Below are 72,089 nucleotides of genomic sequence, written 5' to 3' on the forward strand. Positions count from 1 at the left end.
GAGGCTTACCCCATGCATAGAAACTAACTCGTCAGAGGGCGAATAGATAACCCAAGCTGCGGAAGAGATATTCCGTGTATTACGACAAGCACCATCAGCAAATCCAATGTATGTTTGGAGAGGCGTCGACATCTACAATATCAAGAGTAAAACCAAGATAAGCCAGAATAATGACGAAAAACCACACTCGCTAAGCTAAGCACACTGACTAAACTAACACACTTGCTAGCTAGAAAGGAAATCTAACCTATCTAAAAATTTCTCCATACCCATCATTTTAAGCATAATACCTCTTTAGGTAAAGTCCATTTCTGGGTTTACCCAAAGAGTCCCCATCAAAATCAACTAACTCATAAGCCCCTTTTGCTAGCTTTCGCTTTACAATGTAGGGCCCATGCCACATGGGAACGAATTTTCCGGCACCTAGCTTATCGTTAGCTTGATCATATAATAGTACTAGGTCTCCTTCCGAAAAACTTCGAGGGGTTACATTTTTATCGTACTGAGCTTTCATTCGTTTCGCGTGAGTCTCGATAGCTAAAGTAGCGTCACGTCGAGTCTCATCTAATTTAGCCAAGTATAATAACCGTTTCTCCTCTTCGGAAGTAGCTGGAAGTAATTCGACAGCCATTTGAAGTGATGGGATTTCGCATTCAATAGGTAACACAGCTTCTAAGCCATAAACTAGCTGGAAAGGGGTGAAACCTGTTGAATTTTTCACTGAAGTTCGATATGCCCATAGCGCCGAAAATAACATGTTATGCCAATTCGTTCGATGGATACCAATGATCCGTCGAATCATGATGACTAGAACTTTGTTGATTGACTCAACCAAACCGTTGGCTTGCGGATAATAAGGAGTAGAGCTATCGTGGCGCAAACCAAGCTGGCTTGTAAGCTCAGTCATCATGACGTTTCGAAAATGGCTCCCATGGTCAGTAATGATTGCTTGTGGGACACCAAACCTAGTTATGATATGATTGAATACGAAAACTGCAGCTGTCTTGCCGCTTGCGTCGAATGTAGGCATCGCCTCGGCCCATTTTGTAAAATAATCAACCGCGAGGATGATATACGCATGCCCCCCGGCCGAGTGAGGGTTACAAGTAATAAAGTCAATACCCCATTTGGCGAATGGACCAGCGGCAATTATAGGGTGGAGAGGAGCAGGTGGAGCGCGCATCTTTCGATCAAACACTTGACAGTTGTGGCATTTTCTGACGGCAAGGATACAATCTTTAAACATAGACGGCCAGAAATAGCCAGCGCGCAACACCTTCTGAGCTGTGGCATACCCAGACATATGACCGCCACATGCTCCAGAGTGACAATCATTCAAAACTCTCTCAGCCTCTTCGTGAGTTAAACAACGTCGAAAAACTAAGTCTGCCCCCCGGCGATAAAGTGTATCTCCAATAATTCTGTATTGCTGGGATCGAAACCGAATTTTTCGACGGTCTTCCTTGGAAGCTTCAGGCCGAAAGGTTTGGGTTTGGAGATAGATGATTATATCCCCATACCACGGATCTAAAGTGCTAATAAGAAACAAAGATTCGTCCGCAATGGACTCCTCTGCCACAGTCTCTGTGTCAGCACTCGGGAAATCACACATCAATTCCGCAAAAACTAAAGATTTCTTAGACTTGGACTTCTCGAACTCCAAGTCGAACTCTTGCAGGATAACAATCCATTTAGAGTACTTGCCCCCTAGCAGTTGTTTTGTCAAAATATAAATCATAGGGTTGCAATCCGAAATAACCGTAGTTTTGCGAAGAAGAATGTAGTGACGAAAACGCTGGACAGCTTGAACGGCTGCCAGGGCCAATTTCTCCACATGCGAATATTTTAACTCAGTGGGATTTAAGGTTCTACTAAGATAATATATCACATGCTCTGCTTTGAATTCATCTTCTTGAACTAACACCATTCCAATGGTGGAATGCGAAGCTGCGAGGTATAAGAAGTAGTCCTGGTTGTAGTTGGGAGGATGCAATAACGGTGCATGGGTCAACGCGTGTTTTAATGCATCAAAAGATTGTTGGGCAATCTCGTCCCAAAAGAATTGTGCGTTCTGTTTCAACAACCGTGTAAAACCTTTAGTGACCTCGGCGTAGTTTGGGATGAATCGGCGTAAAAAGTTCGCTTTCCCTTGCAAACTTTGGAGTTGGCGCAAACTCGAAGGAGGAGGCAATTTGATGATAGCCTCGACTTTCGAGGGATCGACGCGAATGCCGGCTTTTGAAACAACAAATCCCAGCAATCGACCTGTTTCTATACAGAAAACACACTTGTGGGGATTCAACCGAATTCGATAATGCCTACACCTCATAAAGATTGCTCGTAGGTGGACAAGGTGATCAGCTCGATGTAAAGAATGAGCAGGCAAATCATCGAGATAGGGTTGCACAATGTGCTTGATGTCATGAAATGCATAAGACATCGCCCGTTGAAAAGTAGCACCGGCATTCTTAAGCCCAAAAGGTAATTTGCAATAAGCAAATGTCCCCCATGGACAAATGAATGCCGTTTTTGGTTGGTCGGCAGGTAGAATATTGATTTGATTATAGCCTGAGAAACCATCCATGAAGGAAAACATCTCACTTCCGGCACAATCATCAATAATTTGATCGATATAAGGCGTAGGATAGTTGTCTTTTGGACAAGCTCGATTGATATCCCTATAGTCGATACAGATTCTTATTGTTCCTTGTTTTTTATTGACGGGAACAATATTCGATACCCAATCCGTTAACGGGATCGGATAAATGAAACCTGCTTTCAACAGCTTTTCGACTTCTGCTTTAATTGCAGCCGCTTTTCGAGGGTGAATCTGACGCAACCGTTGCCGAATGGGTTTAGCATCCGGGTAGGTCTTTATTTCATGAACAACAATGGCAGGATCAATTCCCGGCATTTCCTCGTAAGACCAGGCAAACACGTCGCGGAATTCTTGGAATAGGGCCTTGTAAGTTTGGATTTCTTCTTCAGTACATGCGGCACCTATATGAATGTTCTCCTCGATTCCGGGCTTCACTGAAATATCAATGGGAATAGTACGAGAAATATTCCCTAAATTCAGCTCTGAATCAGAATGTTTCGTTGGATCCTGAGCGTCTTTGACATATTCAGCGGTAAAGATAGATGAAAAATCATTTTCAAATGCATCATCCTTAGGTAAAAACGAAGATCTGTGATGGAGATCTTCCCATGGTAGATCATCTACACTTAGGATTTCGCGAAGTTGTTCGTCAGATGACACGACTTCGGGAAACGTTATCCGTTCTAAGGGTGAGGTGAAAAGTGACTCTTCACTGACCACATTCATTTGGTCGACTTCGGTTGAATGAAAGTCAGTAAAAGACATGAGAGCTTCATAAGCAATTTCATATGGACTCAAAGGCATAACATCACCGAGTGAGTCTATCTCAGAGTCAGATGGGACGAACCAAGGATCGTCATAAATAATGTTTTCTGATGTAATCATATGAATGGTTGCAAATGAAGGATCTGCATTGAGTGGAGGGAGAGGAAAAGTTCCCAGTAAACCGGAATCCTTAACTAAACCTACACCAATGTCCCTATAAGGGATTGTCGTTTTACCAACATGCTGGATAGTTTCTGAAGAGGTTGGGTCGGATGAAAAGTATGTCAGCTGATCAATAGTCACGATCTTACCGTTATGTGGAAATTTAATGACTCTGAAGACCGATGAAACGACCGCTGTCATAGCATATGACCAACTTCGACCCAAAAGAAGGTTGTAGTCTAGAGGGGCATCAACCACTTCCACATCCAGACTAACGGTTTTACCTTCGACCCCTATAGGCAATTCTTGTAGAATACCAAACGGACGGAACCCACGGCCATCAAAGGCCTTAAGGATGGTGGGGGATTGGTTCAATGAAGGAGAACCAAGCGATCTCCAACATTGAATTGACATAATACACGTAGAAGCTCCCTCATCAATCACAGTCCGATGAATAGGCCTGTTTTTGACTATCACTGGGATTTGGAAAGCCATTTGATGTGGGAGACGTGGTGTACTATTTTCTAGATCAAAGATCATTAGGTTCGGGTCCTGAACATCGACAGCTCCGATAGCCGACAAAAGCAATTTTCGTTGTGCTGGACATGATTGCAGCACTTCGAGTGCCGACATTGCTGAAGGTGAAACAGCTAAGTCCTCAACAATGTTGTAATTCTGGGCTGCCCTCGCATGTGGATTGAAAGCAGACCTTCGAAGTACACCCTTGGCGGGCGGCTTAATCACTAAGTCTGGGTTAGGTTTTTCGATCTGTAGTGGATCGGAACCAGGAGCTGAGGTTGATGGGTTAGAGTGAGAAGATTCTGCTTCCTTACCATCAACAGGAGCCTTACTACCATAATCTTGCGATCGAGTCGCAATCCTGACATGAGACATCATCAAAATGGGTTCTTCACTGGCATTCGAAGAAGAACCTATCATCTTATTCTCCTGCTCTGGAAATGGATTTTTTAACACAGCAGGAGTGGGAGAACCTTTGACTATTTTCACTACCTCGGCCCGATGAGGGCAATCTCTCGTAAAATGATCTTCTTCACAAATGAGACAAGGATATCGAGGTTTGCGCTTTTCGTCATTGGTTTCCGACTTTTCAGTTTTCTCCTTTGGAGCCTTGTCTGCTTTAGCCTTCTTCTTTCCTTTCTTCTTTCCACCGTTTTTTGGTTTGGCCGTAGATGACTCTACAGCGTGAATGTCGGCGGTGAGTTCAGGAGAAGACTCTCCTGTCGGAGAATCAGGCAAAGTGATAATTGGAGTAGTTGAAGCCTTGGAAGACTTCTTCTTGCTCTTCGTAGTCACGATACCAATCATACCATCAGCGGCATGAGATCCCGAAGGAGCAGCAGCGATTTGGTTTGACTTTGGAAGATCCGGAATTTTCTCGTGTAACGTACCCGACTGAGTGTAAACTAAGTCAAGGTATTGTGCCTGAGCAATGACTTGCTCCTCAGTAACTACTCCGGCCTTAGCTACATCTTCAGTAATTCTTGGTAATAATGATTTGACAAACCATTCAGCTAAGATTTGGTCCGGGATAAAAACTTTCACTAATCTCCTTCGACGTCTCCACTCATGAATGTGATCAGAAATGTACGTGGATGTCGATTGTTTTAGCGAAGTTAATAATTCTGTACCATTATCGTATCTGACTGGTAACTGAAAATGAGTTAAGAACGAGGTAGCTAACTGGCTAAAGTTGTAAAAAGAGGCCCGTGGTAACTCAATGTACCACTTGGCTGCGAGACCAATGAGTGTACGCTGGAAAAGACGTAAGCGGATGGAATCATCTGAGATGGAATTTGAGGCACACCAGAGGTGGTAAGTCATCACGTGATTAGACGGATCCTCTCCAGACTTACCTTCGAACTTGGGTATATCGCTGGGCAACTTATTTGGCATTGGCGGCCAGAACTGAAGATATTGAATTGGATCGTTCGTTAGGCGCGTCAAGTCGGGTAAATCTAAAGTCGCAATAAACGGTAACTGCCGGTTAGGATCTCTAAAACTCTGAGTCACAATACCAGCCCCAGGAGGAGGATATCCAGGATAACTAGGAACAGGAGTCGCATTTGGGATATTATATCCTCCTGGAAAACCAGGATTAACCGGACCGTACTGGGGTTGCTGAGGTTGTTGATAAGTGTACCCAGGATACGGTTGATACTGGTAAACCGGTTGTTGGGCAGCTTGCCCAGGTTGATACTGTCCCTGGTACGGAGGTTGAACAAATTGAGGTTGAGTAGTAACAACCGTACTTGTACCAGGTTGGCCTGCAGGCATCTGGACTGTGGTTTGAACCGTAGGTCCAGACAACGGTACAGATGTCTGAGGAGTGGTTACAGGGACAGTAGAAACCGGAGCTGCCGATACTCCAGAAGTAAGCATGGTAGATGAAGCGGTAGTTGCTGCAGCCGTGTGAGGTGGAGTACCAGGTGCAATTGGCGGCTGAGTAACTACGGAAGTTACAGGGGTCTGAACACTTGACTGGACAGGTTGCGGTTGCTGGGGTGGACCAGGAACTGCAGGTTGTCCTGCTTGAGGTACCGACTGTATACTTGGTTGCGACATCTGTTGACCCTGTGACGGATCCCATGTTAACATTCCAGGGTATTGACTCGTAACAGGTTGAGGATACTGAGATCCATAGCCGTATTGAGGATAGGGTTGATAATTGTAAGGTGCAGTCCCATATGATTGCCCTTGAGGTGGTTGATAACCTTGACCAGGGTATTGACCCGTAGGTTGATAACCTTGAGGTAAATACGAGTACTGGGGTTGACCTTGACCTTGGGGTTGGTATCCTTGAGGTTGATACCCTTGGGGTTGCCATCCTTGAGGTTGCCATCCTTGAGGTTGATATTGATACTGAGGTTGACTTTGGGGTACATATTGAGGCTGGGGTTGATACCCTTGAGGTTGCCCCCCAGACACGAATGAAGTACCTTGAGGTTGCCCCCCAGGCATTAACGAAGGTTGCCCCCCAGGCGGTAATTGGCCACCTTGAGGTTGGTTAACGGGAGTTGAACCTGACATCATATAAACATCACCTATACTCAATGGTACATTACCACTGTTTCCAACTAATAACCCATGATCAATGGGTTGAGGAGATGCTCCCGCAAAGGTACCAGAAAGTGATTGATACCCAGTAGGAACAGAAGGACCGCCATGTAAAAATGATTCAGGACTTTGCGAAAACACAGATGACTGACCAGACATATTTACAGGAGAATGAATTCCTCTAGGTGGAAAAGGAGTACGAGGTGTAGAAAAACCTACTGAGTTGTCTAAAAAATTGGTTAATGCAAGGTACCAAGATTCACTTCTAGGAGGACTGTAAAAGATGGATTCACGCTCCCTTAGATCAAGGGTAATTAGATCTTCAGAATCAGAAACGCCTATTTCTTCCTCTGGAACAAGTTCTTCTATAGCAATTAATCCAACAGGAAGATTTTCGGTGATAATTCTTTCTATTCTTGGTGAATCAGGAACACTAGGAGTTGGAGTAACAGGTTCGGAAATTTCAGGTTCTTCGCCTGTTTCACTGGCAGATGAAAAACTACCAGCAAGCTCGGAAACTGTAACAGCTTCGGGATTGTAACCTGTTTCTAAACTTTGGTAATCTGGATGGACTACCAAGGAAGATTCTCCTTCTTCAGGTGAACCTACTCTACTGTCACTAGGAGGAGTTACAAGGACCTTTAACCCTTCTAAATTACCTGGGTCGTCTCGAGGAGGGGATCCCCTAAGTCTACGGGATCTTCTCAACAATTCGGCCACAGAAACAACTTCAGGAGACTGGCCCGCAATTCGACGGGACCGTCTCGGTAATTCCGCCACAATTAAAGATTTTTAACTACAACACACGAAAACAAAGTAAAAATTTCAAATCAAACCACCTAAAGTCTTCTAAAGAAGCAAACAAATTTGAAGCACCCGCCTAAATAATCTAGAGCGTCAAACCACACACAAACAGTAGTCTTCCGGACCAAAAGCGCTAGTTGGTGATTAGGCCCAACCTCGCAGGATTCAGTACAGAAATGGCGGGTGGAACAGTTACCCCGGCAACCTGCTTAATGAATAGACCGGCACAAGTTCCTCCACTTTAACCGTCTCGAAGTGAAGTGAACCCCCCGGAAAATCCAAGTGAGTATAACCGACGTCTGCTCCAGGTACAGTGGGACCTTCCCTCCACCGTCACCTCGGTAGAACCCTAAAGATTATGGTCACTAAAGTTACCAATCACAACAATTACACCTGGGGGAATAGTCTAAACTCCGACAGCACGCAAGGGCAGAGTAACAAGCTCCAATCCCCTTACCTGCTCCTTGACAACAATCCAAGGTTTACCGATAAGTGACCCCTGGCTCCTCGACAATGGTTAATCCGAGGTTTACCGTTTGTAATACGTACTGTCTGGCGTCGTTCCCAACGAGGGAGGAATGATCCCCTCACTGGTTCGGACACGAGCTCGTGCTTCTCCTTTAAGAGGAGCTTTCCCAGAATGTAACTGAAACAATTGGATTTGTTCTACTCAAGATAGACTATTTGTTTGGTTTTGTAGTCTTGGAGAGTTAAGTACTCACCTACTCCAAGACCCTAGCCTAAGCTATGTTGGTGTTTCAGAGCCCTAGAAAAATAAAAATTACTAGATTGATTTTAATTTAAGCGTTACTTTTAAGGTTGTTTCTTAAGTCAAAAGGTGATGGAAGTGAAACCAGTGGTGTGTTGACTCGACTCGAAACCACTACAAAATGCACCTAGAATGATTTATCCACTACTTTACTTTTTCGATGAATTGCTTAACTAAAAAGTTGAGAGAATGCAATCTTTATAAAAGCAACTTCTTAATTGAAGACAATCAAAGAAACAATTCGTTTTTCTTTTCCAAGCATAAAAACATAACCTCTCTTTATATGCACGAAAAAACTCTTTTCTTCTTTCAAAAACAAAAAGCTACTTGAAACAAGACTTTTTAAAGAAGATGTTTTTGTATTTTTCTTTTAATAAAGCAAATAAATCTAATATAACCAAAAATCAATCTTAACGACTATTAAAATCTAAGAAAATCCACTCATAAGCAAACTAAAGGCAAATTTATTCTAAGCAAGTTTAACGAGGCCAAAACTAACAATGATTATTCTAAGGTGTTTTACTTGATCACAATCAAATCAAGGACTAGCTTATTGCAGAACCAAAAACTAGCCAAAACAAAACTCTAATCTTTTTGTTCTTTTTGTAAAATGGAAATCAATACTTTATAAACAAGCAAATCGAAATTTGACCCAAAACAACTCAAATGGCAAGTTGCTCACACAAGGAGACTTTACGACAGGCCCGACTTCTAAGAAGGTTGACTAACCAGAGAGATCTAAGGCTGGACAACTTTCTACTATCAAAGTCACTACAAAAACTATCCAAAAATCAAACCCTAGGTCTAAACTTCGTTGAAAACCACTAAAACACTCAAAGCTCACAAAACAAGTTCAGGTGAAAATTCTTGACAGGGTACTAAAGGATCTGGGCAGAAAATACTAAGGAAAATCAAAATCTAAAAGTAATTTGAAGCAAAAATGGAATTTTCTTAAATTTTACAGGAAGACGCAGGCCACCCGTTATCACAGGTGCGGGCCCGCTCTGTGCAAACGGCAACAGCGCGTCCAAAGACGCACTGTGCAGTACTCAGAGGGTGCGTCCTTCTGGAAAAATGAAGAAAAACCAAATCTAACTAAATCTAAAGCTAAGCCACCCAAATACTAATTCTCACAGTCAAAAACCAGAAAATAAAAATGATTTTCTCAAAGCAAAGTTCACATAAAGGAAAAGACTCTCTCATTAATGGATTCCCCAGCGGAGTCGCCAATTTGTCACACGGAATTGGTCAAGGGTGCGGACACAGCTGACCTTCCTAGAAGTCTAAGACATTCTAATGACAAACAAGACAAAATGGAGTGATCTTTCTCTAAATACACCTTTTACAACATGAAAACTACAAGTGTTTAGGCTTACCTTATTCCAAAACGCTGTTGTTGTAGTCTGTCCTTGCCAATCCGGATGAGCTCCTCCTTCAAGTCAATTCCTGCAACCACAAACAATCAAACAATTACCAAGCACTTGCATTTCATATAATAAAACATATATTCAACATGCAGACCAAGGAACACATGAAATAACTCATTAACACAAGCTATTGAGAAAAATAAACCAGTTTGTATTAATAACGAAACAAAGAAACTCTTACAACCTGGCCTTGGTGTTGTGCAAGTTCCTCCCAGGGTCCATCAAGGGTTTTCCTCTACTTTGACAAAGCTCACCCTCTTCCAAGTAGAATCAAGTAAAGACAATCTCTCCTCACAAAGGCTCTAATGGAAGACCTAAATCCTGCAGCATTTACCCAAAGAAAATGTATAGCTCCAACCTCCTCTCCCTCTGGCTCAATGTCTTTATTTATAGTGCTGTAAAGAGGTTATTCAGGTCCACTATCAATGGGATCATCCCCCTCTTTGGGTGGGATAGCTCCCTTATTGATGGGATAAGTTCCCCCTTAATAGAGATACATGAACCAACTGGAGGCGCATCCATTTCATCAAACCGACCTCTAGAATGTTCTAGAAGTAACCACAAGTAACTTTTTCAAGATAAAACTCGCGCATTTTGCCTTTTACAGAGGGACGCACCTGTCCCTTAACATACAGAGCGTCCATGGACGCAGATTTTGTGAACATGGTCAGCGTCCCCGCAAGTAAGGCTAGAGAGAACCTGCGACCCCAGAGATAAACATAGTTTTTACAAGACTTTCTCTCTTCTTTGAGTTTGAGATGGATAACAGAGGCATGAGACTTGCCTAAGAGGGTAGCATGACTGTTGATTTGAGCCATACTAACTGTAAGTAGTCAAGGTGACATTTTTTAGTGTAACAGGGAGGTCGGTTGTGTCCGCACTAACGACTCTTTCCGCATGACAAAGTGTGAGAGAAACCACCAGTGATGTCAATGGCTCTCAAAGTACCCAGTACAATCCATGAGATGTGAATAGATGTGTTGATGTCGAACATGTCATGGAATCCTTTAATCGAAGGTCAATGATGCAACCTATTGTCAAAGGCGAGAAACCTGCCATTGAGGCATGCAGATCCCAAGGTACTGACAATTTCTAGATCATCTTTCTAGATAATGAGCTGAAGTCGATAGAAGGTGATCCGTCACAGGCAAGCCCACAACATGAAATCATAGATCAAGTTGAAGAAATTTAGTTGCAAGGACTGACTCAGGGATGGTCAAGATGGATGATAGATATTTTGCAGATGAATGGCTTATTGGCAGTGACCTCTTGAACACATAACGACACAACAGATGGTTTGGTGACAATTGACCCAAAGTTAATACCCAGAAACCGGCTGAAGACTTTCAATGTGGTTTGATCAACTGTTAGGCAAAGGATTTCCCAACCCAAGTGAATAAAAGTGTCGTGTTCAAGAGTGGTTACAAAGTATGACAAATAGGCTCATTTTTCTCTCTTTTCCCCCACCATTTCTAGCAAGTACCTCTTTATTTTTGACAAGCTTGAGGAGGATAACATTTGCTTGATTATAAGCTCATCCTTCGGATGAGTCCAACTTAGTTTAAATTCGAACCCTAAGAAGGAGTGGTTCGTTCCTATTTATAATTGAACAGGTCCTTTACTATAGAATTTTAACGAGTCCAGTATAGGAGAAACTCGGTGTTTTTGAATTTTAGAGAGTCTGAAAAAACTTAAGAAGACTCCAGGGTTGACCTTTTTCGTAAATTTGTGTCTCCCAAGCCTGAAAAAGTATAAAATAATACTTGAGAGAACCGCTTGATCTTTACGACCAAGGAGTAATTTTCGTAATTAGTGCCCCTGATCCGAAAAAGTAAAAAAGCGATCAATGACATGTTGTTTTATAACCAATATCGAATTTGAAATGACAAAAATCCAACAATCTTTTCATGTTTTGACAGTCAGAAAAAGAGTTGTAAGTGCACCATCTTTTTAGTTCCATTTTAGCGAGTTAAAAAGAAAAATCGGCGATCTTTTCATGTTTTAGGAGTCAGAAAAGAGCTTAAAGGTGACTCTAAATGTTTTTTCATCGAAAATGATCGATTTTGCCTGAAAAATCTGTTATCCTGAACAAAAATTGCAAACATTACTCATATCTGTTTGAGATGGATAAAAATGCTGCAAAAATTACCTTTCTAAAGTGAAACATAAACAAATTTACAATTCATTTATTCAAAAAACTTATAAAAAGGGCTTTCGTCAATTCATTTTTACTGTTTGAGATTTGGGTGAGAAAATAGTTCTTTTGCTCATAAACTTCCCGTGAAGATTGCGGAAAATCCATCCGTCGGAATCAAACTTCGTCTCCTCCAGGTAATCCACATCATCCGACTCTTTAATTTCAACCATTTCAATTTTTTTTTAGGGTTTTATTTGATTTTTTAGAGGGTTTTTAGGCTAGAAACCCGCGCACGGGGGCCCGCAGGCATAACATTGGCAGCCTGCGGACCCCGACATTTTCTCAATGGAGAAAAAGTCAAGGGTCCACACCTTCCATGAAGGCAAGGTGCGGACCCACGCACTGTCTCTAATAGAGAGGGTGCGGACCCCGCAGCAAGGGTTTTTAACCCAAAAATTCTCAAAATTGACCCAAACAACTTAATTTCTTGCATTCTAATTTGCCTTTTTGTTGGATGTAGAGTGTACATCATGCTTGATTGGAAAGAATGGGAGCATGAGGACATGGATCTTGCCACATTGAATCACCAACCTTCGATCGATGCATTGAAGGCATGCGGCTTGTACAAATTCTGGGCCATACCTGGCATGAGGGCCTAGGCGGATTTCTTACAGTGGCTGGTAGACAGGTGGAGCATACAGGACCAGTACTTCTTCATTGGTGGCCACCGGCTCAAAATTGAGCCGGCAGATATATACTTTTTGACTGGTTTGCCTAAGAGAGGTGAAGACTTGACTCTATTCGGGACTAGGCCAGGTGGCCAGTCTGTCGATAGCCTCTGGCTAGAGTTCTGCAACAGCCAGGCTAGAGACAAAGGGATAGACATTAAAACCATATCCCATCCTAAACTCATGGTGATCGCATTTACTGTTACCAGACTTTGGGGAGTGTCGCACTACATATTGCCACCGGATCCAAGATGCAGATGGCAGTTGATTGCTTTCGAGGCACCATCTTCAACTGGTGCGATGCTGTGTTGGCTAATGTAAAAGGCCAACTGACCAGAGCCAAGAACGGACAACTGAAGACCTTTTCACACAGAATGAGTTGATCTTGCGAACAAGATAGACCTTCCTACAATCTAACGATATCTAGTGACAAGCAAGCCAATCAAAAACTATCTTTCTCTAAATATGCATTTATAAACAAAGGAAAACAAGTGTTTAGGCCTACCTTGGGTCCAATGCAAGTTTGTGGAAGCCTTGCTCCTTTGATCCAAATGAGCTCCCTCGTTGCGAATCTGCAAACACAAACAATCAAACAAATTAAATAGCACCTGAAAAGCCAATATCATAAAGCATATCTAACATGATGATCAAGGAATTCATGAAACAAATGACATATGACAATTTGTTGAGAAAACTGAATCTAATTGTATTAATTCAAATGAAAGAAGAACTTTACAACCTGTGCCTTGATGCTGTACAAGCTCCTCCCAGGGTCCAACAAGAAGTCTCCTCTACTTTGACAAGTTTCACTCTCTTCCCAATGAAGCCAAAAAGGTATGTGATCTCTCCTCTCAAGCTTAACTAGGAAGTCTCAATTCCACCAGCATTTACCCTCAAAAATGTTCAGCTTCTAACCTCTCTAGCAACTAGCCCAATGCCTTAATTTATAGTGCAATGGAGGGAAGTTACTAGGTCCTCCTTCAAAGGGATAAAGTCCTCCTTCAAAGGGATAGCTCCTCTCATCAAGGGATTAGCTCCTTCTCTTTTGGGATGCATGAACCACCTAAGAGCGACCAATCCACGTCAAAATTCCTTCTAGAATCATCTAGAATTAACCCAAAGTGAGTTTTTTAGAATAAACTTGCGCCTTTTTGACTTTCACAAGGGTCTGCACTGTTATAGACATTTTTGTGCCTTACAGCATTGAGCATGAAATTTCCATAATCTAAGGGATCCAAAGTCCCTAAACATGTTGTTCCTATCCCTAGAGGAACAAGGCTAACAAACCACAGCAATTCACAGAAGTTCTCCACCTGAAACTGCTCAAAAACAAGTCAATTCAGGATCATTTCAGTGGCTACACTAGCTGTTTGCGCTGAATGTCAAAGCCAACACTGGCTACCTGCATTGAATGTCAACTGGAACAAAGGCTACCTGCACTGAACGAGAGTGGACAAGTGGCAGGCTCATTTCTCAAGGTGTCAAAACCCAGGAAGCTTCCAAAATGACACTTACCTCAGGGAATTCGACTGGTGGTGAGTAAGAGGTTCCAAATCTCCAAGTGGAAGCAAGAACCTCCAAGTGGACTCAAGAACTGACAGAGGGAGAGGACACTAGTCAGATCTCAAGCTGACTCATCCTCTCTCCAAACATCTATATATGGATCTCTCCTCCATGAGATCTAGAGGTTGGAATTTTGTTATTGCAAAGAATTGTTGTTGGTTTGAGACTAGAATCATTGGGTGCTTAATGCTTTGAAGGGGCTGAAGATAGGAATTCCATTTGCTAGGAAGGAGATGCTGGATTGGAGCCCTCTGGGTTGTATCTCTTCCTGAACCTTGTTATTCATCAATAAAGCTATCTTGGTTTCTCCTATATGCTGATGTATTTTGATGTATGAATGTATTAGTGTATTTGGTTTATTTCTAATCCGAAACTAGTTATGAATGTGAATATCTGTCTTTGTGTAGTGTTCTTCTCTTGTCGCAAGTAGCTGTTCTCTTGTGATCTTGTAGGAAGTTGAAGCTGGATAAGCAAGAAGGCAAGTAGCTGTGAACACCCAAAGAGAAGAGATACCGGATCGAGGGACAAACGGAAGACACTGGTAAGTCTATTGATCTCTCTTCTTTCACATTTCATAAAGGAAGAAACCAGCATAGCTGTACTCTTTTGTTGCTAAGGCACTGTCACACCTTAGGTGGATAGGATCGTCCTGCATAGGCATTTTTCCCCACAACAAATTGGCGAATCACTGGGGACATTTTTTTAGTCATTTTATTTATGTTTCTATCATTGTTTGCATCATATACTTGACAGCAACAATCAAACTGCATCTTTCCCGGGTGCAAAGTAGAAAGTTGCTGCTTTGATCCAATTGCTGGACTTGTCTATGATCTGAACAATGGATTCACAAATGATTTGATGATCCTTGTGATAGATATTAGTAGCCCTTCAAAGCATCCCTTTTATTACACCTTTCTTGTTGCTTTTATTTGGCCTAAAACAGTGAATTAAAGAGCAATTTGTGACCCAGAACCTGAGGGAAACGAGAGTTTCTCCTTCAGCGCAGACCCAGTGAAGGGATTCTGCATTTCAACGCAAGTCCCGTGAAGGCTACCTGCGCTGAATGTCAAAACCCCTATGTTGAGGTTGCGTTGAACCAGTTTGTCCTTGTGCAACTGGGGTTCTCTACTCTCTTTTGCCTTGTTTTGATCTCTAATTTTTGCAGCCTGTAACCAGCATAGGTACCAGTCTGATAACCCCTTTTCTTTGCTTGGATTCCGCCTCCTTTTGTACAAAAATACTGTGAGTGTTTTTATGTGTTTGTGGCGTAATTTACAGTTTTCCTTTGCATGAGTGAAATAGTCATCCTGTAGCCTTTGATTCAAATCTGATTGATTGTGATCTTAGAAGAGAGTTAATTGGCTGTTTGCAGATTGATTATACATTTGCTTTTGCTTATTGGTTTGAGTTTGTCTCTTTTAAGTGTCAAAACAAGTCTTTATTTCGAAAATCGTTAAGTGTTGTAATCTCTTATATCTTCTCTGGTTTCGAAAAAGTAAACTTGTTTGTATTGATCATTTAAAAGCAAATTCAAAGTTGTACAAAAAGCTTTCTTTGTAGGCATCAATACTAAGAAAGCAGAAAACAAACACCTGCATTGTGCATTTGCATTTGATAGTTTGCATGTTGGATTTAGGAAAAGTGCATTAGAGTGTGCTGATTGCTCTTTGAGAAAAGATGGTGTCTTTCTTTTCCCTTAGTATCTAGGATTTTCAAAGTTGAAAAGATATAAAGCTTGCTTATCATCTTTAGACTGCATTTAGGAATTTGTATCATACATCTCGTGGTGAACCTTGAAAGACAAACTTTAAAAAGATCAACCTAAAATAAATTGAATGAACTTAACAACGCTTTGTAACATAACGCACAACATAGAGGTCTAGGCTAGAGACGTGTTCCGGCGTCGTTAAGCCTGGTGACTGTCGATCTCGTGGATGGTGGGTGATTCCTCCTGAGGGACGATAGCGCCAGTACGGATTGTACTCCCACGTACCGTCGTGTATATATTAGGAGACCCCGATAGGCATAAAACCTTTATCCTTAGGAAGCCGTGTCGGCCGCCCTACTGATCGCAATGCACTGAACACAGCATTCAGGAAGATCGACCGCCTGTACCCTAAAAAGTATTCTGCGGTTTTGCGAAAAGTTTGGCACACCCTCTACCTAGAACTCCAGAGCAGTTCCTTTTGGCCTTTTTCAGACTCTATAACAGAAAAAGTCCATCCGAGCATTTGTCACTTCGGGCTTGTTAAAACATCGAAGGAGACTAGAGTCATCTTTAGCTTTTTCTCGACTCTTTAAAACTGAAAAATCAAGTTGTGTCTAAAGCGTCGTTAAAATTTATTTTAAACGGAACAATCACCCTTTATTTCCTGCGTTGATCTTTAGGTTGAAATATGGAGCACACCAACCAAGGAATTCCCCTTGGTGGAAATCCTAGTCCCTTCTCCTCTTGGGGAGATGTTGGTGCACCCCACATGGCCACATTGTCGCTTCCAGGACTGACAATTGGCCTACCAGTCTGGCTCTTTTCAACCAATGTCGTTCAGAATACCACCATTCCTGAACAGTCGAGTCAACATTTAGACCAGGCCAGAGTTGCCAACCAACCTTCTACCTCATCTAACTCTTCCTCTCCTCCTTCCTCTTCACTTGACGGAACTGGTAAAGCAAAAAACCAAGTTCCTAAGGAGAAGAAGGAAAAGAAGAAGAAAGAGAAGAAGAAGAAGGAGCCAAAGGCGACTGGGGGCAAACAAGTGTCGTCTGACAAAAATCCACACATAGCACTGACCAGGCATAAATCGCCATGTGTCATATGCAAGGGAGACCATTTCCACAGAGATTGTCCCTATATCCCTCGAATACTAAGGGACTGGTCTCCCCGTTTGCACAATTCGGTAGCATCAACCTCTGATAGCCATGTTGACTGCTCACCGTCGACTAGTGAAAGTGAAGTCCCAGGACAGAGAGGGAAAGCTAGATTTCCCTGCAAACTGTGTGAAGGCGATCCCGCCATCCACCGTTGTCCCTTCTTAGACGAGGCTAAAAGAGTTCTGGAAGATCGCTCGATTCTACGAGCGCAACTTCCTCCTGGATATCAAAAACTCCTGCCAAGTCCTTCACTAGTCGAGAACCCGGCTGGCCCGCCCAGGTGGTCAGCCGAAGCACCTATGATTGAAGATGAACCTTCTGGATCCATGCCTGACGAAAGTCAAAAGGTTGAGACGGCAGTTGACCCGGTTTTGCCTTCAGAGGCTCTATCTTCGAATGATACCATCACAGAGGAGAATAAAGACGACGCCGTCCAAATTCTCTTCATCAACACTAACTCTGATGAACAAGGGGGCAATGCCCCCATTCCTTTATCGCAGGAAGGAAGTTCGTCAGAGTGATATCCAGCCGTCTATTCGGTCCCACCACCAAGCAACCTGGTTGTGTCCTTTGACTGGAACCAACTAGGCAGACCCCGATTGCCAGCAAGCATACCATTCAGGATTATCGTTCAAATCTACAGAATGGTGATGGTTGGCACTATCATTGATGAGGGGGCATCTGTGCGTATCCTTTCCTCTATTTCTTGGAAAGCACTTGGTTCGCCAATGCTTTTACCTGAAATGAGAAATCTATCAGGTTTTGATAAAGGAACCAGTCGACCTTTAGGGATCCTCCCCAATGTGCCCATAACATTGAAAGGGAAGACCGTTCAAATGAATGTGATGGTCGTTCAAGGACCCTTGGATTATAACCTACTCCTTGGACGAGACTATATATATTGCATGAGAGCCATCGTCTCCTCACTCTTTAGAGTAATGTGTTTTCCGCACGAAGGAAGAGTGGTCAAGCTCGTGGACCAACTTTCATTTCCTGGATCACGCATCGCAAATAGTCATGTACCATCCCTAAAAGGTCTATTCACGCAAGAAGTGTCTCAACCCACGGTTCGTCCTCCTGATGAGCGCGAGTAATCCGGGAGGATATGACTGGAACCCAGGGGGCATGCGTCCTGGTCTGCTTCGGCAGGGAAACTTTGGGTATAGAGTAGGTTTCCGCGGGAGAATATGACTAGTCTATACCCCGTCCGTCTAGGAAGAGGGTTATTCTAGAATAAGATTCTTTTGTCAAAGTTATGTGAGAGGGTGGGCTACGTTGCTCACCTTTGTCTATTTCGGTAGACATTGCTGAGGAAGTGTCTTGTTTGAAAGATTAACGAGACAATCTTTGGGTAACCTGAAAGAGGTAGGCCTCTCTCGGTGAAACGAAAGTTTTGACAGAAATGAAGTAGGGGTAACTTTGAAATCATACTCTATACCTGGAGGCATGCAAACCTTTTGGAGTGCAAGCAAAGAGCGGTTATTTATCTGTTTTTTAGGTTAGTCGTTTCCTAACTTGCATAAAGAAAGGATGCGGAGCAAAGCTTCGTGAGATGAAGCTCCATAAAAAATAGAATCTCAATGAGACACTCTTATCATATGACTGGTAAATCGAGCAGTTTTAGCACAAAGTTCATGCTCGTTAAAAAATAAACGCAAGATTCGAGCAGTTTTAGCATAAAGTTCATGCTCGTTAAAAAATAAACGCAAGATTCGAGCAGTTTTAGCACAAAGTTCATGCTCGTTAAAAAATAAACGCGAGATCCGAGCAGTTTTAACGCGGACTTCATGCTCGTTAAAAAATAAACATAAGCAATGAGCAGGTGTTTCCACCAACGTTTAAGCTCATTTTAAAATAAAAAATGAACCTATCCCGGTAAATAACCACTGTGAATGTAATATCATCAGCCATTAAAGCCTTGGTTGTGTTTGCACCGTCACCTCCACTTTTCATTTGGCCGATCGTTCACCTCCATATGATTGTTTACCCATTTTGAGGACAGCTGCGAAGAGTGATTTCACCTAGCCATCCTTGTGACACTGCTGTGATTGGAGAATTCCAACCTGTACCTGGAATCAGCTGCTATCCCTGTTTATCACTAGTTCCTCAAAAGACGAGTCTTCTTTAAGCTCTTTTCAACTAACTCGTAAAATATGAAAAGATTGCCGAGTTTTGGCCTTCCAGCTCGTTAAAGCGACCGGAAGAGCTATCCCTCCTCTAGATTTTAATCTTTTTGGACCTGAGGGATTATTGCACAAAAAGATCGAGCGCTTGTTTTATTTGGCTCGTTAAAACTATCGAAAACTCATCCCTTCTGTATTGTTTTATACTTTTTCGGACTTAAGGGATTAGATGACGAAAAAGGACTTTTGGAGTTAACTTTATGTACCTTTTCAGACTCTCTAAAAATGAAAAGGACCGAGTTATCCTTGTCGTAAGACTCGTTAAAATCATTAAATAGCAACAAACTTGTCTTTAGACGAGAACAAGTTTCACTATCGCTAGGCTCGTTAAAACATAGCGATGGGCTTGCCTGAAGGGCAGGTTATAGAACAAGCATATGTTATCCTCCTCAAGCTTGACAAAAATAAAGAGGTACTGGTCAGCAATGACTGGGGAAAAATTGGGAAAAACTAAAGAAAACTTTGATGGTAGCAAGTCGCTCTTGAACATGACACTTTTCCTCCGTACCACAATCGCGTTGGGTTGTTTCATTCACCGGTCACATCCATGGTCTCGCCATACCATCCATATTTGGGGTAATGCTACCGATCCATCGTATCAGTGTCACCATATGTTCAAGAGAAGTCGTTCAGAAAAGTCAACCGTGTCCCATCCACTGCCATACATTATCCTTCATCCTTTCATGACCGCCACCCTGAATCATATGTCACAGATCATTTTCACCTCCATTAAAATCATTAGCTCCGTTCCGTGTCACTGATGTGGGATTCATTAAGGCCCTCCTGTGACGGATCGCTTCTTGTCAACATCAGCTCATTATCCAAGAAGTTGATCTAGGAACAACCCCTTCAGTACTTTGAAGCTTGCATGCCACAATGGCAAGTTTCTCACTTCCGGCGATAGGTATACATCAATGACCTTCGACCGAAATATTTTGCGTGGTGTTCGACGCCAAGTCCTTTATTCACACCACGTGAATTGTACTGCAGTACCTTGAGGGTCATTATCATTATCGGTGATTCCTCTCGCGCTTGTTAACGGTTTTCATCATTGACCGGTAATCAAGCGATGTCTTTCCATGTTCGACTTCAGAACATTTCTCACATGGATCGACTTGTACTTAGAGTGAAGATCGAATGAGTTTGAAGACCCCAGATCTAGTCTCATCCATCCGGGCTGTGATATATATTCAGGAAAGATAAAGACATTGAGATGTACATCATTGCAGCAGATAATCATCCTACTCAAAGGATGATAGTTTCATCAAAATTATCGGTCTACCATCAGACGATTGTCTGTTCTATGTACAGAAAAATGTATTTATAAAGCTGAGCATGGGAATGCCCGCCTCAGCTAGATCATGAAAGCAGTATGAAAAATAATGTATTGTATTGTATCTTATTACAGGTCTCTTCTAAGCATTGGATGAACTTCGGATCCCCCTGATAAAGCATTTTGCCCGATAAACAGCCTCATACTTTACGGGGCAACTGTTATATACATTTTTGTGCCTTACAGCATTGAGCATGAAATGTCCATAATCTAAGGGATCCAAAGTCCCTAAACATGTTGTTCCTACCCCTAGAGGAACAAGGCTAATAAACCACAGCAATTCACAGAAGTTCTCCACCTGAAACTGCTCAAAAACAAGTCAATTCAGGATCATTTCAGTGGCTACACTAGCTGTTTGCGCTGAATGTCAAAGCCAACACTGGCTACCTGCGTTGAATGTCAACTGGAACAAAGGCTACCTGCGCTGAACGAGAGTGGACAAGTGGCAGGCTCATTTCTCAAGGTGTCAAAACCCAGGAAGCTTCCAAAATGACACTTGCCTCAAGGAATTTGACTGGTGATGAGTAAGAGGTTCCAAATCTCCAAGTGGAAGCAAGAACCTCCAAGTGGACTCAAGAACTGACAGAGGGAGAGGACACTAGTCAGATCTCAAGCTGACTCATCCTCTCTCCAAACATCTATATATGGATCTCTCCTCCATGAGATCTAGAGGATGGAATTTTGTTATTGCAAAGAATTGATGTTGGTTTGAGACTGGAATCATTGGGTGCTTAATGCTTTGAAGGGGTTGAAGATAGGAATTCCATTTGCTGGGAAGGAGATGCTGGATTGGAGCCCTCTGGGTTGTATCTCTTCCTGAACCTTGTTATTCATCAATAAAGCTATCTTGGTTTCTCCTATATGCTGATGTATTTTGATGTATGAATGTATTAGTGTATTTGGTTTATTTCTAATCCGAAACTAGTTATGAATGTGAATATCTGTCTTTGTGTAGTGTTCTTCTCTTTTCGCAAGTAGCTATTCTCTTGTGATCTTGCAGGAAGTTGAAGCTGGATAAACAAGAAGGCAAGTAGCTGTGAACACCCAAAGAGAAGACAGACCGGATCGAGGGACAAACGGAAGACACTGGTAAGTCTATTGATCTCTCTTCTTTCACATTTCATAAAGGAAGAAACCAGCATAGTTGTACTTGTTTGTTGCTAAGGCACTGTCACACCTTAGGTGGATAGGATCGTCCTGCATAGGCATTTTTCCCCACAACATGCACCCACTCCTTTAGGGACAAAGCGGGCAGGTCCGTAGTTTTTGTGAACAGGGGGTGCGGGACCACAGGCAACAGTGAGAGAAAGTGCGAAAACAGCTTTGTTGATTTTCAATGTCTTTCTCTCATTTTCAAAGCTTGACTTGAAGACCTGAGGTCTGAGACTTGCTTAGGAGGAAAATACAAGTGATGATAGACCCATACTGACTACAAATAATCATGGTGACGATATTTTTGTGTAACACTTGGTAATGTTGTAAGGGCCGTGTTGGAGTGGTTTGAGCTTCTGATGGGATCTTGTAAGACGTATTTTCTGCAGATGTAACCAAACTTTGTCGCCCACTTGAAACTTGTGTGGTACCCCTGTGGGTGAGGAGAAGCTGCTCCTATGTTCTATCATGACCATATCCCTTTGCTGATGCTGCTATGTGGAGTAACCCTTCGCGGGGGTCATGAATGTGGCTACAATCTTCCCCTTACTTTGGGAGAAAAACAGACAGAAAATGAATTTCCTAGTCTCGGAGACGATCTTGCTGCATTTCTTAGCAGAGATCAAAGAGGTGGCAGTAGGTGGGGCTACCTTTGATATCCTGTATAATGAATTACCCAAAATAATAATAACAGTGTGAGGCCTTGACTCATACACATCATGTCACCTCCAAAAGTATGGTTGGCCAAATAGTACATCGCAAACATCCTGAGGTGCAACATCACATAATACCTCATCTGTGAAGGGTTTGATGTTGTAGGGAAGGTGGCACTGCTGGAGAACTTGGAGATCTTGTCCTTGGTGAAGCCACCTAATACTATATGGATATGGGCGTGGTATAGTCAGTAGGCCCAACCACTTCACGACCACTGCTGAGATGAGGTTCTTTTTGTCGACAATGAATTGTAGTGGCAAACCCTTCACCCACATCTGTGAGTGGAAAAGATGCTCCCCCTCTTCTGGATCTTCGGGATCATTCTTCTGGATCTTGGTGGTTGCAACAATGACGCTGGGCTCTGCATCAATGATCTGCTTCCCTTTTCCATTCCCCTTGTCAGGTTCTGACTCAGGGTCGGAACATGCATCTGATTCCGAAGCCTTCAACTCAGCCACGAGTGACTGCTTGATCCGACACTCACTTGTGTTGTGAGTGGGGCTCTTATGGAACTCACACCGCTTTCCTGTGTCCTTCTTCGACTTCATGGTGTTGTTCTTGTCTTGCGGCTTCGACGGGTTTTCTTCGGCCACCCCACCTTGGCTTTTTCCTTTGGTCTTCGGATTCACATATCCAAAGTCTCACTTCTTTTGTTTGAACTTCTACTCAATTTTGACAGCATATTGGTACGTTATGTTGAGAGAGGAAATCTTCAGGAACTCCATATCTTCCTGGATGTACATGTGTAGGCAGCTGCAATATTTGAGTACCAAATGTAGCTTAGAGTTCTTGATACCCAACTGTGTGAGGAGGGTATAAAAAATGTTTGTGAACTTCGACACATCTTGGTCCCTTTCCTATCGCAGCGTGGTCCACTTTATGTATTTGTCCTCGTAGCTTTTGATAGGGTAATACCACTCCTTAATGGTATCCTGAAATGAACTCCAAGTGGATGTGGCTGAAAATAGTGAGCTCGTACTTTCATACTTTTGCTCGCAATAGGTTTCCCACTAGTCCTTGACGTGGGGGGCTGCTTTGAGAAGAGTAAAAACAATCTTTTCCCGACTTGAAAATTCATGAACCGAAAAATACCCTTATAGCAGATTTAACCATTTATCTATGACATCTATGTCCATTTGACCCTCAAAGATGGGGATTTCAAAATTAACTTGTACCTTAAAGGATGTAGCATTTCCAGAGTAGCTGTTGGAAGCCGATGCATTGCCTCTGGGTAGCCACTGAAGGATCTACGCAAAGTTGTCCATCATCACTTTCCTTTCTCAATCGAGGGCTTCTTTGAGCAAGATTTTGAAAGGATCTCTTGCCCCCTCATCTTTCTTTTCATCCTCCATGGGAGGCTGCCAGGATTTGCGAAGTTGGTCTTGCAAAGGTTTGACTAGTTTCAAGCCCTAACTCCTTATATCCCGACCTCGTTGGGGACATACAAAGGAAAACAAAGAAAAAGCAGACTGCTCTGATACCACTGATCTAGATTTAAATAGGAACACAACAAATTACAGAGATAACTAGAAATACAGAGATGCAACAGAAATAATACTTCGTTTCATTACTATAAAATAATGAAATATGCTTACAAACAAAAATGGAAATAAACTAGCTAGGGCGATGGTAGCTTATCTCTGAGAAGAGATGTGGCAGCTACATGCCTCTAAAATATGTTACAATGAGACTCGAAGGCCTATTTATTGTCAAGAAACAACTGAAAACTCTTAACATCCCAAAACCTGACCCTAGAAGATGAAACGCCAAATTGTGGGCCTCGTTGTGGGTAAGTTGGTACATCAACTTCTCGGGATCGTAACTTTGGCACCTGATCTTCGTTTGACACGTACAATAGCTCCTTAGAAAGATCTACCCGAGCGCTACAACTTTGGGAAGAGAAAAATCTGTCCATGGACCCATGTTGCTCCCAAATTTCCCAAAAAACGTTATTTAGGGCCTCAAAACGACTCCGAAAGTTTATGACCCGAAAAACTGCTAAAAATAGTAAATTGTGCTATAATTACGAAAACTGAAAAAATGAAAGAGACGGTTGTGGGGGTCCAAGTGGGATAGGTGGGTGGCCATCAAAATTCACCAGGACCATCAGCACCCTTTCCGCCAAAGATCATTGCCAGATTTTCGCCTATATACGACAGGTGCATTATGCAGTGAATCAACATATTGGTGATGGGTATTGGGTCCTCCAGCCATAGACACCCATCATGTGCCAAGCATAACAGCTGCTTGATGACCAACACTATCACAGGGTTGTGGTTATAGTGCGACACCCAGAGCAAGTTGAGTAATCCTGTCTTCTCTACTGCTCTGAGCCACTTTCATGGCTCCAGTGCAATCCTCCCCATATTCATGTCTATGATGTGGTGCATCAACTGTTCGGTCACCAGGTACGGGAACTTCTCATGGTTTGCCAAGTCCCTGTCTTCAAGCTTCAATTTCGGCACCCATGCCAGGAAGCAGACCGTCAAAAGTGATTTCATGTGCTAGCAGAGGGGTTTGCAGGGCAATCTTACTTTCATCAATGTTCTTCACGACCTTGGATAGCTTGTGCAGGGGGACATACTCCATTAACTGTGTAATAGGGTCCGCACCCTAGGATTCAACCTCCTCTATTTCCACTCCCACATCCTCATCATCCATGGGGATGTCTTTGATATCCTCTTCTTCTGCTTCTAGGTTTATAGCCTTTCCTTTCTCCTGGGTAGCGGGCTTTGGTGGGTTTCATCTTGGCAACATGTGCACCAATATGCCAGGTTGCTTGCCCTTCTTTTCTTTCATGGTCTCCTTGGTCGGGGTTGGCTTTGGTCTCAGTTTTCTCAGGGATTTAGGGACCTCCACCAATACTTCGGCCACTTCCGGGGCAGCTATTTCGGCCCCCATATCAATTTCCTACATATTTTCCTCGGCTGCCACTCCTTCAGTTTTCATAGCTTCTACACGGGTTGACATGACGCTATTCACTAGTGCTTGTGTCTCCTTTGAAAATTGTTCAAACAACGGACTCGCTATGAGATCTTGAAAGAATTCATAGTTCATGTGCATTTGAAAGTGTAACAATGCAATTCTTAGAATGGAAAGTGTTTTTTGTTGGGCAGCCACTTGTAATTTATAAGGCATTTTGAATTTAAATATGACCTTTCCCCCAAAAATTGGTTCATTAATGCCAGATTGGCATCAGATTTTCAAGGATCTAATCCATAAATTTAGTCTTAAATGTCATCCGTTTGCTCCATTTGGCCTCACTTCTACTGTCTTTCCATGAATAGTGACTTTAACGGTCACTTTCCAGCTGACCTGCATGATTTCTCCCTAGGTAGCACAACTCCCTCTGCACTGCCACAGACCAAGTGACGCGTCCGTGATCTTCCATTCACGCAACTCCCCACCCCAGGTAGTGTAGTTTATAGCCCCAAGCATCCTTTCAGCTGCTTAGAGTGATAAGACTATGCTACTTTCATTTAGTCACATGACTGGTCATACCACTAGTGTATGGCTTCAAGTGACTGCCATTCACCTTTCTTGGGAAGGGTTCTCCATTTAACTTGACCAGCTATACCACTCCTCCATCGGTAATCTCCTTAATAACATAAGGCCCTAACCAGTGCATCCTGAATTTCCCTGGAAATTTATCAAACTTACTATCATATAACAAAACCAAGTCATTTACCTTAAATGTGCACAGCTTGATGTGTTGATCATGCCATGCCTTTTCACTTTTTTTGGACCTATTAGTGTTGGTATCTTCATCCCTCCATTAGTGATCAAATTCTCTTGTTGCATTACATGTTAGGTGTCTCATCCAATCAGCTGCATTCCATTAGGGTCATGGATCTTCTGATGGTAGGAGCATATTATAAATTTTCTCTCATGTTCTTTACTTACTGGCCCATTTTCATACATTTAGGTTATTTGCAATCATTTTTACCTTTACATCTGCAAAAGTCATTTTTAGGGTTTTAGGTCTCATTAGCTCGAGGGTTTTGTCAATAAGGCCTTGAAAATTCTCAATAATGGCCAGTAGGCACATGAGGAGGTCAAATAAAGACTCAGCAACAAAAATTTCAATAATCACATGCTCAGTGATTGATTTTTCCTCAAAACCCTGTTTTGAGGAAAAACAGAGTTTTTTATGTTTTATGTACAAAATCTCATGTAATTTCATTTTTTACATATGTAATAATTTTGAGATGTAGCCTGGTCACCTTGCCAAGCTCCTACACTCTAGTTCCTACAAAAGAAACAAAATTTCAAAGCATTTAGTCCATCAAAGGCAAAAAGTAAGACAAACTGCCCAAAACAGAGTTTTAAAAAGCAAGCGAAAGGCAAACATTAGGAAAGTGGGTTTTCATAAGTGAAAAATCAAAATAACTGCTATATAAAGACTTTTCATGTCAAAGGAAGCTCATTTTTATGTCAAAGAAAGCTCATTTGTATGTCAAAGGAGAAGAGAGCAAGTGCAAATCGTGTTTTCAAGCTAAAGGAGCGATTTTTCATTCAAAATGTCAAAATTTGGAAGCGTGGCGCACCTGGGTCAAGGCGTGGCGCACACAGAGAAAAATTTGCACTGGGTTTCTAACTGGTGTGATGCACCAAAGAGGCATGACGCACTAGTCTTCAAGGCACGAAATCATCCAAAGCTCCCAAATCACAAATTCTTCATTTCAAAAGTAAGTTGACACCCCCATATTGCCAATGTATGAGTTTCCATAAGTTTTTATAGTGTTTCAATAGGGAAAAAATTATACCCTAGTTCCTTGCACAGTTGTATTGAGAAATCTGCCTAGGGTTTACAAATTACAGTTTTTGTTGTCTTATTCACCCTTACCACTTCACTTCCCCTCACTACCATTTCATTCACCTCTTTCCTCCTTCCCTTTTTCACTCACACTTACCTATTCCCCCTATCCCTAAAACTAATAACCCTAATCCCTAACTTCACTTCTCCCAAACCCTAGTCAATATCCCTAAACCCTAAATATCATTCTCCAAACCCTTCCATTTCCACTAACCCTACAAGCAGCATCCCAAACCCCTTATTCACAGTCCCTTCATAGTCCTTATCATCAATCCTTGTTGTTTAGTATCAAATACCTATTGACACTATAAAATCTCTTCATACTCATCTAAGAAAAATCAAGCATTAGCGAACATGGAGTCAGATTGATCTTATGACAGAAATAAGGAAACATTTAGTGACTCCTCCAAAGAAATTCATGCACCAAGGAGACCTCACAAGAGTGGAAAACATAATTGGGAGGAGCCTACTACACTTACTGAGTTGTTGGCTTGCCCTCTTGCTGTCACATGCTTCCAACATCAATCTTGTTACCAATTTTTTGAGATGGTGGAAAGAGTCAAATACCACCATGAGCTTGCCATACTTTTTGTGCTCCATCTTCTCAATGGCCAGGTCAATTTGGCAGGTGTGACATTCACCTTGACACCTAAGACTATAGCTCAAGCAACCTGTATTCCAAATGTAGGTGAATAGTGGAATAAGGGGCAGCTGGTGGACAAAGATCATTATGAGCCTTATATCAAGGCTGGTTTTTAGAGGCATGTTAGTAGGGTCTTCCCTTTCAGGTACCTACAGGACACATATGCTCCCCTTATGAAACTCATAATCAAATATTTCAGCTGTGAAGTCAGATTTTCTCGCCTATACACCTATCATATCAGATTGTTGATGCATTTTACTAGGGTGAGGATGATGAACCTCCCCTATTTCATTTGCTGGAATATTGAGAAAATGACCACATTGGTTCATAGGAAGCCTCCTCATCAACAGTATAACAACATCTATCACTTTGCATTAATCAAAATTGTGGTTTTGCATCAGCTTAGTTTACTGAATGTTTCATGGGAGTACTTCATTTCACATGAGGTCTTTACAAGTCCTCAGGTGCCCCCATCAGTTTTTCATGAGGCAGGAGAGCCTTCACATCAGCAAGAGGTGCATGAGACTCAAACCACTAGTGTGCCAATGTTTGTCACTTACCAAAAGGGCACAAGGAGATTGTTTGCAGCAACAAAATGAGTATTATCTCCACTCGAGGTGGAAGGGGTCTTATTTCCTTCAACAGAAGAGCGGGTATAGGACAAGGGTAAGTAGCCATTGCATGATGAGGGGCCTTCAGAAGGTCAAGAGGCAGATTTCATTCTCATTCAGGATGATGACACAGATTTGAGCTCAAATCTCCAGGAGATCATTCAGGAGCAGCAAGATTACATTCATGACTTGTCTCTCAACCTGGAAAGAGCCAAGTGGATAATAAATTATCTTGAGCAAAGAGACAAAAAATTAGAGGATCAACAAACCATCATGGAGCTCCAAAACATAAGGGAAAACCGGAAAGCTTCCAAGAGGAGGAAAACTAAGTTGACACCACTTGAACAAGAAATTGAAGCTGATCTTGAATATTGGCTTGAGAGGACAAACATGCACTTGGAAAAGATGCTAGAGAATCCCAACAAAGAGAAAAATATGTTGAGTCACATGGCCTACCACTACTTGGCGAGAAACAAGGTTTGCAAAGCGAGAATTATGACTTTGAAGGCCAAGTTGAGGAAAGCATTGAGGAAGAGAAAAGAGCAAGACAAACTCCAAATCTTGGTTGAGGCTTCCTTAGCCTAACACAACACTTGATGTAGGACACTCAACCCAAATTTCAAGAAATTTGGGACACTTTTGGTCAATTTTGAATTTTTGGAGTAAAAAATAGGATTTTCTACTTGGTGCACTGCGCCACCTGGCGCGCGCTTTTGCTAGGGACCTCCTTTGGAGAAAAACTCAGAATTTTGGATTCCTCAGGAAAAATATGAATTCTCACACATCGCCAAGAAATTTTGTCAAGTTTTGAGCTTCCAAAAGGGTCAAAATCACCTCAAAAATGCCCTTTCTGCCCCTTTTTGGCCACATAGGAAGCAGTGTTGGGAGAAATCATTTTTGGAGAGACAAATGGACACCAAATTTAGAAATTCCACTTGTTCTAGAAAGTAGACAGGCAGACATTTATAACAAGTCCACTTGGAGAAAATTTGGTGCACGGGAAAGCCTCCAAAACTAGCCGCCAAGTAGTGCGGTGCACATGGACAAGAGTGCGGCGCATAGGATGAAAATTTGTCATTTTTGGCAAAAAACTCTGTTTTTCGCCTATTTTTTTCTCAGTTTGATTTTTTTCTCTCTAATAGTCAAACTCATGATGTAATTTGATGTAAATTGATGGATTTTGATGTAAATATGCTAAAATTTCACTCATGGATGTAGATACATCATGAAAAGGTAGTTTGCAACTAAATGAATCGATTTCCTAGGTTTTAGAGGCAAGCTATTCCACTGCCTACCTTTCAGTTCTTAGTTTAGATCTTGTTGAAACAACTCCTAAACTCATGAATTCAACCTCGAAAGCCTAGCATGAGTTGTCTGTTGCCTATATCTAGTATTTTTTCTGTCATCGGTAAAGGTTGGACTTTTGTGAATGATTTGAGCATTATTGTACATTTTTTTCTACAGTTTGGCAAAGGAATAGACCAGGGTTTGCAGCACTTTGTGGGATTCTTGTGGCAACTTGATTTGATATTGTTTTCCTTCTATAATGAAAGTTTACATGTGTATATGTATTCCATCATATCTCTCTGTTCATCTTAACTAAATGAAGCAAGGATAAAGGTATGATTCATTGATGTTGGAGTGCTCTACCTAGGTTTTGTTTAGTTATTTATGTTTTCAGCTATTTGAAGAGGATCCCTGAGATTTTCATGCCCTCTCCAACTCCTCATCATTATTAGAGCTCTCCATCTCACTAAATTTGAAGTACTAATCCATTTTCCTACCTTGCCCCATAGAGATCTCTGCAAGACTGTGTCCATTCCCCGGACCCAATTCTGCCTTTCACATTTGAGCCAACAAAACAAAATTAAATTCAATCAAACTCCTCTGAGCATATACCTAGCCTAAAATCAGTCTTTAAATCAGTCATCTCAAGCCTTAATGACCATATTCTTCTGAGATTGACAAGGAGAAAGCCCTCTCCCGACCTGGTAGGGCTAGCTACCAGGTTAAGCATGGTTTGATGTTACCCTAGATCCTACCTTTCTTAGCCTGAGGTAGATTTAGGCCCTAACATATTTGTGACCATACTAGGGACAAAATTTTATTATCATTGTTTTGCTTTGTAGACTATAGACGGAGCCTGAAGTTAGCCAGGTAGCCTTCGAAACACTCTTGCTTTGCATTAGCGAAAGTAGATGAATGCTGGTTCAGTCAATCTCTGTTGGAAATAATACTGAGAGGGGGGGTAAATCAGTATTATCAGAAAAACTTTTTCATTTTATGCTCAGAAACATATACGCCACTTCAGTTAAGTGAAACAGCGTGTACACGCTACTGTGTCTAAAGAAACCAGCGTATAACAAGAAAACTTATGATTCAGTAGCTTATCTTCAGTAAATGCATCAAGACATTATTAACCATGATAGTAAAACAGGTGCAGTATAATAGAGCAGATCATCACACAGAAAACACACACATGAACACCATGATATAAGGTGGAAACCCAATGTGGGTGAAAACCACCTGCTGCAAGTCGTCTCTATCTTTCTTTAATATGAAACTTCAGTTTACAATCTTTTGTACTGGTGCAGCCTTATACCAGTACGCAGGCTACAACCTGCTGAAGGCTTCAACCTTCTCTCGTTCTCCAAACTTCCTTGGAAGGGAGCTCCAACCCCCTTTGCTCTTGTACTAGCTAAGATACTAGTACGTAGGTGCTGGCCTACAATCTTCTTTCCTTCAGGTACCACTTTTCATACATTTTCAGACTGGATATTCCTGAAGCACAACATTACAATTTGAAGACCACAATTCATTCAACTTTCATAACAGATCATTGAAGCACAAAACAACCAATACTAGCATCATCAATCTTTGAATCACTGAACCACTGAAACCCTGTCAACACCAGTCACCAGAACACAGAGCAGACTACATAACTCTTCAATAGCAGTCAGACCCAACTGCAACCCCAAAAATCAAACTTCAAAAGATATACGCTACTTCAATGAGAGAAACCCGCGTATACACGCGCTTTTACCAAAGACAACCTGCGTACAGATCTAAAAATAAATTCTCTTAACTTGCAGTTGTACCAGACATCAGTTAGACCCAGAACATAACATTGCGTCAGTATGCAGATCTAGAAATAGGCATAATCAACCATATCATAATTGTGCATTTCAAACCATTAGATCCCAATATGTCCTTAGATCTAGTCTTCCATCAACCGGTGTGATCTCTCCTTAGCTTAAATCAAGCAACCCAGAACCTACATACCAGATCTCTTTCTTTTTCAGATATTCAAGACTTTTTCAATTGTGCAATTCCTAATGATCTTCTTCTCCTTATATAGCCTTAGGCCTTGCTCAATACCAAGAGCCAAAACCATAGAAATCCAATACCATCAACTTAAAAACTAGGGATCAACACGTCCGTCGAGACACCATGGTCCAAAACCATAGGCACAACTTCCAAGGAATAACCGCCATGGACCAAAGATAAGTTTTCCACATACACGCTCTTTTACTGAAGCCAACCTGCATGTACACGCGACTTGGTATATAGCGAACCTACGTATACACGACTTGGTATATAGTGAACCTGCTTGTATATGCGACTTGGTATATAGTGAACCAGCGTGTATATATTTTCTCTTCATACTTGTAGTCTGATCATCAATTCCTTGCTGCTATCCTTCTGCACTATGATTTGTCATCAGTGTGATTTGCCATCAAGGCCAACACTTGTCTCATAATGCCAACAATCTCCCCCTTTGGACTTGATGGCAACCCCAAGATCCTTAGAACCATTCTCCCCCTTTGTCATCAAGGGCAAAGGGCTATGCTCCCCCTGAGTACATGCTAATATCTCTGCTTGGCTGTGCTGAAACATGCTCCCCCTGACTGTAGGCAATATCTACAAAAGATGTTCTTCAAAAGAACCAAGACCTTCCTATCACCAAAAGACTCAATACATACATCCATACTCCAAGAGGGGATACATTAGAAAGTTACATATAACAACCAATTATATTACATCATTCATCCCAGGCATAGTGGGGAAACCAACATAGGCCGTTACATGACCTTGACACCATAAAAGAGATAAAAGAGATACATGACATAGAGACAACAAATCTAGACCAAGACTTATGAAAGTCACAAGCAGCATCTGATAAACATCTTTTAGATCAGCGACCAAGATTTCCTTCTGAGCTCCTTCTCCTAAAATCAACAACAGTTGTGTACTAGAACCAAAAGCATCTAAATGCCAACAATGCTTTATGAGACTTTAAGCTGTTCCCCCTGAACCTGTGCCTGCTGCACCCCCTGAAACTGTGCCTGAAGAATTCTGGCATACCCATCTCAGACCTTCTCCAACCAGAGTCTGCCCTTGCTATTCAGAACTCCATATACGCGACTTCTCCTCCATAAAATAGCGTATGTACGCGGATATGCTTTCTACAAAACGCGCACGTCATACACGCGCCTTTCCTAGCATAAATTGGCGTATATACACGGCTATCCCTTACGTAACTTGCGTATACCAACTTTTCTGTAGAACAGACAAGCTTCATCAGCAGGATGAATCATCAACTACTCCCAACTTTTGTCTGAGATATTCAAAAGTTTCCCTGGGCAGTGGTTTTGTGAGAATATCAGCAACTTGTTCCTTAGAAGGAACATACTCCAACTTGACCTTCTGCTCAAGCACTTGTTCCCGAAGAAAATGGTACTTGATTGGTATGTGCTTGGTCTTTGAGTGCATGACTGGATTCTTTGAAATGCTGATTTCACTTGTATTATCACATAAGATAGAGACTGGTGAAGTGCAAGTGATTTGAAAATCCTGCAAGGTCTGCATCATCCAAAGAAGTTGTGTGCAACAAGATGCCGCAGCCACATATTCTGCTTCAGCTGTAGATAAGGCAATCGAACTTTGTTTCTTACTGAACCAAGATACTAATCTGGAGCCCATAAAGAATGCACCACCACTTGAGCTCTTCCTGTCATCCACGCTTCCGGCCCAATCTGCATCTGTATAAGCATGAAGTGTGAGATCTGTATCTCTAGGATACCATAATCCATAATTTTGTGTCCCTTGAAGATATTTGAAAATTCTCTTCATTGCCTGAAGATGAGTCTCCTTTGGATTTGCCTGAAATCTCCCAACTATTCCGACTGCATGCATGATGTCTGGTCGGGTACCTGTCAAATAAAGCAAACTCCCAATCATGGATCTATAAGTTGGTTGATGAACTACTGCTGATTCATCATTTGCACTGAGGCTGCATCCTGTAACCATGGGTGTACATACTGGCTTTGAATCTTCCATGCCATACTTCTTCAAGATCTGCTTGAGGTAGTTGGTTTGAGACAAGAAGATGCCTCCTTCATTTTGTTGGATTTGCAATCCAAGAAAGTATGTCAATTCTCCAAGTAGTGACATTTCGAATTCTTTCTGCATAACCAAGGAAAAGTTTTGACTCATATTCTCTTCATTGCTGCCAAAGATAATATGATCTACATAAACAACAAGTATTAGCAATTTGTTATTTTCAACTTTTATATAGAGATTGCTATCTGCTGATCCTTTTGAAAAGCCTTGTTGGTGAAGATATTTGTCCAATCGATAGTACCAAGCCCTTGGAGCTTGTTTGAGACCATAGAGAGCCTTTTTCAATTTGCATACAAGGTTTGGATCATTCCCAAGAATGAAACCATCTGGATGCTCAATATATACTTCTTCTTCTAAGTCTCCATTCAGAAAAGGCTGATTTCACGTCCATTTGAAATACCTTGAAGTTTTGAAAGCTTGAGAGAGCAAGGAACATTCGGATGGCCTCAAGTCTTGGAACAGGAGCAAAGGTCTCTTCAAAATCTATTCCTTCTTGCTGCGCATACCCTTTACAAACAAGTCTAGCCTTGTTTCTAATTACTTCTCCATTTTCATTCAATTTATTTTTGAAGACCCATTTTGTCCCTATGACATTTTTATCTTTTGGTCTAGGAACCAATTCCCAAGTGTTGTTCTTTTCGATCTGCTCAAGTTCTTCATCCATTGCTTTGACCCAGCTGTTATCACTGAAAATGCTATTGTCAAAATTTTTTTTAGTCTAGCTTAAAGACCGGGTGTTTTCGCAGCGCCTGGATTCTGTTTAGCAGTTTCGTAGCGCTACCTGTTTGCGTGGTTTTGTAGCGTGCTACGAAATTGGGAATTGGTTCAAGTTTTCAGCGAAGGTCTAAATCCTAGCATGCCTATTGTATAGAGTTTTGCTTTCCTCCAGGGATGTTGATGAGGGCAGTGACAGTGTGTCCAAGGAGGCACCCTATGATGATGCAGCTATTGTGGGTTTGGCATCAAGTACATTAAGGGAGTTATCTCTGAATTCTGGCTCATGGGTGATTGTGAAAGATGTACATACTAATGTGGGAAACTTGCAGGAGTTTTTGTGTTGAATCCTTCAAACAAAAAATCTATTAAAATTCCACAAAACATAGAGAGTATTATGTTCTTAGCTGGCATGCTTGAAGCATCTGGGTCTTCTGTCAGCGTTCTGTTTGTCTGAAGATTATGCTTTAGTCATTGATCCACTGGTGGTGTATCTATCACTTCAATTGGTCTTTGATATTGGGTTACATTTAGCATGCCTGAAAACATATAGGGCGCAACATCAGGTGTTATAAAAATGCTTCAGGGGTCCTTTAATAGACTACTTAACAATGTTACCAAGTTCAGCTATGCCCAAAACAATGTCTTCAACACCTCTTTGAATGTTCAAGAACTGCTTCTCAGTGGTGACTTCAAGTCTGCTATTAATCTGTGATCTGTACTTCTACAAGAGGAAGTCTGGTTTACAAATTCAAGGTCTTACTTCACCAAAGGAGGACTTGCTTCTAAATATGAGGATAGTTCCAAAATTCTGAACAAATCCGAAGCTGACCTCTCCACAGATTTAATTTGTTGTCCAAACAATGATCCACCTGTTCTTCGTCCTCTTTAGCTTTAAGTTCCTTCAAATCCAAGTTTTGTGCCTTTGCTTTACTAAATTATCCTTAGTAGAGTGCCTTTAAAAATTTACCACAGGGTCGAGGCAGAATATCATCTCAGGTGCAAGGATGATGTGTTATCGCAGGTTTGAAGTTGATGTGGGTTTGCACAGAAAAAGAGGGATTATAAAAAAAAGAACCAATTTCAGATCTTCACTTTCGTTCTATCTTCTCTGCACTTCCTCGCTTCTGTTCTGTTTCAGAACCGAGCTCATTATATTGACCGAAAGTTCTGGGCTGAAATGGACAACCTCAGTTGGATATATATACTTGTTAGAGTCTATGAAGAGACACGTCTCTTGGTATAATGGGCCGACATAACTATTTGAAAGCCAACCTGTGCTGTATTAATTTTTCTTTTTAAATTAATTTATGGCATGTAGGTTCACCACCTCTGGGTGACATTTGATTTTTCTGAGGGAGAATTGTCATTGGCGGACCAAACAGCAGGGTTAAAGGTTCTTCGAAAGGATATGAAGATGCACACCTGCGCCATCCGAACAGGGTTCTTTCGTTTAGACTTCCGTCCTATCCATGTATACTATCTGAGTAATCTTAGGATAAAGGATAATGTAATTTAAAGTGGACATAATGCGCTTTTAAACAAGAATCGAAATTTCAGGTCGTTGGTTTGGCACCGACATGAGTCATGATACAGATGGCGCAAATGGCTGAGTTCGAAATAGATGAATTTCCTTTGTCAAGGTGGATGCGATGTTGTCTTCTACAAACGCGGTAACGTGCCGGTTACATGCTCCAGCTGGCGACCAAGAAACTTCTCAAGCTCCACAAAAGTTTTGGAGTTTAAAGAATTACCAAAGCACAAGTTATGAAAACAAATGTAAACTAATCTCATACTGACAGTGTGATTAATGGAACATGTTGAAGTTTCTCAGATTTTGTACTGATGTGCCAGTAATTGAGTCATAGTGAGAAAGTATGCATTTAAAAAAAAGTGTGACTTGATAACAGAGATCAATATATGTTGTACATTGCAGCGAGTGGAGCTCCCTCATAAACCTGTAATATGGTGCATCTTCTCTGCAGGGAATGAGTCTATGCACATAGATAAGAGCGATTAGACTGAAGACTGAGTTCTGAGCTATCAAGGGCCGAGTTCATTACAGATTTGAGTGGCTGGGGTATCATCTTTGTGTGGCTACCCGGAGGAGATGATCTTCACTCTGACCCTGAGTCTACACATTGTTGGTGTTGCGGCCATTTTCTGGGCTGAATGCAGCTCTGAAATCAAGCTCTGTAACCAAGAACTGAAAATATAGTTGTGTTCCCTTGGAAAAATATTGATATTTAGAGAGTAAGAGCTACCAATTTTGGAGTCAAGCTGATGAGAATGGGTTTTTCTCTATAGAAAATGTTTGCCCTGGTACCTACAATCTCTATGGTTGGATGCCGGGTGTTCTTGGTGATTATATGAAAGAAGGCTTGATTAACATATATTCAGGTTGTAGGATAGATGTTGGGATTTTGATCTATGAGCCCCCAAGAGATGGCCCTACTATATGAGAGATAGGTTTACCAGATCGCACTTCTGCAAAATTTTTCATTTCAGATCCCAAGCCTTGCCACATCAACAAACTATTTCTCAATCATCCTGAAAGGTTCCGGCAATATGGCCTTTGGGAAAGATAATGCCATTGCTCGTCATGGCAACCATGGTTTGTACCATCTGTTTAATATTGATGTTTCTGAAAACAATGGATTACATCCTTTGATTGATGGGTTTCAGATACCTCCTCATCACACTTATGCAGATAGCATATCTCTAACAAACTTGCTCTGTTTTGGCTTATATGACGCTGTGTTGAGTCAGTGGGATGGTAAAATCATGATGGTCTCATCAATTGCAGTTGGTTCATCTATTGGAGGTTTATGTTATAGGGACTGTGATTCTGAATCTCAGTATAGAATAGGTGAAACTGAAGATTGGCAACATCAGCTATTCAAGTCTGTGAGAAGTTTAAAGGAAGACTGTGGTTTATTTAAATCACACAGCAGTTTCGTAGCGCGCTACGAAACTGCTGTAGGTGATGAGTTTAAAGTGCAGCGCAGCTAGTGTGATACTGTGAGCGGGAGTTAAGGAAGAGAAGCACCTGTCTATTAATATTACTTACAGCACATCTAAAACCTGGCATCGTTCCATACCTGGAGTTATTAAAAGATTTGGGAACATGCTGCTATACTTTAGGAGAATGTTGGGAGACAAAGACCGTTAAGATAGGAGCATCTCTTCTGGTCAATTAATGAGCTATCAGCGCTCTTAAGCATCCTAAATCAGCATCCATTGCACCTGTAGCTCAGCCATATCAGATTAATTGGAGGAGGACAGCTGTCAAAGCATTCAAGAAAGCATCAAGCATACGAGGAGAATGAAATTAGTAGTTTATTTTGATTAGGATAGTGTGTAATTATAGTTCAGCATATTTGTAATTAATGCATTAGTGAGTAGCATGTAGGAATAATTAATAACCACCTTCGAGGCTCCCCTCATGCTGGAGGAGGATGCTCGAGGTGTTTTAGTATGCTTGCCTATATATGGGCCAAGGTGAGATGTAGAAGGGGTTGGATATTTTTGAAGACTGTTTTGGCTTATGTGTAAACAGAGTTTTAGTAATACAGAAGACTGTTTTTCTTCTCAGGATTCACAATGGATCTTCTTGTTCAAATGTGTGATGGTATAGTTTCTTTAATGTTCTTTTACAGTTTGGTAAATGCATAATCACTCAGAACTCATGGATCATGCTCTGACTTCCTGTATGCCTTTGCAAACTGTGGTTTCATGTAAGTTATGTTTGAACATTTAGATGTAAAGTGCCCTGACTTCTATGAAAGACAGTGTTGTTGTTTACTGAGATATGAGTGACTCCATAAGCCCAATGGGAAGCAATTCTGTCCAGCCAGTACATTTTTCATGTGTCTTGTAAGAGTTAGCCATCTTGTTCAATATCAATAACCTATGAGAGAGCCCTCTCAGACTAAGGAGGCTAAGCCTTAGTTAAAAGCTTGGTTTGAAATAGTTACATAGAATCTTGCTGATTGGCAGCCTTCAGTACCTGATTTTGTGATAACAGTATTCATACTAAAAATCAAAATCAAATAAGCTTTTACCCTTTTGTTCCACACTAGATTTCTATTCTCCTTGAACCCATCTTAGGACACCTGTGTTATCTTTTAACAGATGTGCCACCCCGGCCAAGCTCCCCACCTGACAATGTCTTCCACCCAGATCGACCCACCAAAACGTGCCTTAAGGCCAAAAATAGGGGTAGTGCCCCATCTCCACCCCACGGAATAAGTAAAAAAACCTTAAAAGTAGTGGTATTTCACTTGCACCGAAAACAGCTCCCACTTATTCTACACCTCTCAAGTCATTTCACAAAGTCAGACTAGAGTCAAGCTCAACAGGGTCTTCTTTCCCTGCTGATTCTGCCAAGCCGGTTCCCTTGGTTGTGGTTTTGCTAGATAGTAGATAGGGACAGTGGGAATATTGTTAATCCATTCATGCACGTCACTAATTAGATGATGAGGCATTTGGCTACCTTAAGAGAGTCATAGGTACTCTCGCCGTTTACTGGCGCTTGGTTAAATTTCTTCACTTTGACATTCAGAGCACTGGGTAGAAATCACATTGCATTAGCATCCATAGGGACCATCACAATGCTTTGTTTTAATTAAACAGTTGGATTCCCCTTGTCCGTAAGAGTTCTTAGTCGACTGTTCGATGCCTAGGGAAAATCCCCTGGTAGGGGGCATTCTACGCCTGTAGCCCAATCAGCATGCGACTGCCTGCCCTCGCCACGAGAGCATCTTGGGCAGAGTACCGATAGCCCATGAATTGAGGGTGCGGACCCCTAGGCCCAACCCTCAGAGCCAATCCTTTTCCTAAAGTTACAGATCCATTTTGTCGACTTCCCTTACCTACATTGTTCTATTGACCAGAGGTTGTTCACCTTGAAGACCTGATGCGATTATGAGTACGACCAGGCATGAATAGTACTCGGTCCTCTATATTTTCAAGGGCCGCCAAGGGCGCACCAGACACTACAAGACGTGCAGTGCTCTACCAGCTGCTAGACCCTATCTCTAGGTCAACTGATTCCAGGGTGGGCAAGCTGTTAAAAAGAAAATATAACTCTTCCCGGGACCCCCAATGACATCTCTGGATTTCCTAATGTTGCCGCCCGCTGCCATGTCCCAGTTCAGGAATATTAACCCAATTCCCTTTTGATGCTCGTGTAGAGTGCACCCTTGATACAAGGTGTCCCTATCTCTTAGGATTGACTAACCCATGTCCAAGTGCTATTCACATGGAACCTTTCCCCACTTCAGTCTTCAAATTTCTCATTTGAATATTTGCTACTACCACCAAGATCTGCGCCGGGGGCTGATCCATCCAAGCTCACGCCTGAGGTTTCTCAACGATCCCTGAATCCTCCTACTCATCAGAGCTAGGCAATTGCTCTGATGGTCGAGTATAGGTTGTGCGCTTCAGTGTCATCCATTTTTTATTCTAGTTGATTCAGTAGGTGAGTTGTTACACACTCCTTAGCGGATTTCAACATCCATGACCACCATCCTATTATCTTAATCAACAACCACCCTTTGTGGGATCTAGGTTAGCACACAATTTGGCATCGTGACTCGACTTTCAGTTCATCCCGCATCGCCATTTCTACTTACCAAAAATGCCCCACTTGGAGCTCTCGATTCCATGGCACGGCTCAATGGAGTACCTATTTAAAGTTTGAGAATAGGTCGAGGGCGTTACGCCCCTAATGCCTCTAATCATTTGCTTTACCCGATAAAACTCGCCATGAGATCCAGCTATCCTGAGGGAAACTTCGGAGGAAACTAGCTACTAGATGGTTTGATTAGTCTTTCACCCTTATACCCAAGTCAGACCAACGATTTGCACGTCAGTATCGCTACGAGCCTCCACCAAAGTTTCCTCTGGCTTCGCCCTACTTAGGCATAGTTCACCATCTTTCGGGTCCCAATAGGTGTGCTCGCACTCGAACCCTTCACATAAGCTCAAGGTCGAACGATGATGCACCCCCCCAGAGAGGGGATCTCACTCGTCAACTTCCTTGCGCCTCGTAGGTTTTCAAACCCACCGACTCGCACACATGTTAGACTCCTTGGTCCGTGTTTCAAGACGGGTCAAATGGAAAGCCCGCCAGCCAACACCACAAGTGCGTAGGTCCACATGGCCCACCAAAAGGGTGTACGCTTCATTCCTTGACCACAACAACGGCAAAACGATAGGTAGTAATCAACCCGTGCTTGTGACGATGCAGCAGCCCGTGTTGCTTTGCACCTCAAGTTGAGCGGCAGACCAGCCTGAGCTATTCCACATCTGACCGAGATGCATCGATAGCCTCCATCCGCTTCCCTCCCAGCAATTTCAAGCACTATTTAACTCCCTTTTCAAATTCCTTTTCATCTTTCCATCGCGGTACTTGTTTGCTATCGGTCTCTTGCCCGTATTTAGCCTTGGACGAAATTTACCACCCAATTAGGGTTGCATTCCCAAACAACCCGACCCGTCGATAATGCCTCATGATGTGGCAGGGTCCTGGCCCGACGAGGCTGTCATCCTCTTAGGCACCCCCTTCCAAGGGACTTGGCCCAGGTCCGCCACTAAGGATGGTTCTATGGACTACAATTCAGGCGATGCCACCGCCCAATTTTCATGCTGGGCTCTTCCCGGTTTGCTCTCTACTACTAGGGGAATCCTTGTCAGTTTCTTTTCCTCCACTTAATTATATGCTTAAACTGAGTGGGTGTTCTCGCCTGAGCTGAGGTCGCAAAGTTGGAGCTAAATCCACCCTACCTGATGGGGAGGACAAGAGAGAGCAAATAAAGTTCGAGCAATGCCACACAAAACCCACATCAGGTAACGCCGACTGCCCATCTGAGGGGACAAGATCACCGCCTGCCGACACATGCCACAGAACATCGCTTGAGGTATTTTAGCTAACCACACCACATTGGGCATGGATGACCAACTCTGCTACTCCCTAACACATTGCAGGGAGCGTGTTTGAATGGGATGCGATGCCCAAATGGACGTGCCCTCGACCGAGGCCTCGAGCACAGATTGCATTCAAAAACTTGATGATTCGCGGGATTCTGCAATTCACGGTAAGTATCGCATTTCGCTACATTCTTCATTGTAACAAGAGCCAAGATATCCATTGCCGAGAGTCGTTTCCACGTATTACCGAAAAATCCGCCACAACACAGAATAGGGGCACCCCTGACAACAAATGCAAGGCTAAGGGGCAAAAGGATGAAGGAAGAAAAACGAATGAAAGAAAGAGAAACAAAGGTGCCTGCCCCCCTCATAGGAGGAGGCTCAAACAAAGAACAATCTCCCCGAGCCCCACGCCCTCGCAAAAGCGAGTAAATGCACGGAACAACAATCAAGAAGGACTAGGGTGGCCACCTCGGGAGCTCACACTGCTTTTAATCCTTCCCGAACACCAGCCCATAATAATTCCCCCTTTTCTCCATAGAGATAGGGACTGAAAGGAAGAAGGGAAGAAAACAAGGTGAAAGAAATAGAGATCAAACGTGGCTACTAGCTCACAAGGGGAGGCTCAAAAAAAGCACAAGCCTCCCAAGTCCCGCGCCTTTATAAAAAGGGGGGAATTGAAGGGGACGATGATCGAGAAGGACTAGGGTGGCCACCCCTGGAGCTCGCACTGCATTTCGTCCTTCCCAAACACCAATACACAACAATCCCACCGTTTCTCCATAAAGCTAGGGGCCAGAAGGAAGAAGGTAAGAAAACAACATGAAAGAAAGGGAGGGATATCAACCGTGGCTACTAGCTCACAAGGGGAGGCTTCAAACAAATAACAATCTTCCCCAACCCCGTGCCTTTGCAAAAAGGGGGGAACTGCAAGGGACAACGATCGAGAAGGACTAGGGTGGCCACCCCGGGAACTCGCACTGCTTTTTTTCCTTCCCAAACACTAATCCACAACAATCCCACCTTTTCTTTGTAAATCCAAGGGCCAAAAGGAAGAAGGGAAGAAAACACCATGAAAGAAAGAGAGATATCAATTGTGGCTACCGGCTCACAAGGGGAGGCTTCAAATAGAGAACAAGATTCCCCAGCCCCGTGCCTTCCCAAAAAGGGGGGAACTATAGGGGACAATGATCGAGAAGGACTAGGGTGGCCACCCTAGGAACTTGCACTATTTTTCATCCTTCCTGAACACCAATCCGCAACAATCCCACCTTTTCTCCGTAAAGCCAGGGGCCAAAAGGAAGAAGGGAAGAAAACAACATGAAAGAAAGGGAGATATCAAACATGTCTACCGGCTCACAAGGGGAGGCTCAAACAGGGAACAAGCTTCCCCAACCCCGTGCCTTCACAAAAATGGGGGAACTATAGGGGATGACGATCGAGAAGAACTAGGGTGGCCACCCCCAGAACTCACATTGCTTTTTGTCCTTCCTGAACACCAATCCAGAACAATCCCACCTTTTCTCCATAAAGCTAGGGGCCAAAGCAAGAAGGGAAGAAAACAACATTAAAGTAAGAGATATCAAATGTGGCTACTGGCTCACAACGAAGGCTCAAATAGAGAACAAGCTTCCCAAACCCCATGCCTTCGCAAAAACGGGGGAACTGTAGAGGATGGTGATCAAGAAGGACTAGGGTGGCCACCTCGGGAGCTTGCACTACTTTTCATCCTTCTCGAACACCAATCCACAACAATCCCACCTCTTCTCCATAAAGCTAGGGGTAAAAGGAAGAAGGGAAGAAAACAACACCAAAGAAACAAGGATCCCAAGAAAAGAGAGATTCTTAACAGCACGCCAAGTAGTTGTCCGCTAACCAAAAAGAAATAAAAAAATGCACACAATCAAAAAGCATCCCACCTCTTCAAACCCTCCCACATACATTACATTACATCACCCTTTCTAGCTTAACAACATAACAAACAACAATCAAACAACCAAGCAAACAAATCACAACCTAAACTTGACCACTAGAAAAGACAAGTGCCGCGACGAGACCAGTGTCTGGAGCCCGTTATTGAGAGTTAAACAACCCCCCAACCCAACACAAGGCTTCAAATGACAAATAGACTACTAATAACAAACCTGCCCTACTATTGCACCCCTCCGTGTACAAAAAACCCAACAACCTTTCCAGCGAGAAAGTCAATGGGGGTCAAGAATTAAACTCTGAAGAGGAGTTGTCACGGGCTGACACTCAATACTGGAGAAAGCCATGGGCCACAAATACATCAGTGGTGCAAGGCCACTAAAGAGAGGGATGTCTGCAAAGCGCACACCACGAAACAAAGAAATGACCAAGTCCCACAAAAAACTCACAATCCAAATGGAGGAACAAAGACACAACCCACTACTTCTTTTTCCCTTAGAAGGGGAGTGGCTCATGAGAGGATGAGGAATTCCATAGATCACAAAGGCATGAGATAAGATTGCCACCCTCATGCCCATTGGCCAGGAAAATTGCGATCTCAATGAAGCTTAGACCGAGCAAGGGGTTTTTCATTCCCTGGACACCCAACCCTTCCGCGAGGGCATGTCAAGGAGCAGTTGGGAGGACTAGGGCAGCCAGCCCAATGGGTTGAACCGCTCTTCATCCATCCCATACTGACCCAACCTCGATAATTTCCCCTCACGGAAGGATTGAGCTACCAGGTGCATGCGCAACCACTCCCTCGACCCAACTTGTTATAGACATTTTTGTGCCTTGCAGCACCAAGCATGGAATGTCCATAAACCAAGGGATCCTAAGTACCTAAAAGTGTTGTTCCGACTCCTAAAGGAACAAGGTCAACAAATTACGGCTTCTCCCAGAAGTTCTCCACCAGAAACTGCTCAGAATCAGTCAAATCAGGATCATTTCAGCTGCTCCACTGGCTAGCTGCGTTGCATAGCGCCCAAATACACTAGCTAGGTGCGTTGCAACACACCTAAATGCACTATCAGGGTGTGTTGAGCGGGAAATGACAAATGGCAGTGCCATTCCACGAGGTGGAAAGACTATGGAAGCTTCCAAAATCTTCTCCAATGACACTTACCTCACTGAATTTGACCAAGGATGAGTAAGAGGCTCTCAGTCTCCAAGTGGAAGCAAGAAATGATAGAGAGAAGACACTAGTCAAATCATAAGCTGACTCATCCTCCTTGCATACATCTATATATGGATCCTACATCCCAGAGATCCAAAGGCTAGAATTTTGTGCATTGCAAGGAATTGCTGTTGGTTTTGAGATAGAGATCAGAGTATTGGGTGATTTATGCTTTGTTGGAGGTGAAGAAGGGGCTTCTTTGCTAGGAGGTTGATGCTAGATCAGGAATCATCGGTTGTAACTCCTCCTGGATCTTCTTGTTATATCAATAAAACTATTTGAGTTTCTCCTACATGGTTGTGTATCATTGATGCTTGTTACATTTGTATGTTTAGCTTAAATCTGATCCTAAGCTTTTTATGAATATAGATCCATGTCTTTGTGTAGTTTTCTTCTTCTGTGATCTTATAGGAACTTGGTGAAGCTGGGCAAGTAAGGGAGCAGGTAGCTGGAACCTGTCAAAGAAGAGAGGGATTGTATTAAAGGATTAGCGCAAGACACAGGTCGGTTCTTTCTATCCCCCTCTATCTTTAAAGGAAATACAAAAGTAGTTTTCTCTATTTGTTTCTAAGGCAGCTGTCACACCTTAGTGGGATAGAGCAGTTCTAAATAGACACTTTTCCCGGTAACAAAATGGCGAATCCGCTGGGGAAGATTGTCTAATTAGTTTATTTCTGTATCTTTTTGTTGTTTGTTTCATAAACTTATAAGTAGCATTCGAACTGCATTTGCCATAACAAATGCAAAGTAGACATCTGCTACTTAAATCCATTCACTGGATCTGTTTATGATTTGAACAGCTGATTCACAAATGATCTGATTGCCCTTTGTGATAGCTCTTAGACCCTCCTTAGATCTACCCCCTGATTGTGCATTACTGATTTCTTTTACTCGGCCAAAAACCAAATACTAAACTGTAAACTGTGACCCAGAACCCAGATAGAATTCTCGTTTCTGCCCCAGCGCAGGTACTGTGAAGAGTTCCTGCATTTCAGCACAGTTCCCGAGAGGCCAACCTGCGCTGCAATCCAGTTTCTCTGTGTTACAGGTGTGCTGATTAGACTAGCCCTGTGTAGCTGAGGTTCTTGTGCTTCATTCTTTCCAGTTTTGTCTCTAATTTTTGCAGCCTATGATCAGTGTATGTGTCTGTTTAAAAACCCCTTTTCCTTGCTGTAATTCCGCCTCCTTTGTACAAAAAGACTATAGATGTTTTTGTGTGTTTGTTGAGTGGTTTACAGTTTTCCATTGCAAAAGTAGAATAGTCGTACTGTCGTCCTTTGATTTAGATCTGTTGCAAGTGTCGATTTTGATCATAGGAGAAAGTTTGATTGCTGTTGATGGTCGACTAGACTTTTACTTTTGCCTTTGGTCTGAATTTATGTTTTTCTAGTGTCAAAAATGAGTGTTTATTTCAAAATCGTAAAGCGTCGTAATCATCTTTATCTTTTGATTTCGAAAAGAATCTTGTTTGTGTTTGACGCTTGAAAGCAAATTCAATTTTGTACATCAACTTTCTTTTTAGCATCAATATTAAGAAAGTCGAAAACAAATACATGCACATGTGCATTTGCATATTAACAGTGTGTTTGGCTTGATTTAGGAAAGTGCATTTACAGTGTGCTTTTTGCTCTTTGTGAAAAGATTGTGTCTTTCTTTTCCCCTTGTAGCTAGGATTTTCATTGTTGAAAAGAGATAAAAGTTTGCTTATCATCTTTAGATTGCATTTTAGGAATTACATCTACATCACGTGGTGAACCCAAAAGGCAAACTTCATAAGAAAGATCAACTTGAAATAAATTCAATGAATCTAACAACGCTTTGGAACTTAACGCACAACATTTAGAGGTCTAGGCTAGAGACGTATTCCGGCATCGTAAAGCCTGGTAACTGTTGTCCTCACTGATGGTTGGGTGATTCCTCCACTTTGAGACGATAAGTGCCAGTACGGACTTGTGCTCCCACGTACCGTCGAGTATATATTGGGAGACCCCTATAGGCTTAAATCCTTTATCCATAGGAAGCTGTGTCTGCCGCCCTATTGATCGCAATGCACTGAACACAACATTCGGGAAGATTGATTGCCGTACCATAAAAAGTATTCTGTAGTTTTGCGATTGGTTTGGTACTCCCTCTACCTAGATCTCTAGAGCAGTCCCTTTCGTTCCTTTTTAGACTCCTTAACGGAAAAGGTCCATCTGAGCACTTGTCACTTCAGGCTCATTAAAAATCGAAGGAGACTAGAGTCATCTTTTGTTTTTTCTCGACTCTTAAAAACTGAAAAAACAAGTTGTGTCAAAAGCGTCTAAAATTCATCTAATTCAGAAACATAATTCCCCTTTTTATTTTAGTTGATCGAGTAATCCGCAATCGTGGAAAAAATTCAATTGAAACCCCGTCGTTCGCGGAGGCTTACGAGTCAACCGACTTTGTCTCCGGAATCGAAACCAGTACGGACAAAGCGAACTCGTTTAACCGGTTCCAAATCTCCTATTAAAGTTAGAACAAGTGTTCCAACGACATCAGAAGACTCCGGTTACTCCAAACATTTCTGGAATCCCTACCTCTACAGAAGAAGTTCAACAGCCACAGAGGGACAACGATACTGATCCTAGTCTGAGAGTAAACACTTGTGTTACCGAATCAGTTCCATCTACAACCGGTTCGGAGAGTCTTTCTCTTCAGACATCTGTCATTGTCGATTCCATACCTTCTTCGGCACCAGAAATATTTTACGGACCTGACGGTCTTCCCCTTCCACGTGGTCTGATTGCAATTGAAGAAATTGTAGAAGATCCTCAAACAAGTACTCCAACGCACTTTGGAGTCAGGATCACTCTATATTCTTCTTCATCAGAAGTTAGTCTACCATCAGCGGAAGCTCCTGTAGAATCGCTAGGTAATCTTTTGGATAGACTACAAATGTCTGAACAACCGTCAACATCTAGGACTGTGTCATCTGACACAGCAACGACAGAACTTCCTGCTATCACTCCTACAATGTTCGCCGGCATACCATCTATCCCGACTAGCTCTCAGCCGCTAGAAGGAGCCCATTCAGGGGTTATTACGACAGTATGGTCCGTTCCTATTTGTTCATCCGGAATAATATCCGGGAACTCTTATGTTGAGTCTCAACAAATTGATCCATTTGGAGGTCAATTTGGGCAGTCCGGTCCCCCAGGACAAACAATTCCCTGGAGTTCTGGATTACCACCGTATGGGGGGCAGTATGCCCTTTCATTACCCCCTCCGGGAGGATATCCATATGGGAGTTCACAACAACATTCAGGTTACACTGGAATTACCTCAAGTGGTTGGGTACCTATACTACCTCAACAACCAAGAGTTGTGTATTCGATGCAACAATGTGTACCTATGTCGAATATCCCGACTACACCAGCTATTGTGACGGTGTCACAAGTTCAAACACTGCCTGTTGTATGCCAACCTCAGGTTTCTCAGGTTGTAATGCAATAGCCCCTTGACCCTGCGACTCAACCACAATCGCCGACTGGTGGGGCGACACAGGTCCAGACGGGTACAATTACCCCTCACCTTGGTCCAACGGTTAGCATAGCGCAAGAGCACATGGCTTCACAACCATGGCTGATGCAATACCAACAACCACAATTCCAACAAGTATACCAAGGTTCTGAGCAGCAAATCTTTGCGAACAGTGGGCAGCCGTACATTCAAAACGGTCAAAATCAACCATTTTATAATGGTCATGTCCACCAACCTTACCAAACATACCAGCATCAAATGCATTATGCTGGTATGTAAAGACCAACTGCTCAGGCAATACCCTCTTATCCTAAGTATGCTTCACCTAACCTGAATCAGCAGTTACCCTTTGTGGCAACCTTAGAGTTACCTGATTTAAATCGGTTAACAAACGATCCAATTGCTTACGCCCCTTGGTGACCAGCGATTTCGCATAAACTTCCATAAGATATTCCTAAATTTAATGGAAATCCGGGTGAAGATCCATCGAATCACGTGATGACATTTCATCTATGGTGTTCATCAAACACCCTAAATGATGATTCGATAAGACTTCGCCTCTTTCAGAGGACGTTAACGGGTCCAGTGGCAAAATGGTACATTGAATTGCCTAGCGCTTCTTTCGACAACTTCAGTACCTTAGCCACAACCTTTTTAACCCATTTTCAATTACTGATAAGGTACGAAACAGGAACATAACTCCTTACCAACTTCAAACAGACAACGGCCACTCACATATCTGATCATATACATGAATGGCGACGTCGTCGTAGGATGGTAAAAATGTACGTCCCCGATCAGCTATTAGCTGAATGGTTTATCAAGTCATTACTGCCTTCCATCACGGAAGATGTGGCAAAGGGGGGAGTTGTAACAAAAGAGCAAGTTATCGCTCGTGCACAATATCTGGACTTGATTTATACTCAGTCCGGCACGCTCCACGACAAAATACCTGACGCCCCTAGACTGGAATTCTCAATTCCTCCTCCTCCTAAATCAAACAAGGACTCTCATGCCGGCGATGGCGTGATTGGAACGACAGACACAAAATCGACAAAGGCTACATCCAAAAAGGCCCGTAATATTTCAGGTAAAAATGCAAAAGACGAACTTCTTGCTTCAGAAGTAAATACCGTATCGACAGATAAAGGCAAAGAAACCAAACAACCAAGAAGCAAGAAGAATGGCAAAGGGAAGAAGAAGAAACAGGAGGGATCATCACCTGAAAAATCTTCTTCAAACCCTCCTGGAAATAGGAAACCAAAATATCCATGCTTTATATGCGATGAGGATCATCGGACAGCAGACTGTCCATACAAAGCTGAGGTTAAAAAATTCTTCAAGAATTCAAAAACCTCCGCAATGTTAACTGATCCGTTTCCAAATCCAGGAACAAATCTGGTTGAAAGTGGAAATGCTTCCCTGTCTCAAGTGCTAATGTTGTCGGTTTCAAAACAGCAAAATGATGCTTTGATATCGACAAGGAACAAATATTATGGGAATCCACAGCTGTCGAACAACAAGGATAAAGATCAACTGAGTAGTTCGACAACAACTTCGACAGAAGTTGTGCCACCCACCATTCCTAAATTAACGATAAAACCGCAAAAGGGAGTAGTACGCAAGTCGACATTCCCCGCGCTAGAGCGGCAGAACATTATAACATAGTGGAAGATTTGGCCCAATCGCCATTCGCTATGTCGACTCTTGAAGTACTACAAAATTGCCCATCCCAAAGGCAGGCTTTATTATCAGCCATTGGTGGGATTGACCCAAAGGATTCCAATCTTGTATCCTTCGATCATAAAGGATACGATCCTCAGTTACCAGCTCAACTAGCTTTCCTTATTCAAGTGAAATCCCTCAACAAAACTATTCATCGAACAATTATTGATGAGGGGGCATCTACTTGCATTATGTCGATGAGTTGCTGGAAAACTTTAGGATCTCCAACCTTGTCGCGATCTTCGACGACATTAAAAGCATTTGACGGAAGGACATATACCCCATATGGTATCCTAAATAACTTGAAAGTTGAACTAGGGGGAAAAACGGTAGAAATAGATGTTGAAGTCATCGATGGGAATCTTGATTACAACATCCTACTAGGAAGACCATGGATTTATGCCATGGCAGCTGTTGTGTCGACCTATTTTAGAAAGATTGCATTTCCCTTTCAAGGAGGGATTACAATCGTTGATCAACAAACTTCCTCCCCAATGGTTCTCAAGTTACTGGAAGCATTACCATGATCCATGGAAGCCCCCGTTCGCTTCAGAATATCGGAGTAGGCCTACTGAAAGATCCTATATTAATGGAAACTTTCACTCTCCCACCTCCAATTAATCTGGTGGAAGTAGCGTCGATAGGAACCTACAACATGATATCTTCTACAAAGATCTCAGAAAATGATATCGACATGGATCATGCAGTGGTTTTGCCCCCAAGCCCAATAGAAATATTATAGCAATCAATGTTTCTAGCATGGGAGGCCAACCCAAATCAACGCTCATCAAGCGTTTGGATAGATAGGTCTAGAGAATATGGTACTCCTTCAGATCCTTGGTCGCGAGTGCATGTCATCGGCGAAGGAATTGTCGAATCAATGGTAAGTGAAGGAGCACCATGGAATGATTCCCACCATCGTTCTCTTCTTCCAGATTGTGGAGAAGATACTCAAAATGACTTTTATCATCCTTCAGTTTTTTATTTTCTATCAAATACTATAAACACGGTGGATTATGAGGATAGTTATTTTACTGTGTCAACCTTATTAAAAAATGAAACAAATCCCCAAAGGTAAACCTTCATTCCAACCACCGAATTGAATGCAATGAAGCGTGGGGGGCATGCACCTTGATTTGAGTTATTATGCTGGGGGCATGCAAACTTATCGAGCAGTGTTACTGCAAGGTTCAAGCTCGTTAAAAAATAAACCTGGACCGAGAAAATATTTCCACCTGCGTTTAAGCTCGTTAAAAAATGAACTATTCCCCGGTAAATAACCACCGTGAATGTAGTACTTTAGCCATTAAAGCCTTGGTCGTGTTTGCATCGTCACCTCCACTTTTACATTGGCCGATCGTTCACCTCCATTTGATTGTTTACCCATTTTGGGGAACAGCTGCGAAGAGTGATTTCACTAGCCATCCTTGTGACATTGCCGTGATTGGAAAATTCCAAACCTTACCTGGAATCAGCTGCTACCCATTTTATCACTCGTTCCTCAAAAGACGAGTCTCCTTTAAGCTCTTTTCAACTGACTCGTAAAATATGAAAATATTGCCGAGCCATTGGCCTCTCCAGCTCGTTAAAGGGACAGGAAGCGCTATCCCTCCTCTAGATTTTAATCTTTTTGGATTGGAGGGATTATTACACAAAAAGATCGAGCGCTTGTTTTGTTCGGCTCGTTAAAACTATCGAAAATTCATCCCTTCTGTATTGTTTTATACTTTTTCGAACTTAAGGGATTAGATGACGAAAAAGGAATTTTGGAGTTACCTTTACGTACCTTTTCAGACTCTCTAAAAATGAAAAGGACCGAGTTATCTTTGTCGTTAAACTCGTTAAAAAGATTAATAGCGACAAACTTGTCTTTAGACGAGAACGAGTTTCACTATCGCTAGGCTCGTTAAAACATAGCGATGGGTTTGCCCGAAGGGAAAATTATAGAACAAGCATATGTTATCCTCCTCAAGCTTGACAAAAATAAAGAGGTACTGGTCAGCAATGACTGGGTTAAAATTGGGAAGAAAAATCAAAGAATCTTTATTGGTAGCAAGTCACTCTTGAACATGACACTTCCACTCCGTGTCCGAGTCGGGTTGGGTTGTTTCATTCACCGGTCACGCCATACCATCCACATTTGGGGTAAATGCTACCAATCCATCACATAAGTGTCGCCGACATGTTCAAGAGAAGTCATCCAGAGAAGTCACTTGTGTCCCATCCACTACCATACATCATACTTCATTCTTTCATGACCGCCATCCTGAACCGTATATCATCAGATTGTTTTCACCTCCATCAAAATCATTTGCTCCGTTCCGTGTCATTGATGTGGGATTCATTAAGGCCCTCCTTTGACGAATCACTTCTTGTCGACATCAGCTCATTATCCAAGAAGTTGGTCTAGGAACACCTCGTTTAGTACTTTGAAGCTTGCATGCCTCAATGGCAAGTTTCTCACTTCCGGCGACAGGTTTACATCAATGGCCTTCGATCGAAAGATTTTTCGTGGTGTTCGACGCCAAGTCCTTTATTCACACCACGTGAATTGTACTGTAGTACCTTGAGGGTCATTATCATTATCGGTGATTCCTCTCGTGCTTGTTAACAATTTACATCATTGACTGGTAATCAAGCGATGTCTTTCCATGTTCGACTTCAGAACATTTCTCACATGGATCGACTTGTACTTCGAGTGAAGATCGGAAGAGATTGAAGACCCCAGATCTAGTTTCATCCATTTGGGCTGCGATATATATTCAGGAAAATAAAGACATTAAATGTACAACATTGCAGCACAGATAATCATCCTACCAAAAGGATGATGGCTCTATCAGAAACATCAGTCTACACTCAGACGATTGTTGTCCTATGTACATTAAAATGAATTTATAAAGCTGAGCATGGGAATGCCTGCCTCAGCTAGATCATGAAAAACAATATGAAGATAATGTATTGTATTGTATCTTATTACAGGTCTCCTCCCAGCATTGAAAGAACTTCGTATCCTCATAATAAAGCATTTCACCCGATTAATGGCCTCATACTTTAGGGGGAAACTGTTATAGACATTTTTGTCCCTTGCAACACTAAGCATGGAATGTCCATAAACCAAGGGATCCTAAGTCCCTAAAAGTGTTGTTCTGACCCCTAAAGGAACAAGGTCAACAAATTACAGCTTCTCCCAGAAGTTCTCCACCAGAAACTGCTCAGAATCAGTCAAATTAGGACCATTTCAACTGCTCCACTGGCTAGCTGCGTTGCATAGCACCCAAATACACTAGCTAGGTGCATTGAAACGAACCTAAATGCACTATCAGGGTGCGTTGAGTGGGAAATGACAAATGGCAGTGCCATTCCGCGAGGTGGAAAGACCATGGAATCTTCCAGAATCTTCTCCAATGACACTTGCCTCACTGAATTCGACCAAGGATGAGTAAGAGGCTCTCAGTCTCCAAGTGGAAGCAAGAACTGATAGAGAGAAGACACTAGTCAAATCATAAGCTGACTCATCCTCCTTGCATACATATATATATGGATCCCTCATCCCAGAGATCCAGAGGCTAGAATTTTGTTCATTGCAAGGAATTGCTGTTGGTTTTGAGATAGAGATCATAGTATTGGTTGATTTATGCTTTGTTGGAGGTGAAGAAGGGGCTTCTTTGCTGGGAGGTTGATGATGGATCAGGAATCATCGATTGTAACTCCTCCTGGATCTTCTTGTTATATCAATAAAACTATTTGAGTTTCTCCTACATGCTTGTGTATCATTGATGCTTGTTACATTTGTATGTTTAGCTTAAATCTGATCCTAAGCTTTTTATGAATATAGATCCATGTCTTTGTGTAGTTTTATTCTTCTGTGATCTTACAGGAACTTGGTGAAGCTGGGCAAGTAAGGGAGCAGGTAGCTGGAAGCTGTCAAAGAAGAGAGGGATTGTATCAAAGGATTAGCGCAAGACACAGGTCGGTTCTTTCTATCCCCCTCTATCTTCAATTCATAAAGGAAATACAAAAGTAGTTTTCTCAGTTTGTTTCTAAGGCAGCTGTCACACCTTAGTGGGATAGAGCAGTTTTAATAGACACTTTTCCCGGTAACACAACTGCCTGGAAAAAATCTCACCCAAGCAACACATCAACCACCACCGCCCTTTTGACAGAACCAACTATGGAGGCCCACACCCTTGGCCCATTCCTTCCAATGAACAAAAGACCGAGCACCTTCACTATGAATGAATATAAATTTATCCATCGTATTTCCCAAGAACCTCAACTGCAGCAACCATGCCCGGTAGAATAGATCGTCAGAAGGGCCCCCAAGAAACAAGCTTCCAAACCCCCTACAAAAACACATTGGGGGAAAGAAAAACAAAGGATGGGTGGAACAAGCACAAGCATGGCCTGCAAGGACACACACGAAAAATCAAGCGTTACCTTAAGAGAAGAAACCAACAATGTTCCCAGCAAACACCAAACCCGCTCCCCTAGAGACACACCACACAGTCCTACATTGCAATCAAAACCCAACCAACCTGAACCAAAAAAGAAAACCCCTGCTATAAATGATCCTACCACAAGTTCACCTACGATAACCTTGCTACAATTTCTCCTTCCTCTAAATGATAAGGTTCAATGAACTTCTCACGACGTCTACGACGGAAAACCACCATCGTTGATGCAATCCGAACACTTCATTGGATCATTCAATCGGTAGGAGTGACGGGTGGTGTGTACAAAGGGCAGGGACGTAGTCAACACGAGTTGATGACATGTGCTTACTAGGAATTCCTCGTTGAAGACCAATAATTGCAATGGTCTATCCCCATCACAATGTAATTTGAGAAGATTTCCCGATCCTCTCGAGCTAGTAAGAAAAACTCGTTGGTTGGATTAGTGTAGCGTGCATGTAGCCCAGAACATCTAAGGGCATCACAGACCTATTATTGCCTCAAAATTCCATGGCCTAAATGTCCATAGTCCCCCTAAGAAGCTGGATGTGAAGAGGAACCTCCATGTAGCTAGTTAGCAGGCTGAGGTCTCATTCGTTATTGAAATTAACCAGACAAATCGCTCCACCCACTAAGAATGGCCATGAACCACCAACCATAGAATCAAGAAAGAGCTCTCAATCTGTCAATCCTTACTATGTCTGGACCTGGTAAGTTTCCCTGTGTTGAGTCAAATTAAGCCACAGGCTCCACTCCTGGTGGTGCCCTTCCATCAATTCCTTTAAGTTTCATCCTTGCAACCATACTCCCCCTAGAACCCAAACACTCTAATTTCTCAGAAGGTGCTGGTGGAGTCCTTAGAGCAACATCCACCGATCTTAGTTGGCATCGTTTATGGTTGAGACTAGGATGGTATCTGATCATCTTCGAGCCCCCAAATTTCGTTCTTGATTAATGAAAACATCTTTGGCAAATGATTTCGCAGTGGTTTGTCTTTCATAAATCCAATAATTTCACCTCTGACAATGAAATACGAATGCCCCTGACAGTCCCTATTAATCATTACTCTAGTCCTGAAGGCCAACACAATAGGACCAGACTCCTATCACGTTATTCCATGCTAATGTATTCAGAGCATAAGCTTAATTTGAGCACTCTAATTTTTTCAAAGTAATAGCGCAGGTGCACAACGGGTAGGCGAACCAACCTTTACGACCCAAGATCCAACTACGAGCTTTTTAACTACAACAACTTAAATATACGCTATTGGAGTTGGAATTACCGTGGCTGCTGGCACCAGACTTTCCCTCCAATGGATCCTCGTTAAGGGATTTAGATTGTACTCATTCCAATTACCAGACTCAATGAGCCCAGTATTGTTATTTATTGTCACTACCTCCCCATGTCAGGATTGGGTAATTTGTGTGCCTGCTGCCTTCCTTGGATGTGGTAATCGTTTCTCAGGCTCCCTCTCCGGAATCGAACCCTAATTTTCTATCACCTGTCACCACCATGGTAGGCCTCTATCCTACCATTGAAAGCTGATAGGGCAGAAATTTGAATGAAGCATCACCAACACAAGGGCTGTGCGATCTGTCGAGTTATCATGACTCACCGAAGAAGCGGGAAAGTCCGCGCTAGCCTTTTATCTAAAAAATGCATCCCTTCCAAAGGGTCGAGACTTGGTGCACATATTAGCTCTAGAATTACTATGATTATTCGAGTAGTATGGTACCAACAAAAAAACTATAATTGATTTAATAAGCCATCTGCAGTTTGACAGTCTAAATTAGTTCATACTTAAACATGCATGGCTTAATCTTTTAGACAAGAATATGACTATTGGCAGGATCAACCAGGTAGCACCGTCCCACATCAAAGGGCATTCCGGGCGCTCTCTTACCAAGAGCCAACCTGAACACCGATCAAGTCAAAGAGATGTCAAAATATCATGTAAAACTTTTATGCCTTGCACCTCTTGCAGCCCAAGAAGGAAGCACATGCAACATGCCAAGGACATGACAAACAAACGGGTAGACCCGCCGAGCCACAATGCACCAAGGCCACTCCAGAGTTTGCAACCATGCCCCATCCAACAAGAAAATGAGTGATCACTCACCCACTCCCTTAGAAATGCCTCCAAAAGCCTCCACGCCCCGCATCAAGGCCACCTAGGATTCCACCCAGACAGAAGCAACGGTGGACCTCGATCTCCTGATCACCTACAGTAGCCTCGATGCAAAGGAAGTAAATGGAGAATGACCAACCATGGAACCTGTATATTATAAATGAGCCCCAACCCTCCCGGCCCCCGCACCGAGGCCACCTAGGAATCCACCCGAACAGCAGCAATTATGGACCTCGATCTCCAAGTCACCTGCGACAACCTCGATGTGAAGGAAAGGGAAGGAAATAAAAAGAGGATGACCGACTGTAAATCCTATCATAGAGAGTCCATACAAACCTCCCCGCCCCACACCGATGCCACCTAGGAGTTCACCTGGACAGCAACAACAGTGGACCTTGATCAGATGATCGCCTACGACAGCCTTGACACAAAGACAAGGAAAGGAAATAATAAAAGACAAATTAAGCCTGCAACCTCCCTTAGAAATGCCCCCCAACCCTCCCCTCCCGACACAGAGGCCACCTAGGAGTTCACCCGGATAGCAGCAATGATGGACCTCGATCGCATGATCGCCTGCGACAGCCTCAATGAAAAGGAAACAGAAGGAAATAAAACAAGACCAACTAAGCCCACAACCTCTCTTAGAAATGCTGCCCCCGACCCTCCCCGCCCCACACTGAGGCCACCTAGGATCCACCTGGACAGCAACAACGATGGACCTTAATCTCTCGATCGCTTGCGGCAGCCTTGATGCAAAGGAAAAGGAAGGAAATAAAAAGAGGATAAACGACCGCAAATCCTATCATAGAGAGGCCATGCAAACCTCCCCGCCCCGCATCGATGCCACCTAGGAGTCCACCCGGATAGCAGCAATAGTGGACCTCGATCAGATGATCGCATACGGAAGGAAATAATACAAGACAAACTAAGCCCACAACCTCCCTTATAAATCCCCCGCAACCCTCCTCTCCCCACAGAGAGGCCACCTAGGAGTCCACCCAGATAGCAGCAACGATGGACCTTGATCACATGATCACTTGCGGTAGCCTCAATGCAAAGGAAATGAAAGGAAATAAAACAAGACCAAACGACCCCACAACCTCTCTTAGAAATGCTTCCCCCCGACCCTCCCGCCCCACACCGAGGCCACCTAGGAGTCCACCCGGACAGCAACAATGGTTAACCTCGATCACTTGACCACCTACGACAACCACAATGTGAAGGCAATGGAAGGAAATAGGTGCAAATCAAGAGGCTAGATACACAATACAAGAACATATCCAAACAGGAGGAGGGATTGGGTAGCTCTGCACTCCACGCACCCTACGTACAGGCAACCTAGGAGATTGCCCACAACTTTACCAACTGGACAATGAATAATTTTCGTCTACGGCCACCTACACGCAGAGGAGGGAGGTCAAAGTGTTCCACCTCAAAATCCTTCTTCAGATAGCCCCCACCATTGATGTAGCAAGCCTCCTCCCCATTGGACCACGAGCGCATAAGAAATTGAAACAACAAATGCCCATAAACATTGTGACTTAACATTTCCAACCACAAAAGCATGCCACACACGCGAGATGCAAGGAAAAAGTCAACCACACGATCAAACATATGGGCCAACACATCTATCAAAACCTCAAAACCAACACAACCATAGACAATGTGTACTTTGAAAGGAATGTCAACCATTAACTTTACAATAAGGAGAACAATGCCTCACATTTCCCGACGGAAAAAGCAAGCAAGTGGGAGGGTAGGTGGTTTACAACCAAAACCCTTCCACATTCCACTTAAATGTATGCATCTAAACCAACAATGCCAACACAGAAAGAGTACAAGCACAAGAAACCAACACCATAAACAACCGAACAATGAACGGGATAGCCGTCATAGGGAGCCACACCACAATAACCCATACAACTTCGAGAACTTAGAGCAGAAGGGGAAGTATTCACATATGCCTCTTGGGACAAGCATGGCCAACATTACTGCTCATGTGCTATCGAGTGGGTATGGAGAGAAAATGAAAATCGACCACCTTACAAATGACCCAAGGCCATTCTTGAGGCAAACCCAAAAAACCAACTCAATTATAAACCCACCTGTTACACAGTAATTTGTCACCATTGGTCACCGTCCCTATCGCCCCGTTCCCGTACATTGGAGGACGAATTTCGGGACCTGTGAACAGTGACATAACCCAAAAACACTTGCATTATGTTCCCCTGAGTATGTACTTCATGTTCCCTGAAGACACCTTCTGCAAATTCTCCCTGAAAAGTACTCTTTTTCCATTGGCACAGGTCCACAAGTATCTTACCCGCGCCAATCATTGAGATCCTCAAAAGAGGGTGCGACCATTGGCGCTTTGTCACAGAACAACACCTGCGCCAGCCTAGTTTGGTAATGATTTTTGCTAAACACAATCCCATCTGTTTTTTCCCTTCAGATCACGAAGTCTTTTGAGGTAAAAATCCATCTGATAGAGGTCGAGAGTCATCATCTATCCTTGATATCTATCCACAGTGGCTTTTCAGAGATAATGCCAATCCACAATGGGTGTCCTGGTTCATCGAATCTTTCTCCCTTCTCCATCTATAAATATCTGTCCTCATGCATTAGACAAGCTAGTTTTTAATTCTTGGAGGAATGCTAGTTGTGATTATGCTTGTCGTGAGTGATAGTGAAGCATAGAGAGGTTATGTTGCCGGAGAGGAGGTACATTGCAAGACACATATAGTTGCTCGCCCAGCCAGAGGAGAGGTTCAACGTCAGAACCTTGGTTGTAACTTTTCCTGTCTATTATTCATTAATGAACGACTGCTATTATAGTTCCAATCTCATTGTCTATTATAGTGATGTTTGATTTATTTCCTTTCTGACTGAAATATAGTTGTTCCTTGGTGGATTTTATGCTTGTATTTGTTTCTTCCTTTGCATGTGCAGGTGTTCGTTTTCAAGGATCGCAAGGATTGTGACCTACCGGAGCGAGGGAGTGGGAATACCAACTCTGCCTCGACTACAGCGTTGGATTCCAGGTTGGTCTTCTTAATTCACCTTTAATGTACAACTAGGAACTTGTGTGGCAGCGTGAATTGATTGTGGCTAGTTCTGTTTTAGGCTAGTGGGATCGCCTCTGTCTGCAGAGGGGATTTACCTATCCAACAATTTGGCGACTCAACTGGGGATAAGCTATTTGGAATTTGTCTTGCATGTTAATTTTCTCTTGCTTGCTTGAGTGAATGAGCTTTCTGGGTCAGTTTTGAGATTGTTATTTGCTGTTTGATCCATCTGAGCACTGTCGGCCCGACCTGGGGTCGTGTTATTTATTTTTTTAGGTGGCAAGCTTAGTTGGCGCAGTTTTTATTCTGATAGTCGCGCCAATTGGCGCATGTTGCCCAACAGCAACTCGCGCCAATCTTTTGGTAGCGCAAGTTGCAGGCTGACAGTCGCGCCAGCCCTGTGAATTTTTCCTGTGTGTCGGTTGGAAGCTCTTTCGACCCAGATTTTTATTTTTTTTATATCTCTTGCAGCCTCTGGAAGTGTGTTGAACCTCTGTTTGACTGGTTTTGGCCTTTATCCTTCAGTTGTTTGCTTATTTCTAATGATTTTCGTCTCAGCCCTAGAACATCTAGTGGCTTCGCATGTCTAGCCTTCTGTGGGAAGTTTCGGTCTTTTGATTTTCCAGTCAACTTGTTGGTTGTGTTCCGCACCTATCTAGTGGTTTGTTAAATCTTGGTCTTCTATGCTTTGAGTGATTCACTTCTAGCTCCTTTGGATTTTGCTTGACTTCATTTGAATTTAGATTACATGGTTCATTGAAAGTCTTTGTGTTTTCCTTGTTTGCATAGTTCATTTTGGTGTTTCAGGATTGGTTCTATTTCATTGAGTGAACTTGGATTGTGTATACTTGTGAATATCTCTTAAGATTTGTTTAAATGCATCATGCCATCTTAAAGGAAAGAAAAACAAAAAATCTTTTGCATCATATTAGTTAGCATTTATTGTTATTTTTTGCTATTAAAAAGAAAAAGAAAAAATTTCATTTCTTGTTATTAGCTGCATCAGGATCTGTGTTGTTTGCTGAGTGATCATTTCGTTTGTGTAAAGATCTCAAGCTTCCTGTAGATAGAATTCATTGAATGAAATGGTATAGTTTTGGCATGTAGTTTGCATCTAAGAAGCTTTTGAGATATCACATACGGTAGGACCAAAAAACTGAAACATAATTGAAGATAAACTTTAAAATAAACTCAATGAACATAACAATGCATTGGAACCTAACGCAAACATTCTAGAGGTCTAGGTTAGAGACGTGTTCCGGCGTCTTTAAACCTGGTAGCTTACCGTTGAGTGGTTGGGTGATTCCTCCACGGTGAAACGATAGGTGCCAATACGGACTGAGCTCCCACGTACCGTCGCGTATATACGGGAGACCCCACTAGGCTATCATCCTTTATCCATAGGAAGCAGAGTCTGCCGCCTTACAAGACATAATGCACTGAACACAGCATTCGGGAAGATTGACTGCAGTACGGGAAGTCCTTGGTTTTCATCTGATTGTCGAGGTGTATAAGCAGTTTTACGGATTGTTTGGTAAACCTCTTGCCTAGTTTTCCAGAGCAGTCACTTTTGATCCTTTTCGGACTCCCTAAAAGAAAAGGTGCCTGTGAGCGTCTTGTCACTTCGTGCTCATTAAATATTCGAAGGAGACTAGAGTCATCTTTTGTCCTTTTCTCGACTCTTAAAACATGAAAAGGTCAAGTCGTGTCTTTGCGTCTTAAAATTTATCTGGCCACGATAACATCTACCCAATTAGATTTTGTTTGCGTTAGCTTGAGTAGGATTATTTCTCGTTCAATGGCATCCTTCCCCGAGCCCACCGGCCAAGGTGTTCCCCCTGATGGAAACCCTCGTCCATTTCCTGCTATTGGAAATGTCGGTGTTCAGTATATCGCAACTTTGTCTTTGCCTGGGTTAACCATCGGTTTGCCCGTATGGTTGTTTTCAAACTCGGTGGTCTCGAGTGTGATAACTCTTGTTCTACCAACACCTCCTCCACCCGAACAACATCATGTTGATTCCAAGGTGGACACCTCCCCTTCTTCGCCTATTGCTGCATCCTCATCTTCTACTTCGCCTGGTGAAACTCTGGATTCAAATAACCAGGTGGCTAAGAAGAAGAAGAAGAAGACCAAAAATAAGAAGTCTCCCAAGGGAAAGGTCGCATCTACCCCGAGTATACCTCAAGTAAAGCCGCCTTCTGCTCCTCTGCGGAAGGCTAAGTTTCCTTGTCTATTATGCAAGGAGGACCATTTTCTTACTGATTGTCCTGGTATTCCCAGGGTCTTAGATATATGGTCCCGTGACCCAACTCGCCCCTCGTCGTCGCAGATTGACGATACCTTATCAGCTGGTAAGAGAAAAGGGAAGGTTCGTTTCCCTTGTCAACTTTGTGAAGGTAATCATCTCCTTCGCCTTTGTCCACTTCTGGATGAAGCCTCCCGTCTTTTGGAAAGTCTGTCAGCTCCCTTACCTCAACTACCCGCTGGATATCAGCGCCTTTTTGCAACTGCAGATCATCTCTCCGCTAATCAAGAGATCAAGCATGATTCCTCTTTGGCCCAGCCTTCTCTTCCCGAACCTGGTTGTGCTCAACCTGTTCCAGACCAGTCCCTGGTCGGAAAAAGTGTTGATTTACGTTCATCATCTATCCACCACTTTGTTCCGGGAGTGTTTATCATCAAGGATGAACCATCTGAATCCAAACCAGACGAAAGTCCAAAGGTCCAGATGACAAGTGACCCGGTTTTGCCTTCAGAATCTGAATCCAAACCAGACAAAATTCCAAAGGTCCAGATGACAAGTGACCTGGTCTTTCAAGAGGTCTAGATGACAAGTGACTCGGTTTTGCCTTCAGAAGTTCCATCCTCAGATGATATTATCACTGTAAAGCATGAAGACCACACCATCCAAATTCTATTCATAAACACAGAATCTTATGATCAAGTGAGCATCCCTCTCATTCCTTCGCAGCAGGAAGGAAGTTTATCAGAGTCATATCCGGCCGTTTATCCGGTCCCACCTCCAAGCAACCTAGTTGTTTCCTTTAATTGGGATCAACTAGGCAATCCCCGGTTACCAGCTTCCATGCCATTTCGAATTATAGTTCAAGTCTACCGAATGGTTATGGCCGGTACCATTATTGATGAGGGATCTCCTGTGAGCATCCTTTCTTCAACAGCTTGGGAAGCACTTGGTTCGCCACTGCTTCTTCCTGAGATGAGAAACCTTACAGGTTTTCATCGAGAAACCATTCGACCTTTAGGAATTCTTCCCAATGTACCTATCACATTAGAAGGGAAGACCGTTCAAATGGGCATCATGGTAGTCCAAGGTCCGTTAGATTACAATTTACTCCTTGGGCGAGACTATATTTATTGCATACGCGCAATTGTGTCCTCACTCTTCAGAGTGATGTGTTTTCCGCACGAAGGAAGGACGATCAAGGTCGTAGACCAACTTTCGTTCCCCGGTTCACACTTCACATATAGTCATCTACCATTCCTAAATGGTCTTATTTCCACAGGAAATGCCTCAACATCCAGTCCATCATCTTGATGACGGCAGCTGACCTGGGCGCATGACTGAAGCCCGGGGGGCATGCATCCTCCTTTTCAAAATCGAGTCTTTCCAAGTGAACCTTCATTCCATCCACTCCGTGAATGCCATGAAGCTTGGGGGGCATGTGCCTCGATTTGCGTTATCATGCTGGGGGCATGCAAATTTATAGCAAGCATAATTTTTCGTTTCAAGCTTGTGTAAACATGAAACCGAATCCAAGCAAAGTTCTCCATGGTTCAAGCTTGTGTAAAAATGAACCCATACCTGATTTACATCCCGTGATTGCCTTTTATCTGCTAAATTCTGCTAGATGAGCCTTGGTTGTTTCATTCCATCGCCACCATCTCTTTGGCCGACCATATGCTTTCACTTGGTTGTTTATCCTTTCCTGAGGAACCGCAGCGATGAGTGGTTTTATTAGCCAGCCTCTTGACCATTACATGTTTTGAGCAGTTCCACCATTACTGGAACCAGTTGCTACTCTTTATACCACTCGTTCCTCTAGGACGAGTCTCCTTTAAGCTCTTTTCAGAATCGTAAAATATGAAAAGATTGCCGAGTATTTTTCCTTTTGACTCGTTAAAGAGAATAAAAATGGAGGTCTGCTTTCAGCTCTTTTTCTGACCATTTAAAAAGGAAAAGATTGCCGAGTTACTCCTCTTGACTCGTTAAACGTTAATAAGGGGCGGTCATTTTAAGTTCTTTTTGTCGACCGTTAAAACATAAAAAGATTACCGGGTTTTGTCGTTTCAAACTCGTTAATGGTCATGAAACGACGTGATTTCAACCGCTTTTTTACTTTTTCAGGTTGGAATCACTATTTATGAAAAGTACTCCTCGATCGTAATGGTCGAGCGGTTCTTTCGGGCATTATTTTATACTTTTTCGGGCCCGAGAGACACAACTTTACGAAAAAGGACACCCCTGGAGTTTCCTTTTCTGCTGTCTTTTCAAACTCTCTAAACATGAAAAGACACCGAGTTCTCCCTTTGTCAGACTCATTAAAACCTGATGACATCGGATTTTGTCAAAACGACGTACCACAAGCATATGCTATCCCCATCAAGCTTATTAAAAATAACTGGGGTACTCGCCAGAAATGGTGGGGGAAAAGAAAATTTTGGAACCATAATTATTATCGTGTCGGCAGTATGTCGCTCTTGAACATGGCACTTTTCTGCTTTCGTGTCCAGGGTGGGGATATCTCATCTCATATTTTTCACTTGCTTCCATGGACTTGGGTACCCTATTTGACCTCTCATCTACTCATTGCCTCGTCATCATGACCTTTGATACATTAATGTCAAATACTGCCAATTCCATTAATGTGCCGCCAATATGTTCAAGAGAAGTTGACCTATGCAAAGAAACAACCTCCCTTTGATAGCTCGTACAATCTTGATTCACAACATTATCTCTTTGTCTCGTGTCGATGATGTGGGAAACATTATGGCCCACCTTCAGTCAAGGTCACTTCCTGTCGACTTCAGCTCATTATCCAGGAAGCTGATCTAGAGACTCCCTTCCGGTGCCTTGGAGCCTGCATGCCTCAATGGCAGGTTCTTCGTGTTCGACGTGAGGTTTTCATCATTGGCCTCCGATCGAATGATTCTACGGGTGTTTGATGCCAGTTCATTAATTTGCACGCCGTAGATTGTACCTATAGTACCTTGAGGGCCATTGTCATTATTGATGGTACCTCTCGCGTCTGTTAACAGTTTCCACTATTGACTGGTAATCAGACGATGTTCATGCATGTTCGACTTCAGCTCATATATTCGCATGCTTGAACTTGTACCCTTGTTCGGGTCGAGATGGAGCGCAAGACCCTGGATTGTGTCTCTTGTAATCCAGGCGTGATTCTTGATACATGACTCATTCACTGGATGGTTGCGACCATACCTGAGTCAATTCATTGATCCTAACCAGATGGCTGCATCCATACTATGGACCTAGATTATTTATGTACTCTCTTATGGATGGCTGCGACCATACCACGTACATCATGTAATTGAACTATCAGTCGTGTCTCCCAATGCAGATCCTCGGCGGCATCTATATGTGTTCTTGTATGTTCCTATAAAGCATTTCACCCCTCTCTTTCCCTCTCGGACTTCATGCTTTAGGGGGCATCTGTTACACAGTAATTTGTCACCATTGGTCACCGTCCCTATCGCCCTGTTCCCGTACATTGGAGGACGAATTCCGGGACCTGTGAACAGAGACATAACCCAAAAACACTTGCATTATGTTCCCCTGAGTATGTACTTCATGTTCCCTGAAGACACCTTCTGCAAATTCTCCCTGAAAAGTACTCTTTTTCCATTGGCGCAGGTCCACAAGTATCTTACCCGCGCCAATCACTGAGATCCTCAAAAGAGGGTGCGACCATTGGTGCTCTGTCACAGAACAACACCCGCGCCAGCCCAGTTTGGTAATGGTTTTTGCTAAACGCACGCCCATCTGTTTTTTCCCTTCAAATCACGAAGTCTTTTGAGGGAAAAATCCATCTGATAGAGGTCGAGAGTCATCATCTATCCTTGATATCTATCCACAGTGGCTTTTCAGAGATAATGCCAATCCACAATGGGTGTCCTGGTTCATCGAATCTTTCTCCCTTCTCCATCTATAAATATCTATCCTCATGCATTAGACAAGCTAGTTTTTAATTCTTGGAGGAATGCTAGTTGTGATTATGCTTGTCGTGAGTGATAGTGAAGCATAGAGAGGTTATGCTGCTGGAGAGGAGGTACATTGCAAGACACATATAGTTGCTCGCCCAGCCAGAGGAGAGGTTCAACGTCAGAACCTTGGTTGTAACTTTTCCTGTCTATTATTCATTAATGAACGACTACTATTATAGTTCCAATCTCATTGTCTATTATAGTGATGTTTGATTTATTTCCTTTCTGACTGAAATATAGTTGTGCCTTGGTGGATTTTATGCTTGTATTTGTTTCTTCCTTTGCATGTGCAGGTGTCCGTTTGCAAGGATCGCAAGGATTGTGACCTGCCGGAGCGAGGGAGTGGGAATACCAACTCTGCCACGACTACAGCGTTGGATTCCAGGTTGGTCTTCTTAATTCACCTTTAATGTACAACTAGGAACTTGCGTGGCAGCGTGAATTGATTGTGGCTAGTTATGTTTTAGGCTAGTGGGATCGCCTCTATCCACAGAGGGGATTTACCTATCCAACACCACCTTTCACACGAAATTCAAAAACCTCACCACCAAATAGGGAGGAGGTGAACGATATAAATGGAGCGACACATGGCTGCCCAGCCCAATCAAAATTTTCTATTCGCAACAACCGAGGGGCACGATAGCGACATAGGCACGACAAAGTTTTGGGTTTACATCTGGGACCACAACAATGAAGGCTCAAAGGAGTTCCGAGCAAACTTTTAACATTTTTATCATTCAGATGGGCAAGAGGGATGGGGACAAGCATGGCCAACATTACCACTCATGTGCTATCAAGTGGGGATGGAGAGAAGATGAAAATCGGCCACCCTACAAATGACCCAAGGCCATCATTCACGCAAACCTGACAAAACAACTCAATTACCAACCCACCTTTCACATGGAAAGAAAACCTATCACTTGCATCATTTGGATAGGTATGAGGGACCAGGACGAGCTAGGGAGCTAGACCATAAGAACCCATACAACGCCAAGAACTTAGAGAGAAGAAGGGGAATTGTTCACATATGCCTCCCGAGATGAGCATGGCCAACATTACTGCTCATGTGCTACCGAGTGGGGATGGAGAGAAGATGAAAATCAGCCACCCTACAAATGACCCAAGGCCATTGTTCAGGCAAACCCAAAAACAAAACTCAATTAACAAACCACCTTTCACATGAAAAGAAAACCTGTCACTTGTATCATTTGGATGTGCACGAGGGGACCCAGATGAGCCATGGAGCCACACCACAACAACCCATATAGCTCCAAGAACGTAGAGAGTAGAAGGAGAATTTTTCACATATGCCTCCTGAGACAAGCATGCCCAACATTACCACTCATGTGCTACCGAGTTGGGATGGAATGAAGATGAAAATTGGCCACCTTAAAAATCACCCAAGGCCATAGTTCAGGAAAACCCGAAAAAACAACTCGATTACCAAACCACCTTTCACACAGAAAGAAAACCTGTCAAATGTATCATTTACATAGGCACAAGGGGACAAAGAAGAGCCAGGTAGCCACACCACAACAACCCATACAAGTCCAAGAACTTAGAGAGCAGAATGGGGAATTGTTCATATATGCCTCCTAGGATGAGCATGGCCAACGTTACTACTCATGTGCTACCGAGTGGGGATGGAGAGAAGATGAAAATTGGCCACCCTACAAATGACCCAAGGCCATCGTTCAGGCAAACCTGAAAACACAACTCAATTACCAACCCACCTTTCATATGGAGAGAAAACTTGTCACTTGTATCATTTGGATGGGCACGAGGGACCAAGACGAGCCCAGGAGCCACATCATAACAGCCCATACAGCTCTAAGAACTTGGAGAGCAGAAGGGGACTTGTTCACATATGCCTCTTGGGACACACAAGGCCAACATTACCGCTCATGTGCTACTGAGTGGGGATGGAGAGATGATGAAAATTGGCCACCCTGCAAATGACCCAAGGACATTCTTTAGGTAAACCCAAAAAAACAACTCAATTACCAACCCACCTTTCACACGAAAAGAAAACCTATCACTTGTATCATTTGGATGGGCATGAAGGACCAGGACGAGCCTGAGAGCCACACCACAATAGCCCATACAACTCCAAGAACTTGGAGAGCATAAGGGGAATTGTTCACATATGCCTCCTGAGACGAGCATGGCCAACATTACCACTCGCGTGCTACCAAGTGGGGATGGAGAGAAGATGAAATTCGGCCACCCTACAAATGACCCAAGGCCATTCTTCATTAAAACCAGAAAACACAACTCGATCACCAACCCACCTTTCACACGAAAAGAAAACCCGTCACTTGTATCATTTGGATGGGCATGAGGGGACCAAGACGAGCGAGGGAGACACACCACAACAACCCATAAAACTCCAAGAACTTGGATAGCAGAAGGGGAATTGTTGACATATGCCTCCCAGGACAAGCATGGCCAACATTACCGCTCATGTGCTACCGAGTGGGGATGGAGAGAAGATGAAAATTGGCCACCCTACAAATGACCCAAGGCCATCATTTAGGCAAGCTCAAAAAAACAACTCAATTACCAAACCACCTTTCACACGGAAAGCAAACTTGTCACTTGTATCATTTGGATGGGCACGAGGGACCAAGACAAGCCCGAGAGACACACTACAACAACCCATACATCTCCATGAACTTGGACAGTGGAAGGGGAATTGTTCACATATGCCTTCTAAGACAACCATGGCCAACATTACTGCTCATGTGCTACAGAGTGGGGATGGAGAGAAGATGAAAATCAACCACCCTACAAATGACCCAAGGCCATTCTTCAGGAAAACCCAAAAAAATAACTCAATTACCAACCCACCTTTCACATGGAAAGAAAACCTATCACTCGTATCATTTGGATGGGCACGAGGGGACCAAGACGAGCCACAGAGCCACACCACAAAAACCCATACAACTCCAAGAAATTAGAGAGAAGAATATGGAATTGTTCACGTATGCCTCCTGAGACAAGCATGGCGAACGTTACTGCTCATGTGCTACTAAGTGGGGATGGAGAGAAGATGAAAATCAGACACACAACAAATGACCCAAGGCCATCGCTCAGGCAAAACCAAAAGCCCAAATCAATTACCAACCCACCTTTCACACTGAAAGAAAACTTGTCACTTGTATCATTTGGATGGGCGCAAGGGACCAAGACAAGCCCAGGAGCCATACCACAACAACCCATAAAACTCCAAGAACTTGGAGAGTAGAAGAGGAATTGTTCATAGATGCCTCTTGGGACGAGCATGGCCAACATTACCGGTCATGTGCTACCGATTGGGGATGGAGAGAAGATGAAAATCAACCACTCTACAAATGACCCAAGGCCATCATTAAGGCAAGCCCAAGAAAACAACTCAATTACCAACGCACCTTTCACATGGAAAGCAAACTTGTCACTTTGTTATAGACATTTTTGTGTCTTGCATCACTGAGCATGAAATGTCAATAATCAAGGGATCCAAAGTCCCTAAACATGTTGTTCCTACCCCTAGAGGAACAAGGCCAAGTAACCACAGCAATTCACAAAATTTCTCCACCTGAAAACACTCAAAAACAAGGCAATTCTGGATCATGTCAACTGCTCCACTGAGCATCTGCGCTGAATGTCAACTGCTCCACTATCTACCTGCGTTGAATGTCAACTGCAAAGAAGGCTACCTGCGCTGAGGGAGTTTGGAGAAGTGGCAGAGTCATTCCTCAAGGTGTCAATGCCCAGGAAGCTTCCAAAATGACACTTGGATCAGGGAATTCGACTGGTGATGAGTAAGAGGTTCCAAATATCCAAGTGGAAGCAAGAACCTCCAAGTGGACTCAAGAACTGAAGTGGGAGAGGACACTAGTCAGTCTCAGACCAGCCTCAAGATGACTCATCTTTTCTCCAAAACTCCTATATATAGATCTCTCTCGTGAGGTCTAGGGAGGCTGGAATTTGGTATTTGCAAAGAATTGCTGTTGGTTTGTGGCTAGAAATATTGGTTGTGTTATGCTTTGAAAGGAGTTGAAGAGGGAATTCCATTCTGCTGGGAAGGAGATGCTGGGTTGGAGCCCTATGGGTTGTATCTCTTCCTGAACCCTGTTACTTTCAATAAAGATATCTTGATTCTTTCCTATATGCTGGTGTACTTTGTATGATTTCATTGGTATATTTGATTTACTTCTAATCCTGAATCATTTATGAATATGTATATTTGCCTTTGTATTGTGTTCTTCTCTTGTTGCAAGTAGCTGTTCTCTTGTCACAGGTAGCTGTTCTCTTGTGATCTCGGGGGATTCAAGTAGCTGTTCTCTTGATCAAGCGAGGAAACAAGTAGCTGTGGACACACAAAGAGAAGAGGATTTAGTTCGAGGGACAACCGAAAGACAACGGTAAGTCTGTCGATCTCCTCTCTTTCATATTTCATAAAGGAAGAAATCATGATAGCTGTATTCGTTTGTTGCTAAGGCGCTGTCACACCTTAGGTGGATAGGATCGTCCTAAATAGGAATTTTTCCCCACAACAAATTGGCGAATCCGTTGGGGAAGAACTTGTTTATTCATTTCATTTGTGTTTCTGTCATTTGTTTACTTCATAGACTTGACAGCAACTCTTGAACTGCATCTTTCCCGGATGCAAAGTAAAAGTTGCTGCTTTGATCCAGTATGTTGGACTTGTCTATGATTTAAACTAGATCCACAAATGATTTGATTGATCCTTGTGATAGTCTTTAGTACCTTATCAAAGAATCCCTCTATTTATACCTTGCTTGCGTTTCTGATTTGGCCTGAAACAGTTGATTTTTGAGCATTTTGTGACCCAGAAACCCAGAGAAACGAGAGTTTCTCTCTTCAGCGCAGGCACTGTGAAGGCAGTCTGAATTTCAACGCAGGTCCCGAAGGGGCTACCTGCGCTGAATGTCAAACTGACAGTGTTGGACCTGCGCTAAACCAGTGTGGCCTTGTGCAGCTGGGGTTCTTTGTCCTTTTTTGCCCTGTTTTGATCTCTGTTTTTGCAGCCTTTAACCAGCATAGGTACTAGCCTGATAACCTTTTCTTTGCCTGAATTCCGCCCCATTTTTGTACAAAAAGATTGTGAATGTTTTTATGTGTTTGTGGCGTCATTTACAGTCTTCCTTTGCATGAGTAAAGTAGTCTTTCTGTAGCCTTTGTTTCAGATCTGATTGAGAGTGGTCTTAGAAGAGAGTTCATTGGCTGTTTGTTCAGATTGATTATAGTTTTACTTTTGCTTATTGGTTTGAATTTGTTCTTTTCAAAGTATCAAAACGAGTCTTTAATTCAAAAATCGCAAAGTGATTGTAATCTCTTCTACCCTTGTTGATTTCGAAGAAAGTGAACTTGTTTATTTTGATCATTGTAAAAGCAAATTCAAAGTTGTGCAAAAAGCTTTCTTTGTAGGCATTTATACTAAGAAAGTGAAAACAAACACCTGCATTGTGCATTTTGCATTTGATAAGTTTGCATGTTGGATTTAGGGAAAGTGCATTAGAGTGTGCTGATTGCTCTTTGAGAAAAGATAGTCGCTTTCTTTTCCCTTAGTAGCTAGGATTTTCAAAGTTGAAAGATTGTGAAGCTTGCTTATCATCTTAGACTGCATTTAGGAAGTTGTATCATACATCTCGTGGTGAACCTTGAAAGGAAAACTTTAAAAATATCAACCTAAAATAAACTAAATGAACCTAACAACGCTTTGTAACATAACGCACAACATAGAGGTCTAGGCTAGAGACGTGTTCCGGCGTCGTTAAACATAGTGACTGTCGATCTCGAAGAAGGTGGGTGATTCCTCCTGAGAGTCGGTGGCGCTAATACGGATTGTAATCCCACGTACCGTCGAGTATATATTGGGAGACCCCTATAGGCATATATCTTTTATCCTTAGGAAGTCGTGTCAGCCGCCCTACTGATCGCAATGCAGTGAACACAACATTCACGAAGATCGACCACCCGTACCGTAAAACGTATTCTGTGGTTTTGCGAAAAGTTTGGCACACCCTCTACCTAGATCTCCAGAGCAATTCCTTTTAGCCTTTTTCAGACTCTATAACAAAAAAAGTCCATCCAAGCATTTGTCACTACGGGCTCATTAAAACATCGAAGGAGACTAGAGTCATCTTTAGCTTTTTCTCGACTCTTTAAAACTGAAAAAGCAAGTCGTGTCTAAAAAGCGTCGTTAACAATTTATTTTAAACGGAACAATCACCCTTTAATCCTGCGTTGATCTTTAGGTTGAAAAGATGGAGCACACCAACCAAGGAGTTCCCTTGGGTGGAAATCCTAGTCCCTTCTCCTCTTGGGGAGATGTTGGTGCGCCCCACATGGCCACATTGTCGCTTCCAGGATTGACAATTGGCCTACCAGTTTGGCTCTTTTCGACCAATGTCGTTC

At 42.8% G+C, this 72,089-nt stretch overlaps 1 non-coding gene and 2 pseudogenes across 1 annotated transcript; all 3 read right to left on the reverse strand.

The window, feature by feature from the left end:
• Positions 1-39,358: 39,358 nt before the first annotated feature.
• On the reverse strand, positions 39,359-41,209 carry LOC149221896 (25S ribosomal RNA; annotated as a pseudogene).
• A 271-nt stretch (positions 41,210-41,480) lies between these two features.
• Positions 41,481-41,634, reverse strand: LOC149221897 (5.8S ribosomal RNA). Its single transcript, XR_016249765.1, has one exon. It is a non-coding gene; the product is annotated as a 5.8S ribosomal RNA (ribosomal RNA).
• A 12,705-nt stretch (positions 41,635-54,339) lies between these two features.
• LOC149221898 (18S ribosomal RNA) lies at positions 54,340-56,089 on the reverse strand (annotated as a pseudogene).
• Between the last annotated feature and the right edge of the window lie 16,000 nt (positions 56,090-72,089).

This window comes from Pinus tabuliformis, chromosome Q (assembly GCF_031772625.1).
Source record: "Pinus tabuliformis cultivar Carrire ecotype Pingquan chromosome Q, CPIR1, whole genome shotgun sequence".
Classification (NCBI taxonomy): domain Eukaryota; kingdom Viridiplantae; phylum Streptophyta; class Pinopsida; order Pinales; family Pinaceae; genus Pinus; species Pinus tabuliformis.